Here is a 69401-nt window from a genome sequence, read left to right as displayed (position 1 = left end):
TTTTCCCCAAAAAGGGGGAGTTTTTCTCCAAAATTGAGATTTTTTCTCCAAAGGGGGGAGTTTTTCCCACAAAGGGAGCAATTGTTGCCAAAAAACGGGGAATTATTACCAAAAGGGGGGAGTTGTTCCCCAAAAACGGGGGAATTTTCCCCAAAAAGGTGGCATTGTTACCTAAATAAGGGGAGTCATTCCCAAAAAGTGGGAGTTGTTTACAAAAAGTGGGAAGTTTTGCCAAGAGAGGTGGAATTGTCCCCAAAAGGGGATGTCTTTGAGGTCTTGTGTGGGGTCTCCTGTGAGACAGGAGGGGTCTGGACCCCTCGTTTTTGGGGTCTCCACCAGCACTGGGGTGGGCCTGAGGGCTTGGCTGCTGGTTTGGCTCTGGGGTAACCGGGACAGGGTCCGGATCGGCCCCCTGAGGGGTTCAGGGGCTGCTCTGCTCCCTCTGCGCCTGCCCTAGAGCACCTCGACTCCCCCCAGCAGCCCCTAGCTTTTCTGGGACCACCCCCCCCCCGGTGCTGTTTTGTGTGGGGTGGGGGTGAGAAATGGGGGCTGGAGGCGCTCAGCTCTGCTCCTTAGCTCTGCTCTTCCCCTTGTTATACATGAGGTCTCAACTCAATCTGAACTTTGTAATATTTATAAAACAAATATTTCTAAAAGGTATAAAAGCTATAAAAGGTATAAAAGGCAAGTAAACAGCGCTGGGTGTGCGGGGAGTCTACGCTCCACCAGCACGCACACACGAACATCAAACATTCTAAATATACAGAACATTGCTTTACATACTAAACCCAAGTATGCCTATACATACGTACAATCAGGAAAGGTAACAAACAATCCTCCAAGTTCCACGACTCAACTGTCTCCATTTTCCACTCCTTTTCCTGATTACTAACAAGTCTCCGTTTTCCATTCCTTTTGAACAATATGTCTTGCTTTATGTTGTCAAGCAACTCGGTCCTCAGGCCCTATGGATCCCGTTCTTCCCAAATCGAAGACAAGCATATCCAGCTCCTTCTCAAGGCCATAGGGCCTGGGCCAAAAGGCACATCCAGGTCACCATGGGCGTAACAGCAAAAGCCTTCGATGGCTGTAGCAGCAGAGGGGCCGATGGCGTGGCAGAAGGAGCAGTAAAGGAGCCCGCAGCTCCCTCACAGTCTGGCAAACCACACGTTTCTGACTGTGGTCCCACAGGGCTCTTTAAGGCCTCAGAGACTGCTCGCCAGGTGCCGAGCAATCCCACTGCAACCTTGTCGTTTCTAGTTGCAGAGTCCCACACCTTGACCTCAGTTTGGTCCCATGTTTCAGGATCATAAACTGTCCGATTGTTAATAAGGAGAATAAGCTGTGAGGTGACCAGGACAGTCTTTGTTCCTAAGGACGTATGATTCCCCATAATGCGCAGCTGCTTAGCAGCGAGGGGCAGTTGTGTGCTGGCTCCGCTTCTCTCAGCTCGAGCTTCTCTCCAGCTCTGGCGCGCCTGTTTCCAGTACGAGCTTCTCTGAGCAGTTTGCTGAGTTTGGCCGAACCTATCTTCATGAGGCAATCAAAATGCCTGTTCCCGTCCTGGTCTCCATTCTGCCAGCCTGTTCCTCTTCACTTCTTTTTCCTGCTTCTTTATTGATGTAACTTCATCGTGTTGCCTTTTTTTCTTCTTCTTTCTTGAGGGCAGGCTCCCCTCTTATCCCCTTCTCTCCACAGCAGTTCTTTTCAAAACAACTTTTCATTGCTCAAACAACTTTGAATGTAACAACAACAGCAAACACCCAGGAGCTTCCATGCCTTACTGGCTGGAGAACAAGAAACCCAAGCCTGCATGGAGTCTCCTGAATCACCCTTCTTGGTTCCCTCTAAACTCTTTTACATTCCTGATGGCCTCCTCGTTAAGGGTCTAATTTTATCTCAACCACAGGGCTTTCCAAGCCCCATGGCCACACTCCCAAATCTCCCCCTTCTTTATTAATATCAACCATTTTCTCCACACGAATTACCACTCCATATATCACAATCCCTCATCTTCTTTTGAGTATCATTAATCCGTGTCTTGTTTTCAGATTTGGCCAAGGCCAATTGAACCAGAAGAGAATGCTTTCACAATATTCTCTGCAAGATTTATAAACAAGTTTTTAGCAATTATTGGACTCCCATATCTAGAATATTTCACCCAACTCATTGTTCCACACAATGTATACTAATCATCCCCAGCAGCATCACATACATCAAATTTGATTGATCAAAGTAGATAACCAATCCTCTAGGTATAGAGGATTATATATACTTGCAGTGCCGCCTCTTCTGCAAGTGGGGGCTGCACGCCAGTGAGGGGGGCACAGGGTCATAACGGGTGACAACATCGACATCCACTACGCCACCAAGGGCCTGCAAGGTGCGTCCCCAGAGTGTCCCCAAGGTGCCCCCAAGGTGTCTGCAAAGTGTCCCCAAATAGCCGCCAAGGTGTCCCCAAAGTGTCCCCAACCTGTCCCCTCCCTTTTGTCACCCCCCCAGGCTGACCCAAGCTGCACCTCGAGGTGTGGCACCAGGGCTCCCTGGGGCATAGCGAGCTGATGGGCTTCAGCTCCTGCCAGATCCCCAGCACCCCGGGGTGCCACGCGCTGACCTGCGTCACCTGGCGGCCCCAGGGGACCTGGCGGGAGCGCCTGAGCCAATTTTGGCTGGGGGGGGGGGGGGCCCCAACCGCTTACCCCCGACCCCGGTTACGGCGACCGCATTCGGCTGCGCACCGGGGCCGCCGGCACCGTGCGCCTGGAGCTCGGCGTCATCCTGGGCCACTTCGAGCGCTACGGGGTGCAGTGCTGAGCCCCCCCCCCGCGGGGGGGACACAGGGGAGCACCGAGCACCCCCAAGACCGACGCCCCTCCCCCCAACTCCACCAGCCCCGGTACTTGGGGGTCTCGGGACTGGTGCAGGATGGAGACGCGGGGAAGGGGCCCGGGGAAAAGGGTCTTTTTGGGACAGGGGGGGGTACTGCTGGGGGGGGGTCCTGGTTGGGAAGGGGGTTCTGGGGGGGCAATTGGGGGTGGGGGTTAATGAGGGGGGCTGGAGGGGGTAATTAGTGGGGATGGGGGAAATTGGAGGACTGGTTGGGGTAATTATTGGGGTGGGGGCGATTGGGGGTGCTGGTGGGGTAATTATTTGGGATGGGGGGCAATTTGGGGGGTCTGTAGGGGGCAATTGGGGGACTGGGGGGGTAATAATTGGTGATGGGGCAATTGGGGGGGCAATGGGGGGAGAAGGGAGTAAGGGGATGTAAAAGGGGGGGCGGGGGTGCAGTGGGGGGGGCGTGGGGCAATAGGGGGGGTCAGACAGGGCAATTGGGGGGGTCAGACGGGGCAATTGGGGGAACAAGAGGGTGGGGGGGGCTGCGATGGGCTTGGGATGTGCAGTGCAAGGGGGTGGGGAGCTCCTTGGAGGGGGTGCAGAAACCCCTGGGGGGGGACATGGACCCCCCCTCTGGGGTGGGGTGACACCGTGTGTGTGTGTCCCCATGTCCCCCCCCCCCCGTGTCCCCGCAGGGCATGGCGGAGCTGCACGTCATCAGGCAGCTGGTGGGGGCCAGCGGCTTCCCCCAGCGCAGCCTCTTTTGCAAGTGGGGGCTGCACGCCGGTGAGGGGGGGGCACAGGGTGACAACAGGTGACAACATCGACGTCCACTACGTCACCAAGGGCCTGCAAGGTGCGTCCCCAGAGTGTCCCCATATTGTCCCCAGGGTGTCCCCAAATAGCTCCCAAGGTGTGTCCCCAAATAGCCCCCAAGGTGTCCCCAATGTGCCTCCAGATTGTCCCCAAATTATCCCCAGAGTGTCCCCAAAGTGTCACAAAATAGCCCCCAAGGAGGGGGCTCCCCTCTGGAGCTCTCCTCAGGCCCTCCCCCCGGTGCCCCCACGTCCCTCGGGAGCCCCCTGAGCACCCCCAGACCCTTCTGAGCACCCCCAGAGCCCTCCTTAGGGCTCTCCCCTGCACTCCCGCATCCCTTGGGAGCTCTTTGACCACCCCTGAAGCCCTCTGAGCACCCCCAGACCCCTCTGAGCATTCCCAGAGTCCCCAAAGCCCTCCTCAGGGCTCCCCCCATTACACCCCCTGCCCCTCAGGAGCCCCCTGAGCACCCCCAGAGCCCTCCTCAGGACTCCCCCCTGCACCCCCACATCCCTCGGGAGCCCTTTGACCACCCCCGGAGCTCTCTGAGCACCCCCAGAGCCCCCTGAACACCCCCGAAGACCCTCTCAGGGTTCCCCCCATTACCCCCCCACCCCTCAGGATCCCCCTGAGCACCCCCAAACCCCTCCGAGCATCCCCAGAGCCCCCTAAGCCCCCCCGTAGCCCTCCTCAGGGCTCCCCCTGTTACCTTCCTGTCCCCTCAGGATCCCCCTGAGCATCCCCAAACCCCTCTGAGCACCCCCGGAGCCCTCTGAGCACCTCAGGAGCCCCATAAACCCCTATAGCCCCCCCTCAGGGCTCCCCCCGTTTCCCCCCTGTTCCTCAGGATCCCCCTGAGCACCCCCAGACCCCTCAGAGCACTCCCGGACCCCACCCCCTCGGCCCCCCCCACGCCCCTCGGAGCCTGGCCCCGACCCCATCTCCCTCCCGAGCCCCCCCCCCCCCCCAGGCGGCCCCCACCTGGCAGCCACAACTTGGGGCGCAGCAGCACCTCCAGCGTCGCCCTCTCGGGGCTCTCCTTTGAGCCCCGCACCTCCGCGGGGCCGTACAGCCCGGCCAGCACCGAGGTGTCACCTGCGCGAAGGGGGACACAGAGGGGACGGCACTGCCACCGGGCCCCGAAAAACCCCGGGGACAGAACAATAATGGATGATGCTCAGAGGGCCTTACGGGGCGAGTGAGCTCTCCAGAAACACCTTTTACCCTGATCTCCTGGGAGACAGCAGACTTCTCCATGGGTTGGGTCAGGCCGGCATATGCGGCCCTCTGTTCTGCTCAGAAGGGAGTCACTTATGACAGTAACCCTTCTCTTCTTCTTGATGGAGGTGGTCGTGATACTGGGGAAGGCTGACTTGCCCTAGAAAACCCCTCCAACCTGGATGGACCTTCATGCACATCATCGTTTGTGTGTCCATTACTTCCAGAGTCTGTTGTTTCAGGGCACCTGAAAGGAAGGTGAGGTAGGCAAGGAGGGGTCCGCCTGCTGCCCCGAGCAGATCTAAACTTCCATCCCTTCGTCACTGAGATGCACTCCTTCTGCCTGATGGCCAGAGGGTAGGGGATCCTCCATTTCCTCTGCTGTGTCTGCCTGACGCATCTGTCCCAGGGCTGGCACAGTACAGTTCAACCTTCTCCGACTCCCTGGTGCTCCTCAGCCTGCCCACCTCCTCCCGAAGCTCTGCCAGGAGGCTGAGCAGTTCTTCTACCTGGGCGCACCTACCACAGGTGGACTCACAGGATGGGATGTCAGGAAGAATTTCTTCATGCAAAGGGTGGAACCGGCTGCCCAGGGCACTGCTGGAGTCCCAGGCCTGGAGCTATTAAAGAAATGCGTGGACTTGGCGCTAAGGGCCGTGGTTTTGTGGTGGGCCTGGTGGTGTTAGCTGACGCTTGGACTTGAGCTGAAGGCCCTTTTCCAAGCGCAAGGGTTCTGTGACTCTTTCACTGATTGAGTAGGCACCATGCAGTCACCGGGCCCAGGGAAAAGACGTCCATGGTGGCCTCCAAGTTAGCTCAGCGTCATGGCACCGAGTCACTGTGAAGGAGCTGCTGGAATAACGAGACAACAACCTAGTTCTATTAAATATATATATTGCTCTTTTGAGGACTGCTGCGGGGCTAGCGGCAACACGGCAGTGGAAATCTCCGTCCTGACGTTGCGGTATGCCTTGACGTCAGCATCACGGTGGTTTCAACTGCCCCGGAACGGACCATGGGTTCCGGGTCTTTCTCTGAAGGCCGGAGGACTGCAAAAGAAAGAAGAGCAGAGATGAAAACCCACTCGTTGCAGAGATCCCCAGGCATCCCCTGCAGACCATGCCAGCCCCACTCGACTCTTCCCCAGGCCAGGAGGAGCAAGAGGGACAAAGGAATCCGTTGAAAGCTGCTGCTCAGCAATGTCCCAAATGCAGCCACCAGTCCTTCCCCACCTGCGCACCACAGGTCAAGTGGGGCACCTTCACAAGCTGGTTCCCTCACCACCTGCCTCCATCCCTTGGGAGGATTCACACACTCCAGGAATCTCCTGGACTCTTTCCTCTCGCTATTGTGCTTCCCCATGAGAGCAAGGGCTAGCAATCGTGACCCTGCTCCTAGCTGCTTGTAGGCTGTCTCATCTCCCTCTTCGTCCTGGTTGCGTGCTCTACAACAGGCTCCCACCTTCTGTCAGCCTTACTGTCACCCTTTCCCCTGACTCTTCCTCAGGGACACTCAACCCTTTCAGCGGCACTGCCCAGCTCCAGGCTGGGAGGCCATTCCCTGACACCACAGGCTACCCCGTCTCCTCTCCCTCGTTCCTATGGCTGCATTGCTCCTCCGCCCCGAAGCATTTCCCTGGAGCAGGGCAAGGCACGGGGGCCTCTGCCGCTGTCCCCCCAGCCCTAGCACACCCCCCACTGCCCTCACTCACCTCTGAGGATTTCATTCAGCTTCTCCTCGCTCTGGTCCTCGCAGTAGCGCGCAGCAAGACCTAGACACAGAGACCCCATCAGAGCCCCGCTCCCCAGCACGCTCCCAGCAGCGCAGCCCCTGGCCTGGCCAGCCAGGCTGTGCCCCCTCCTGCACCCTGGAGCAAGGGCCCAGTCGGGGGGCTCTGGGGGCAACAGGGCAGTGCCTGGGGCTGCCAAAGACTGCCCCAAGAGGGACCCAGGGGCTGGGCTCACCAATGAATCTGACGGCCTCAAGTCGCAAGTCGGTCTGAGTGGCCTGCAGGTAGGGCTGGCTCTGCTGCAGGTATTCTTCTACTCTGCCTCTGTCCTGCTGCAGCTGGAGAGAGAGAGAACGCAGGGTCACGGGGCTTGCACACCCTCTCCAGGGTCTCCTCCAGCATCCTGGGGGCAGGGAGGGCAGAGGGGCCTGCAGAAGAGCCCCCTGGGGCTCTGTGCTGGCAGGAAGGGAGCGAGGATGCGGCTGCAGGCAGCGGGCTCTGGCCGGGCACGTTTGCCCAGCTGGGGCAAACCAAGTTGGGTCCTTACCAAGCACTCCCCGATCCTCCACGTCTGTTCTGTCTGGGCCAAGCGCTTCAGCTCCTTGCATCGCAGAAACTCTGCAGTCACGGCGAGAGCTTCCCCAGAGGCCTGCAGAGCAGCAGAGGTTGGGAGGTAGCAGCACAGCCTTGGGAAGGAGACCCTCTGTCCCCTCCTCTTGGCAGGGCTGCGAGCCTTTCCCAGCGCGTTATGGGAGGCTGTGGTGGGGGGCAGTGTGCACTGGGTTCAGTGGCCAAGGCAAGGCCACGGGACAGCCACCATCGGAGGCAGCTCATGCTGCCGGCCAGAGATCCCCCAGAGCAACCCTGTGGCATCAGCACACCCTTGCCCACATAACTGCTCAGCTCTGAGATCTGTACCTTTGCTACGCTCTCACTCTGGTCTCTCATGTGAAAGTAGAGTGGGAGAAGGCTCCTGTGAACTGTCCTCTTCATTTCCTTCTTCCTTTGCCGCAGCACAGCCTCCACCACGGTTTGGAAGAGGCAGATGGAGTGCTCCCGCATGTGGCTGGACTCCTGGCAGGGAGGAGGACAGGAGGAATTTCAGCATTAGCATGGCCGATGTGAAGGGAGCTCCCAGCACTGTGAGATGCTTCAGCGCTGGATCCTTCCCAGAGGAGCTGCTCAGGGGCAGCTGCAAGGCCTGGTGCCCGTGAAGGGCAACGCAATCGGTTGCCATCGCAGGCTGCCCGCCAGCCACCCCACTTTCGCCACCAGCCGCACCAGCCATGCCCAAGCAGAGCTCCCCAGCGCCTGGGCTGACGAGGAGACTGGGAAGGCCCTGCCTGAGTGCTGCCCACAGGGCCGGGCTGAAGGGCAGCCCTCGTTACAGGGGGCCCAGCTGAGGGCTCGGGCTCCCGCAGCACACTTACGTGGTCAAAGAATGGCAGGAGCTTCTCAGCCAGCTGCAGAGCCGGGCCACTGGCCTTCCTCCTCTCCACATGAGCCATCACGTTTTTCAGCACAAGCAGGGCCTTCAGCACCACGTGTGTGTTGGTGTCCTGCAGGGCCTCCAGGATGTCTGGCAGCAAGACCTGAATTTCCCTTGCCTGTAGGAAAGACACCATTTCCCTTCCGTGAGGCAGTGAGAGACCACCCTGGGCAAAGGGCTCTGGTTCCTGAGCACCAGCCTCCTGCCTTGCTTCCTGGCAGCGGGGAGGGACGGGAGGGCAGAAGAGCAAAGCCCCAGGCTGCCAACATGGCTTTGCTTGACGATGGCCCGCTCACCTTCTCAGGGCTCTCTGACACGGTGCAGAGCCCTTTCAGAACCAAAAAGCGCATCATTGGTCTTGGGTGCCTCAGGTAGCTCTGGAGGTGCACTGGGTTAACAAAGTCCTCCTCAGAAATGTGATTCTGGGCCAGCATCTGCAAGAAAGAGCAGTGAGAGCCTGGCAGGGCCTGCAGGGCTCCCTGCAGCCTCTTCTTCTCCCACCTTTGGGCAGGGATGGGGCAGCGCCAGCTGGCACCAAAGAGGCACCAGGCGCGGGGAGCTACGGGGGCTTGCCGGCCCCAGGGACCATGTGTCCGTACGTCCTGCGGGAGCTGGCAGTTTGGGGGTAGATGGGCACAGGGCTGTGCCTGTGTGCCTGAAGGGGCACACGTAGCCCTGCTGTGAGCAAGGTTTCATCTGGGAACTCACAGCCAAGCGACGGATGCAGGTGTCTTTGGTGACTTCGGTGCACCAGTTGCGCAGCGGCAAGTCTTGCATCATGATGTTTAAAACCCTCTCCAAGGTCTGCGGCATGGCCAGGATCACCTCCCACATGGCCAGGTCAGTGCTGCAAGCCCAGAATACTCTGTCAGTGAGGCTGCCTCAGCCGCAGGGCCACAAACTGGGCCAGCCCCGGAGGACCCAGGCTGTACTGCAGCCCCTGTGACTTGGGGAGCACTGAGGGCCCAGCCTGGGCAGGCAGGAGGGGGCTGAGCTGGTGTTCCCTGGGGGCAGGGGGACTCTGGGCTGCCTTGGACAGCTGGGCTGCTGCAGCCCTGGCTGGCCCAGTAGGGCTGGAACACATTGGTGGGAAGGAGGGCTGTGCTCCTTGGGGATGTCCTGCTCTTTGCCATTGGTGTGGCAAGCAGAGAGTCTCCAGGTGCATCTCCCAACACGGAACAAGCCCTCAAGGATGTTAAGGCCAGGACCTGTCACGTGGCGGAGAGAACTGCAGCAGGTTCTTGACTTCTTCCCTGGACATCTTTTTGGTCATCTGGAGAAGCAGGGAGTCCAGGCACTGCCGCGCCAATGCCGTGTGGATGCTGCCCAGGTTTCTCCTGATGCACTCCATGGTCTTTGGCACCTTGGGGGACAAAGTGGGAATGGTGTTGCCAGCAGACAGCAGCCATTGTCACAGCTGCCAATCAAACTTTGGCCCCTTCCATTGCTCTCTGCTGGCTTCAGGTGGCTTCTGGAGCCCAAGAGACCCCGATGTGCGAGGGAGGCAGGGAGGGAGGCAGGGAAGGAGAGAGGAACCACGCCTGGAAGAGCTCAAGGGCAGGGCCATGGCCACAGGCCACTTACATCTTTCAGCCAGTAGAAAGGGTCCTCCAAGGCTGCGTCCAGCACGCTGCAGGCCCCCTGCTTGTCATGGATGCTGGAGTCTTGTAAAGCTTCAAGGGCTGTGAGGATGATGTCCAGCCTCTCATCAGGGAAGAGATGTCCTCCAAACCCCTGTGGGAAGAAGGAGGAGCGAAGACATGCCTCACTGAGTGTCCCAAGGGTGCTGCTTAGCTGAGCAGCAAGGGCAGCTCTGGAGAGAGGGCCCTCGGGGGAAGGGGTGAGGATGGGGCATATGGGGCCAGAGTGCTGGCCCTGCAGGTAACCAGGGCTTGCTGGTGGCCAGGAGGGTGGAGCTGCTGCCGGGACACAGGGGAGCAGCCTTCGCATAGCCCCAGCCTGGGGACAAGAGGAACCCTCTCAGCAGGGCGAGTGAGGCCGTGCCAGCCCCACCGGTTCTGGACCCCTTTGCTCACACGAGATGCCTGCTGATGCTGCGGACAAGATCCCCAGCAAGGCCAGAGCTCATTACCTTGGCAATTTCACACGGAGTTGATGTTGTAGAAAATGGAAGTTTTGCATACTCCAATTTCTTGTGTCTCACTGAATAATATAGCATGTCCTCTCTCAATATGCATTCTAAACAGGGGGCAACAGCGAAGAGTCAGTAGGGAAGAGCATCTTTGCCAACAAGCTTGCCAAATGGTGAAAAGCACTTTCACTAGGAATGGCTGAGGAGGGAGGCTCAGACCCACGGCGAGGAGAGTGGTGGGCAGGGATGTAAAGCACAAGGTGAGGAGTGCTGGGAGCAAGAGGGACCTCAGGGATGATGCAGAAGGAGGAGAAGCAATGGCGTTGGGTGCCGTGGGGGTAGCAGCGTGTCACAGACCCCCTTCTGCTCGGGGTCAGGATGTGCAGGAAGCCCCCTGACACCTGCCTTTAAGACGGCAGGGAGCAAACAGTCAGGGAGCATTCTGGAGGGCGTCACCATCCCTGGTGATGCACGGCTGGCTCTGCTGTTCACTCCTCGGGGAAGATGCCGTTTGGGAAGTGCTCATCGATCGATGGCTTAGACTGGGGGACACCACAAAACAGCGTGGTAGGTGATCTGGGGAGGGTTGGGAAGGACAGCAGCAGAGAACTGCTCCTGGACGGCAGGTGAGCGTCTAGCTTCTGCGGAAAACGATAGCCAGAATGCTGCGGGAAGCTGCTGTGAGGAGCAGAGGAGGCCAGGGAACCTGGCAGAATTCCGTGGGCAGCCTCCACCAAGCACAAAAACAATCCTTCACAATACTCACAGAATCACAGAATGTCTAGGTTGGAAGAGACCTCAAGATCATCGAGTCCAACCTCTAACCTAACACTAACAGTCCCCACTAAACTCGGGGAAAACAAGTAGACAAATCAGTAGATGTTTGTGTGCAGACGGACGCTGCCCACCACACCTTCTTACCTCTTCCTTTTCTGATGATTTTGTATATGTGAGAAAGAGTTTCTAAAGCTGTGAATCTGATGGAATCTTTGTCACTGGTGAAAATGAAGAGGATGCCCAGCAGCTGTCCCAGGATGGGGATGTAGAGCTCTGTGGGCTCATCATCGCTATAGTTTTCATAGTCATCTGTGATCTGGGTGAGGAAGGGAGGAGAGACAAAGGGCTTAGTGGAGGCAGAGCCAGCCCCTGAGATAGCAGGGCCTGGGGAGGGAAGAGCAGGGGCGAAGGAGGGACGAAGACCCTCGATTCACGGTTCTGAGGCACTCACGTGCATCGAGGCTTGCCTCACAGGCACCCCTGAGTGGCAGGATGCTCTGGGATGCAGGAAAGGGTGGAGGGTTCCTTGTGCCTTACCTCGCTCACAAAATAACTGATGATGAAATCACCCAGCCTCTCAATCCTCCTCACAGCGCTCTCACGCACAGCTGAGTCTTTGGAGACAGCAAAGTCCAGCATCACCTGTGAGGAGAGAAGTTGCTGGGTTGACAGTGGTCTGCAAATGAGACCTGAGAGGATTCTTTGGAAATTCTTTGCAAATGCCAAACCTTCAACATATTCTCCAACTCTATGCTGACACTGGTGTTGGCACAGTTGCGTACGAAGCCCTCCAGCATGGTGTCCATGGCTTTCATAGTCTGCAGGGAGGACAGAAGAGCATCGAATTATTTCTGTGGCCCTCCTCACCCCCAGGAGCTGGCTCTGAGCCCCTCGGGAGTTCAGGGGTGGCTTTGGGGCTAAAAAGCTGCTGTGTGCAGACCTCCTGCAGCACAAGATCAGGTCGGGGAAGGGGCGAGGCTGGGAAAGCAAATCTGGGCCCCGGCCCTGCACTGGTCTCTGGTTGTGTCAGCACGGGGAAGCAAGGCAGCAGCTCAGCAGGACTGGGGGTGCTGGTACCTCACCCAGCACATACCTTGGCGTAGAGCACTCCTGTCTCTGGCACATCCGACTCCGGAGGCAGAAAGAAGATGCTCTTGCAGCACATGTTTAGGAGACTCTCCTTTTTGCCACACAGTGCTGTTGGTATGGTGTTGCTGAAGAAAAGAGAGAGAGGAGCCTGTTGGACGCAGTGCCTCGAGGCTTATGAAGGAGGACACGGACCTCCCTTGGCCAGGCATCCCTGGGAGGGACGGGCAGCCTCCCTGCCAGCTTCAGGGCCACCAGGACATTGCCACCAGGGGCTGGGCACGCACCTGAGGAGGGCGACAGTCTCCATGGCCTTCTGCCGGAATGCTGTGCGCAAGCTGTCCATGGGCTCCTTTTCCAGCAGCGCCTGCAGAGCACAAGCAGGATGAGACCTTGGAGCCGCCGGCACCCAGCAGCAGCAGAGCCAGCGCTGCCCCAGCCCTCGCCTCCCAGGGGGCTGGTGCCGGGGGGCCTTGCCCCTTCCCCAACCCGCTGCGCATCCTCTCACCATGATGTTCTCCACCAGCTTATGTTTGCTGCAGAAGCCATGCAAGTTCATCGGCACACCCCTCTCTGTGACACATGTGCACAGATCGCAGATTTTGCTGAGGAACAGCATCTTCTGCTCCTCGTCGTCCTGGCAGCCACAAAGACACCAACAGAGCATTAGGGGGACACCCACGGCCAGCAGGACCAAAGCCTTGAGGGGTCTGGGGCTGTGTGGGACCCCTGGAGGGCAGCGCCAGGAGCACAGCTGTGATGCAAGCGGCTGCCATTACCTTTTCTGTGCCTCTGACATACGCCCTGATGAATTCCACGGCCTTGTCTCTGCACAGTTTCCATGCCTTACCTGGAAAGGAGGAAAGCAAAGAGTGCTGCAGAGAGGGGCTGAATGCAGGGGTGAGGAGAGGAAGGGCCCCAGCCCCAGAAGGCCGTGGGGAGGCCGTGGGGATGCCCAGAGGCTGCAGCAGCTCCACTGGGAAGAGAGGCTGAGGGAGCTGGGCTTGTGGAGCCTGGAGAAGGCTGCGGGGGGACCTCGCTGCGGCCTCCCAGTGCCCAAAGGGGCCTCCAGGAAAGCTGGGGGGGGATCTTCATCATGGACTGCAGCGACAGGACAAGGGGTGACGGCCTTAACCTCAAAGAGGGCAGGTTTCTTTCGGACAGGCAGGGATTTCTCTCCTTCACGCCCAGGGCAGTGAGGCCTTGGCGCAGGCTGCGGTGCCCCCTCCCTGGCACTGCCCACGGCTAGGCTGGGTGGGCTTTGGGCAGCCTGGGCTGGGGGGAAGCATCGTGATCGCCGAGGTCCCCCCCAGCCCAAAGCGTCCTGGCATTCTGTGGTGCTGCGGAGGAAGCTCGGCCCCGTCAGCCCAAGCGCCGCTTTACCCAGGGAAGGAGTCCTGGAGTCAGGCAGGGGTCTCTGTGTCCCCAACCCTCCCCACCCCATCCCGAAGACCCTGACTCACTGGGATCCAGCCACTGTACGTCGTCCTGGCTCTCCTCTACCCGGCTGCTGCCCGCTGCCTGAGCAATGGCGTCTGCCGGGCTGCTGTCCTCTGCCGGCAAAATGTCCTCTGCCAGGCTGTTGTCCTCTGCCGGCAATATGTCCTCTACCGAGGTGCTGTCCTCTGCCAGCAAGCTGTCTTCTGACAGGCTACTGTCCTCTTCCGGGAAAAAGGCCTCGACTGGGGTTCTTTCCACTGCCAGCAAGCTGTCCTCTGCTGGCCGGTTGCTGCCCCTAGAAGACCAGGTCTCCTGCCAGGCCAGCCTGGGCTGCCTGGGGGGCATGCCTCCCTCCTCATCCCCTTCAGAAGCAGCCTCTGGAGTGGGAGAGTTCTCAGATAGAAACCGGCGGCTCCTCCGGGCGGGCGGTTGCGGCATTGTGGGACGTGGGCTATGCTCGGGGACTCCTCGAAGGCCCTGTGCTCCTGCCCTGTCCGTCACTGCCGTGCACCGACACTGAGGGTCCGAGCCACCGCTGCGCTCTTATAAGGCGGAGCCCTGGGGTGTCACCAAGTGACGTCACAATGGGTGCCACTGTGACACGCGCCTGGGCTGGGTGGGCACCCATTGTGACGTCACTTGGTGACACCCCAGGGTGCTGCCTGACGCGAGTGCAGCCGTGGCTCGGACAGCGTGCACTGGGTTCAGTGGCCAAGGCAAGGCCACGGGACTGCCACTATCGGAGGCAGCTCACAATGAGAGAGATCCCAGAGATCACAGCCAGAGATCAGAGGCTGGACTCGATGATCTTGAGGTCTCTTCCAACCTAGAAATTCTGTGATCCCCCAGAGCAACCCTGTGGCATCAGTACACCCTTGCCCACATAACTGCTCAGCTCTGAGATCTGTACCTTTGCTACGCTCTCACTCTGGTCTCTCATGTGAAAGTAGAGTGGGAGAAGGCTCCTGTGCACTGTCCTCTTCATTTCCTTCTTCCTTTGCCGCAGCACAGCCTCCACCATGGCTTGGAAGAGGCAAATGGAGTGCTCCCGCACCTGGCTGGATGCCTGGCAGGGAGCAGGACAGGAGGAATTTCAGCATTAGCGTGGCTGATGTGAAGGGAGCTCCCAGCACTGTGAGATGCTTCAGTGCTGGATCCTTCCCAGAGGAGCTGCTCAGGGGCAGCTGCAAGGCCTGGTGCCCGTGAAGGGCAACGCAATCGGTTGCCATCGCAGGCTGCCCGCCAGCCACCCCACTTTCGCCACCAGCCGCACCAGCCATGCCCAAGCAGAGCTCCCCAGTGTTATAAGTTGCCCCCTTAATTAATTTTCAGAGAACATTGCATTAATAATAGAAAGGAAGTTATTGAGTAAGCAACAGCAAGCAAAACAGCGCTGGGCGGCCACGGAGTCTCGGCTCCACCAACGGCGCGCACCTCACCCCCGCCAGCATCCCTTTTTATATCTTGGTAATTCCGGGATTACACAGCACATCCTGGTATATTCTGCGACTGCGCGCACTGTTGCTAGGGGGTCGTCTCTGTCCCTCTGGTGGTCGTGAAGATGAAGGCCGTAGTCTTCCTCGGCGTTGTGGTTCAACTTCTTTTTTTAGTTGGTCATGTTGGCCCAGTGTGAGACAGGAAGGCAGGATGTTGATACACTAGTTTAACAACTTATCAGGAGATGGTTACATGAGCTTTGCAGCAGGGTCTTTGAACGAAAGAGGCAACTGAGATGCAGAGGGAGAGAAGGGGAGGGGGTTCTCTTTTTTGTTACATTAAGCAAAAGAATTTTCATAGTGTCTAGCCAAGTATTATACAGCTCCTTACTTCAGCAGGGAGCTTTTGCAACTCCTGCTCCTCAAACGGAACTCCTTGTTTTTATAATACAAAAGACAATGAACAAACATTTATTGTGTATTACATGGTGAGGCCGCCCCTCAGGTGCTGTGCTCAGCTTTGGGCCCCTCAGTACCAGAAGGACATCGAGGCCCTGGAGTGTGCCCAGAACAGGGCTACAAAGCTGGGGAAGGGCCTGGGGCACAAGTCCTGTGAAGAGCGGCTGAGGGAGCTGGGGGTGGTTGGTCTGCGGAAGTGGAGGCTCAGGGGAGACCTCATTGTACTCTACAACTTCCTGAAGGGAGGTTGTGATGAGGAGGGGGTCAGCCTCTTTTCTCAGATAACTAATGATAGGACTTGAGGAAATGGCCACAAGTTGTGCCTGGGGAGATAAGATATCAGGAACAACTTTTTCTCTCAGAGAGCAGTCAGGCACTGGAACGGCCTGCCCAGGGAGGTGGTGGAGTCACCGTCCCTCACAGTGTTCAGGAAGTGCCTGGACAAGGTGCACGAGATATGATTTAGTAGCTTATTGGGTAGTAATGGTAATAGAAGGATGGTTGGACTAAATGATCCTGTGGGTCCTTTCCAACCTCGTGATTCTATGATTCTTTCATGAGGAAGCTGTAGATCGCGATGAGGTTTCCCCTCAGCCTGCTCCTTTCCAGGCCGAATGGGCCCAGTGCCCTCAGTCGCTCCTCATATGTCTTCCCCTCAAGGCCCTTCACCATCTTCGTAGCTCTTCTCTGGACACTCTCCAACAGTTTAATGTTCTTTTTGTACTGTGGTGCCCAGAACTACAGTTGTGTTTTACTATTCCCTGCTTCTTGTGAACATTTGAAGGAAAAGAGGCTGGGTAACTCATTTCTCACACACACACACACAGAGAGCAGAGCTGCAGGTAGCACGGCCTCTGCGCGCTCAGTGCTAGGCCTCGCAGTTTGTAACACACCTGGGCACCTTAAACCCCTTCTCCTCAGGCTAGAGCCTCAAGGTTTTTTAGTATTTGTGAATTCAGTTCATCTTTATTTGAGAAAGAAACCCTGAAAATGCAAATTTCCCTTGCTTGAGCCTTCAGGAAAGCCCAAGGCCTTGCTGGCCCCAGCAGGCAGCAGGGCAGTGCCTCTGCTACAATACAGGATGGGACACCGTTTATCTCATGCTCCTCATCCCCCTCATTTGAAATGTTCTGCCTGAGCCAAATGTCCCTGTGCATGCTGTCAGCCTGCCAGAAAGCCCTGTCCCCAAGGCACAGTGGCGAGGCCTTGCCCTGCCACCGGCCTGCCCTGCCCGACTGGTGGCAGCAGGGTTAGCGCCATTCCTGTACTTCATTTTACTGTGATCCTCTTCTTATTTTGAAGGCAGATGTGGCTGAAGTGTGCAAATCCCTGAAGCAGTACTGTAGCTAATTTTATGGCTTCTTTAGTGCCATCCAAAACAAAAACAACAAAACCCAACACCAAACAAGCAACTCCCCCTGATGGAGCAGTCTAAAGAAAGGATGTTAAGCAACACAGCATTAGCCTGTGCTTTTGTCAGTGTTTCCACTGCCAGGTTGTCTTCCTAAAGGAACCAAACTTTGGCATGGAAAAAAAAAATATCTTGAAACGTTTTCAAAGGGCTATGTGATGGGGTGACAATGAGAGTTAAAATGACTAACAGCGCTGCAAATTTTGGCCCAAAATCCCGCAAATGTTGCCAGGCGGCAGCAGCCAAGGTGTGAGCATTTCTCAGGAGGTGCCAACTGCCCATGGGAGCGATAAGGGCACATGCACACACATTACGTGCAAATAATTAATAGATGACTTTTAGATGCCGGGCGCTGCAGCATGAGTAATGGAGGTCAGTAATTTCTTGTCAGCAGCAGCTTTTCTTGAACGAAAGGTTTTAAGACGTGGCTCATACTGTGGTGGGGAAGAAATCTTTCTGCATTAATCACGAACTTGTCTTTTTCACGAATGTATTCTGCTGGAGGTAAGTACACCCTGCCAAACTGTCTAAAGCAACCAGAAACAGCACTTGATTTCCAGAGAAGGTGGAAATCTGAATAGAAAAGGACACAGGTTTTCTGAGGGCCTTCGTTTTAGTCCCTCTCCATGAGCACGTGTAAACCCTCAAAGTCTCTTGGAGCAGGACACTGGTGGAAGAAGGCAGTCCCAGCCCATTTCTCCCAGCTGCCATGCCAAGCAGTGCAGAGGCAACGGAGAAAGCCATGAATGAGGGATTAAGCATCTAATTCCTCCCAGTAAAACACCACTGGTTCATATGGCAGGTAGGGCACTGTAACCCCCTCCAGGTCCCCTCTTCCCACCCTGCTGCTGGGACCAACGTGGGGGGAACATGGTGCTGCTACCCCTGGTCTAGAGCCAGGCTGGAGGCACTTGGCCTTCCTCTTCTCTTCTTCCTCTGCACCTCAGGACTGAGCTGCTCGGGCTCCGTTTACTGTGTAGCAGCTCCCTGGAACAAGGCGTTTGAAAACATCTTCTGGCTAGACACATACCTTAGCATATTAGAAGGTATTTTTAGTACCTCTGGCAGAACGGATCAAACTCGGCTTTCAGCTCTGCTAATGGAACCCTGTGGACTGTGCTGGCATCGCCTCATATTCGTACTGAGGTAGCAGCTGAGCAAAGTTTACTAAATAGTTGTGTTTACTTCACACAAGACAAAAAAAAAAACAAGTAGAGAAAAACACCAGAGGGGTTCCTGACGTACAGCAGGCTGGGGTTTTTGTGCTAGGAGCGTGGCTTGGGCTGGTAGACGCTCCGTTTGCTGAAGAAACAGCAGCACACAGCAAGGGCAAAACACGCCGAACGTTGCCGCCCGAGTTTGTGATGACTTTGTTTTTGCACAGGGATAAATATAACCACGACCATTTCATACAGCAAAACACTCTGTGATGAGTGCATGAGTACAGTATAAGTGGCCTTACTGATTACAGGAGCTATAAACACGGGCTGGAAACCCTTGTTCCCCTCTGCAAGTCGGAAGCCATGGCAGCGGAGGGAGGTTTTACAGCTAAATCATTAAAAGCCGTGGCAGAGTGCTTTTTCTGGAGGGCTCCGAGTGTGAAGCTGGTGCTCTGCCACCCGACCAGCCATGCCAAGGTGGTGGGAAGCATGCCACCACCATTACACACTCGGAAGAGGGGAAGGCTGAGCTAACTACCATATTCTTACCGTGTAGGCTGGTTAAAAAAAAAAAAAAAAAGTAACATGTAACGATTCCTGCCTTATTGCAGTGTTTGGCTTTCAGATATAGCCCTGCATGGGAAGGCAGGTATGACGTTGGAGAGAGCCAAATGAGCATTTCCTGCTTTTAAGTCATGTAATGTCAGGAATCTGGCCTGCTGGAAACACCCTGCTCATCACACCCAGCAATGCCACCTCCCTCGGGCCTGGCGAGCACCGATCCACAGCTCAGGTCCTTTGTGTGCTGATTTTCGGCAGCACGAACCCGAGCTCTGTGTGCCTCCCGCATGGGAAGCGGCTTAGCTCCCCCAGAAACTCAGGGACTTGCCAGAGGCCTTAGATAAGTAGGCAAGATTTGTTTTAGCCGCCCTCAGCATCCAAGGTATTTCCTACTATAAGAACAAGGAAACATTGAGGACGCTTCAGCTGCCATATTTGTTTATCTTAGGTCAAACCGGGGAGATTTTCCAGAACCGCTGCTGCAGCTGTGCTTTGAGAGGCTGCCCTTCCAGCGAGTGCTTCTCTGCTGACACCATGATGACAAAAAAGCCTCGCTCAGATCTTCGCCGAGCTCCAGGGGCAAGGGCGCAGGCAGCTGCTGAGCAAAGCTGCGCGGATGCCTCCGGACACTCCCCGGGTATGCCTCATTCACCTTGACCTCGGCTGGGTCAGCACGGGGGAAGCCAGGAGGGAGAAGAAAATCACCGGCGCTTGCTCCCTCCAATTTCTGAGCAGGAAATTACCGCAGGCGGACGTGGAGATGGGTTTCACGTTGAGATTCCCCGAGCCTGCGAATCCTAAGTGCCCTAAGAGGGCAACCCCACAAAAGGTGGAGGCAGGTGCTCAGCTGCTGGGGGCTACAGGAATGACCCGGCGGGGTTTTCACACCTCCTGCCTGCTCCTTGCAGTGTCCTTCAACCCACCACCCGCGTTTGCTGGAAAGGCAAGGGGAAAAGGAGAAAACAACCTCACGGCACCGTAAAACGGGAAAATTCGGCCCAATTCATCCTAACAAGGGAAAAGCAGACCCTAGAGCTGACCGTTTTCACAGCAGATGGTTTCACAGCACACATGAGGTCCTGGCTGGATGACGCCGAGCGGGCGAGCAGGGAAGGGCCCCACAGGCCAAAATGTTCCGACCCGGGCTCTGATCCTGGAATCTGATTCATACGAGTGCAGCCCGGTGCCTCCCAGCTGCTCTACTTAATGGTGCAGATCGGATTACAGCCTCCCGGGTGCCTAAATTTAGCCCCCCAAATCCATACATCGATTAGTTTGACATCCTCAAGTGCCACGCACCCATTTCAGTAGGAATTACAAACGCTGGTTCGATCCAAAGGCTTGGTTTGAAGGCCTTGGCACGCTCCTCGATGCCCTCAGGGGCTCAGGCTGACAAGGGCAACACGAAACCCGGTGCCCCAACCCTGTGAGACACAGATCACCTCTGCGCCGCTGTGGGATGATTTGTTTTGAGCTGTAACAGCTCCTGGCACACCGTGCCAGCAGGGAACTGGCCGCACGCTTGCTGCGTGCTGACTGCTCTCTCTGCTGGCCAACTGAAAAATTTTATTTCCACGAGACAGGCCTGCAGAAATGCATCAACCGAGAAAATGCATGTCAGAAAAATAGAGCTTTTTTTTTTCCCCTAAAGTCCCAAACAGGCACATAAAAGAGGTTGAATTGAATAAATGATATTCTTAACAAAAAGGAAGCAGCAGAGGAGAAAGAGGCAGGACAGACATGGGTCTTCTGTCCCATCCCAGCTCACTGCATCCATAGTTTGGTGGAAGCGAGAGGACCGACCCATGGGACAGGGTGACCCCAGCGTGGATGTCAGGCCGTCAAGGCCTTGCCCTAACATTTTCAGTAGCAAACGTTGTAGTGTTGGGTTACTGGAGAATTTCCAGTGACCACCAGCACAGAGAAGCCAGGAGAGAGTGGGACTGTGAGGAACTTTTTTCTGTTTGTTCAATGCCTAATTCAAGGGTGACCGAGTCCAAAAAGCCACCACACGGGGACTCTCAGCACATAAATACTGTAATAGGAATGGACTACAGAAAGTCAGGACTTCTCTGTGGGAAAGGACAAGCTAAAGAGTGAGTAAAGAGAAAAAGGAACGTTTCTTCATGCTGATTTTTAACTTCTACATTCTGAATAATGGTTGTCTCTGTTCTCCTTAACAGCCTTGATCCTGAAATTAGACCAAACGTGGCAAATTCTCCTATCTGAGCCTCACTAAAGGGAGCGTGCCATGGATTTCAGCCACCAGGAACCAGCTCAGTAGTTTAATCAAGGAGCAAACTCATGTCTGGAGGGATGACAACCTGATGTTCTACAGCTCAATGGCTCTGTTGAGTGACGCCCAGGTGCTGGGTTTATGTGGCGAGGTTTTGGTAGTGGGGGGAGCTGCAAGGGTGGCCTCTGTTTACAACAGAGCAACACGTTTATGGTGGGATGTCAACCTCTGATCTGATTTATTAAAAAAAAAAGAAGTTGACTCTTTTGTAATAAAAATAAAAGACTTTATTCAGTTCAGTGTACCCTGGGTACTGTATTTGCCCAAACGCTTATTCCATATAAAGAAATGTAAACCATTCATAAATACAATGTAAGAGCAGCAAAACAAATCAAACCACCTGCAACCTGCAGCAGAAAGAGCTTCTTTACTTCACTGTGCTTTCACGGAGCAGCTGAGATGAGTCTGTCTGCCAAACTGGCGCACAAAGTCCGATAAGGGCAGCACTGAGCCCCAGCCCACTCTGGGATTCATACCGATGAAATCATCCAAGTTCATCTTGGAATCTAAAACAAGAGCAGAGAAGTGAAATGTCAGAGTTCCCGATTCAGCTTCTGTAGCACATACAGCTACCATGAAAATCCCAAGAAAAACCGTTTGAAAGTATAACTCAGACCAGCTCACAGCACACTTGCTGAGCAGCAGTCCAACAGCTCTGCAGACCATACAGAGCCACCAGAACCAAATTCCATAGAAATGGAATTTGCTCCAGCTGCAAAAAGCCTGTGTAATTAGGCTCACCATTACAGATAGTGTAAGCGAGGAAGGGAAGACAACGTTTGGGAATCCCATACCCAGCAGTCCCAGCCAACACGCAGCCCCTGCAGCCCTCTTGTTTGCACCATATCTACACCGCAGCACAGCTTTGGGATTTTCTGAGCCCCAGCTCTCAGCACCTGCAAGGTCTGGCCCCTAACTTGACCTTTTCCTTGTCAGCCCCTTTGGGTACTGAACATCAAAAACTCTCTCAACCACAGTCCCACTGCTGCCACAAGTGCCAGCACTAGGCCACTTTCTACTTGACTACGTGGGGATTTAAAATAGCACAAGCCCAGCAATTTTCTGTTGGAACTCCAGAACAACCAGCAGAGGATAACAGTTCCAGCATGCAGGTAGCCTGGTAAGCTTGTTTTCCAATCCCCAGCTTGTCTTTTCCTCTCAGATGCTTTTATTTTACAATTAATGTGATTACTCATGTAGTTTAAGATCTGAAAGATAAACAAGTCCCTGCTTTATGTGCACTGAGCATAGCAGAAGAATAATTTAATTAAAATGTTCTGCGAATGGTGAAGAAGCCCAAGGGGGATTGTTCCAGCAGAGTCACAACCAAAGCAGCTGCTGTTAGCAACTTGGGAACTGCTGTCACACTGTCTGTAGGAAGGGAAACAGTCTCTGACAGTCAGGAGGGTGGTGGCAGGGCATAACACAGTGCATCAGGAGTTTAATGAGAGCAAAACCTGTTGTAACAGGCAAGCAAGAAGAAGAAACAAGCTTCACCGTCCCGCGAAGAGCAGATGGTCTAAAGACCAGTCAGTAGGTGGCACTAAAGCAGTATGAGAGCCATGTAACTGCCTGTAGTGCTCTCCCATCTCCTTTGGTTCAGGAGACAGAAGTCCCCCTTTGTCATCCTTGTTATTCACGTGTCACATCTAAAGGCTGTGCACTTATGTGAGACCTTACAGCTTTAGCCAACAGCTCCGCAAAAACAGACCACCACAAAAGCCTTTTTCTGAAGCAGATAAAAAGTGGCAAAAAATAATAATGAAAAATCTCCTGTTTATTTTTAAGATTTACAACACGCTCACAGTCCTCCTCTGATGCTGTAGGTGTTACACTAGTCTGCATTTGGGCACGCACAGAGCTAAGGCTTCCTCTTTGCCCAAACTCACTTTGTTTACAGTCCGTGAGACCTACCTGGTGCATTCCGAGATCCGTGCACGTTTTCATTTCTTTTTTGATCAAGTCTGACACTTTTGCCCTGAGCAGGGACAAAACAAAAACACCATCCGATAGTGCACAGCCTAACAGCCACGATACCTGTGGCATCTGCCAACAGGAGTTTTTGGAGTAATTCCAACCTCCAAAGGGGGTGTTGCTGTAACAATATATGGATGATCTTCTATTGTTAGGACAGGAGAAAACAGCTGTGAAGGAAGGCACTAACAAGCTATTTGAATTTCTGGGAAAACAGGGCTTGAAAGGATTGGAAAATAAATTAAAATTCATAGAAAAAGAGAAGTCAAATAGTTAGGGCATCTAGTGGCTGAGGGGGAACGAAGAATAAATCCAGAGAGGATTCAGTGAGGAAACAGGGGAGGTGATCAGGCATCGGGTAATAGCGAATAAAAGGTTATGGTTTGTTTACTGAAATGCGCTCCTGATTGACAGGCCGCATGCCATTGCACTCGCAAATAAAATAACTTCACAGAAGATCCTGTCTGAAGAAAATTATTTGAGGTGTTTCTCACAACAGTTTTATTTTCAAATGGGAATCAGGTTATAGCACGCATGAGCTGCTTAGATCTGTATCAGTCCTTCTTTCCTTCTGCTAGGATCCTGCCATTACCTTGTGGAGAAGGTACAGAAGGGAACTGCAGCCACCTGCCTGCCCTGTCTAGCAGCTGCCCGTTACAGAAACGCATCACACACGGCACCCACACAGTTCCTCAGCTGCCCTACCTGCATTCTTCAGAAATAAACCCCCAGAATTCATGGCTTCTAGGGATTTCAGTAGTAATAAAAAGAACAAAAAGCCTTTACACATCCATTCTGCCTGTGTGCTGCCAAACACCTGGGGAGAACTGAAAATCAAAGTGAGGCTTTTCAGCGTTAGGAGCTGGTGCTACCAGTTGTATCGAAGCAGTAAGACCTGAGTAACTGCAGGGTGCAAGCTGGATTTTACACAGGCTTGCAGCAAGGAGGGCTGATCTCATCGGGACTTAAACCATGCAGAATCAAACCTCATTCATTTGTAGGAGGAAGACTTAAAAGAAAACCCCAGGCTGGGCTAGCCAGCTCCAGAATGGTGAATCCACACCTCAAAACAGATCTTGTTTAGTTTTATTTAAAAAAGCAGGATGAGCACCTGCAGCAGAGGAACAGAGGCCAGAGCACTGCCAACACAAGACTTACTCCAACACAAGAATTATTCCTTTTGAGTTAGTATTAGGAAAAAAAAATGCTTCACTGGTTCCTGATAGTTTATTGGTTGAATTCCAACAGGAATTTCACAGTCCTTTAACACTTCCTGGTAAACTTCATAAAAAGGCATCACTGGTCCCAGTGCCTTGTCCCAGCACCACAGTGGGTATTTACATTACCCTATTTGGCCTACATTTGACTTAAATGCTACAGAATTTCCTTGCCCAAAGTGCTCTATTTGGGCTCAGCAGCTGCTCTGCCCTGAAGAGGCAATATTTCAGTATCAAGAACAAAACCTCCAATCTTTTTAAGTTTACTAAAAGCTTTAAACCCCCACTGGATAAGTGAAGCAGGGTGTGTTGAGTGTAACTAACATCCTTTAAGACGCAGCAGCACCAGAGCGCTGATTTTCTTTAAATACCCTAAGTTCACAAGCTCATTTCTTTTTAACAGTACAATGCTCATATACATTAAAAAAAAATATATGTATTTATGCTATTTTTCAGTCTTCAAGCATTTGTTTAGCATCAAAGACAGACCAAATAGATGTAATATGAGTCCTTGTAACTGATAAGCTTTTGTAGTCATCTTCTCAAGAGCTTATAACTCTGGCTTCTCTAAATGACAGCAATATAACCTCAAGGAGTAATGTAATGCTCTGATCTCACAAATAAATTGGCACTAAAGCCATATACGTGATCAATTCCGCCAGCTGTTAAATTACAGTCACCTCTAACACCAGCAGCGAGCAATTTAATCTTCCACAAACACAAATTAGCATGGAAAAGAGAGTACTCTAAGTGGGGAGGAAGCAATTATCCATAAAGGCATTTGGCGTGGATGAACATCAATGTCCCAGGCTGTTTTACACTAACCAAAGGTCAGCCACCTGGCTTCCTATCAAGTTTGAAATCAGGTGCTTTATGCCTGATAAGACTGTGCATACATTGAAGCACACACCATTACGAGGTGCCTCAGGTGAGGAAAGGAAAAACAAAATCAAAGCCTGAGAAACTTGCACTGAGCGAAAGGCAGTGTGAACGAGATGTCCTAGACCTGACAGAGTCTCCTCCTGTTCTGACCCCAATCCCAGAGCTACCCAGTCAGCGATCCTCCACCTTGGGTGGGCGCAGGGTAAGCAGTCACCGTCCCCTGCAACACCCAGGTGACTGCCCAGACAAGAGCACATCACCACAGGTGCACTCAGAGCCTTCCAGGTGGCTGGCAACAGGACAAGAAGCAAAGCACTCGAGTGGGAACACAGGAAACTCTGGTTGCATACTGGAATTGTATTGAATTCATGCCTGGGATCAAATATTGGAACACTGTGCCCAGAGAGGTGGTGCAATGGCCGTCCCTGGAGTTGTTCCAGGCTAGACCAGACAGAGTCTTAAAGCCCCTCAGTCTAATTGCACCGGCTTTGAGCAGGGTCTGGACTGGATGACTTGGGGATGCTCCTCCCAGCCTGGCAAGGTACAGGCTAAGGAATGAAGTATGGGAGCAATCAAAGTCTCTGCATCTTTAGCTACCTACCAACATCCCAAGGATGACCTGGGGGCTGGCTGAGACAGGTGTTTCATAGCCTGGAATTTCTAAAAATGCTTCACAAGGCTGTACCTGTGCTCCCGCCCCCACTCATAACTCATTTATACCCAAGTGAAACGCCAAACTTTCTTAGAAAGCAACACAAAAACTGTGAATTAACTTGCCTGTAGCTTAAAACCACAATAAACTTGGCTCTAGACACAAGACATGTTCCTTTGACCCCACCTTCTCTAACAGAAATATATGGTAGCATTGTATTATTAAAAAAGCAGCAAAACCAAACGTGCACAGCATCAACAAACTCCACCAAAACAAAACTTCACCACACTTCTCTCCATCTGGGAAGAAAAGGAGAGAATAAGCACATGGCAAACATTAGCCAGCTTGGCAAACACCTGGTTCGAGTAAGCTGAAACGCCGTGTGATAAAAAAAAGTGGGGTAATCACCGTGTTAAAAATTCCCTTTCCAACCCTAGGCAGGTTGCTTGGCCTCTGTTTCAGCTCCCCACTGCAACATTTCATACCTCTTACTCTCTGCTCAGTTTCTGAAGACCAGCAGTTCGTGTTTGATAACAGCAGTGGCAGCTGCCAGGAAGCACGCTACACTTTACATGTTCGGAAAAGGCAAGCACTGCAGAGCCCCATTTTGTCCCCACACACTGTGCTGGCTGGATACGCTTCCAAAGCACATGTCCAAAAGCACATTTATTTATTGCACCCACCTCTGACTGAATCATTCAACTCTGTTAAAAGGAAAAAGGAGTCCTGCCAGCTCACCTGCTGTTTCAATGCAGGGGTACGAGGGAGGAGGTTTCTGCCATTTCCCATCTGCATCTTTCATGTGAGATCTGTCCGAAGCAAACGTCTCCAGGTACAGATCTGCTCGTATCATCCGGATTTTCCTGAACAACAATGCACAATTGTATCAAGAGATATATGTACATAACGCTGCATTAGCCACTCTGGAGAAGAGCCCTTTCTTCCTCCCAGGGAGCCTTAGCTTAGTTAAATACTCCACTCAGAAACACTGGGCTAAGCTGCTGGGCTGTTAAGAATAAACATCAGCAAGGAAAGGCTTTTGATGATTAAACAACAGCAATTAAAGAGCTTTAGAAAAATAATGCAGTGCATTGAGTTTCTTGGAGTATAACAGAAGACTTCTATCAGTATATATCCACAGAGACAACTTCAACTTGGACTTCATGAAATAAAATTCATGCTCTTCATCTTTATTTTTTTTGTCCTCACCTGTGAAATTCAGGATGAAGGCTGTCATCCAGCCTGAAGGCCTCCGTGCTGTACCCGTCAAAAGGACAGGGGAATGGCAGCTCTGTGTCAAGATCATAAATGAAGTTCTGCTCCCCACTGGAGACACGAAGTAGGATAACGTGGTAGTCCTGGGAAGAACGGTAATTGTCAGGAGTTAAACAGTTGTTAACCAGAAACCGGCACAGGGAGTAGAAAAAAAGCCTCCTGGAAGCTGAGGCTACAGCTTCTCTTCTTTAGAGACTGCTTTCTGATGCTCGGGTATCACGCCTGTGATGTTCCAGCACCAGGAGAGACGTTTCCTAATGCCTGCCTCAGCCCTCGTGCCTTTTGGTAAGCCTTGCTATTCTCCCCATTACTTGTAGCCTTCTTTGATATCAGCCTGGGCAGCTAACCTGAAGAGTACGCTAGTCCTCATACCACATCTTTGATTCCTTAACATGTAGGAAACACGGGTATGGCAGGGGGTTGGAGAAACTCCAGTTATTATTTTCAGTGTTAGTTACTTACATTCATTGCAGTTTTCCAAAAAGTAAATTGAAGATAGTTGTTGTTAACTCCTATTCCTTCTCAGATCATCCCGATAACACTTGGACCTCTTTTTAAACCAAGCCTTTTGTACAATATAAACACACTGATAATTTTCCAGAAAATGATTCTGTAAGGACAGAATTTCAGAAATTCATAGATTTTTTTTTTTTAAAACAGAATTTCTGAAACAAATTGCCATGCAAAATTTATTTTTTCCCTCCCATACAGTATAACCATAACTACACATCTTTAAAAGGAATTCTGTAGTGGCAACTACTGAACTACATTAAATTAAATGACACGCCAAAAACTCTGGAAGAGCTTACATACAAGCTGGCACCTGAAGACATGTATTGCTCACGTTTTTCCATCCCATGTCAGACCTATATGGATATTTTCACCCGTCAGCTTGTTACAAGACATCTATTTAACATCCTACAAAGCTGGCGGGCCCCAACAAAACCAGACAGTAATTTTCACAGAACTGTTGTGCACTCTTACCGATGCTAACTAAGCTTTGTCACCTGGTGGTTTTATGGGCCATCTCACTGCTATTTCCCTGTGAACAATAAAAGGGTTGCATTTAGGCTGCTGTAGAAGAATAATAAATACTAATACAGAACTACAGGACGGCTGAGGTCGGAAGGGACCTCTGGCACATACAGAGTGCTTCCTGATGCTCAGGGGGGACATAAACCTAAATTCATTCCAGCAGAGGTATCTAACACTACCCACATCTGATCCTGCAGACCTCAGCTGCAGAGGCACGCACTTAAATACTGACAAAGAAAGAACAGAGGGCCTTACCCAGACAACAGGCTCATCTCCATGCCCTGACTTCTGTTTCCAGAGCGGGACCTGAAAGTTAAGCAATTTGGCATAAACCACTCCTGACTTACAGAGATTAGTTTCACGTTGGGTAAGTTCTTTGCTAAACTCTGCATTTCATCAGCTTGTATCAGTGCTGCTGTCAGAAAGCTTGCTCCAGTTTTTATCTTTCAGAAACATTAAACTGGACGCTATTCTGGACCATATAATGTAATATTCCCCCTAACCTGATGGATGACAGGGAAAAATCATCCCACAGCCCTTAGGGGCACCGTGATTCCTTCTTCCCACAATCCAAGCGTGTCAGGTAAGGACATTCATAGAAACATTCAGGTTGGAAGAGACCTTTAAGATCATCTAGCCCAACCTTTAACCTTTAATTAAGATTGATCTGTTGTTTTAGGGCAACTTCTTTTAAGCTTGGAAAGAATGCCATGAACCTTTTGTTCCCCTGAGGGTATCCTTATCCTTGGGGCTTCTAGAGGAGAGAGCAGGGCTCTCTTCTGGTGCAGCAGTTCGAGCTGTTTCCTTTTACTGTTTCTCAGGTTCTGGTGTTGCCTTGATGTCTTGAGCAAATACTGCGTGGGGTCTGGAGGCCAGAAACAAATGAAATTCTTCATGCTCCCAGGTGCTGCTGCCTGCGTGCCTCTCAGCTGCTGCAGGGGGGCCTGGGGCCAAGACTCACCTACCCCAGGCTGTACTTAAAAGGCCTGGGGTAGTTAAAGCGCCTCCCACCTCCCCCCGCCTCTGGTTTACCACCCCCACGGAGCGCACAACTCACCCACTCACCATCCTCCTCTCGTTGGAGATGAAAACCGCGTAGAACTCCTCCACAGGGCGCTCCCCCCGACTCCTGATGTAGTCGCACAGCTTCCACACGTTTTCCTCACTGCAAAACACAACCGTCGACGGCACCGTTTTCTTTTCAATCCCCTTTTCACCTTCACTTCCAGCAACCCAAACCGGGCCGGGAAGGTTTCCCTGCGGGGTTTTTAGCTCCGTTTTCAACTCCCCCCCTCAGCGTGCCGCCAGCCTCCAGTCAGGCGCCGGCCGCCATTTTCAGGCGCCTCCCTTACCAGTAGCAGCCGGTGTAGGCGCAGGCGGCTCGGGGAGGCACCGCCGGCCGGTACCGGTCCTCATCCAGCTCCGCCATGCTCCGGGGGCAGATTTCCCGTGCTGGGGAACGGGGCCGGGCTCCTGAGGGAGCCGCCTGAGGGCGGGCGCGGAGCCCGTGAGGAGGCGGTGCCCGCCTGAGGGGGCGGCACGCGCCGCTTCCCGCCCGCCAAAAGGCTCAAACGGTGCTGCGCCTCCCGCCTGTAACCCTCCGCCGGCAAAGATTTAAAAAATACTTCCAAAAAAAAAAAAAAAATTAAAAGAGCGGGCGAGGGCCGGCCCTCAGTGAGGGCCGGAAGAGGGAGCCGCGCCGAGGAGGGAAGAAAGGGGGGAGGAGGGGGATGGAGGGCTCCGTGTGAGGCGGAGGGATCCGCAGCGGGCCGCGGGGCCGCCTCAGTGGGCGCCGCGCCTCCGGGAGGCCCTGCGGCGCCGCCATGGTGGTGCTGAGGCGCAGCGCCGGCAGCCGCCGGCGGTCCCTGGCTGCCATGGACTCGAGCTCCGAGTTCCTCTCGCTGCAGCCCGGCGGCAGGAGGACGAGCAGGCAGAGAGCAGCCCCGGCCGTGAGTTCCCGCGGGGTTCCCTCCGAGCGAGCCCGGGCGGGGAGCTTTGGGGGGGGGTTCGTTCACCAGCCCCCCACCCCCTCAGGCGGCCCCGCGGGCAGGTGCACGCGGGGGGTGCTGAGGGGGCTCGGAGAGCAAGGCTAAAAATCAGGGTTAATTAGTGCTGAAGTAAAAAAACCGTTAGTTAGGGGGTGTAATGTGGTTACGACTTCCCTTAAGGGGTTGATGGTGTTAGGGAAAGCCCGAATTTGCTCTTAGGGACGATTCGTGTGTCTGGTATTTCATCCACACCTTTCCAGCTCCGTCTTGCTGCTCCCATCCCCGCTCAGCATCACCTGAAGGAATTGGCTGCTGTACACACAGCTAGCTAGAGCTCAAGCTCTGCTCTTCCCAAAGGCAGAGCAGAACCACCTCAAAGCACCTCCCAGCTCTCAGGGCGAGCCCCGCCTCCGAGCGATGCTTTCAGCTCTCCGTGCCGCCGAGCTCAGCGTTCTCGGCTCTTTGGGTTCAGGCTGGGGTTTTGTTTTGCTCTTTCTCTTCCCCCTTCTCATTTCAAGTCTACTGAACTAAGCAGGAAGCAGCCCTTGGGGTGTCGTCTCTTTGCAAGCAGGCGCTGGAGGCTGCTTCAGTATCTCCACTTTGCCGTTGCAGTGTGCATGAGAAGCGGTTGTCAAAGCCTGCAAGGACTTGAGCTGCCCGTGGCACGTGAGGGAAGGCTGTGCAAAGTCAGGCAGGGCAAACAGCTGGCCCGCTTTCCTTGTGGGAGCAGGAATGAGGAAGTTAAATGTAAAGTTTTCACTGAAGCGAAAGCAGAATCCTTCTCATGAAACAGGTTGTAAGGTGTGTTTGGTTTGGTTTCTTTCTTTGTGTTTTTTCACCTCTTTGCAGAACTTTCCCATGCTTCAAGGCACAGAGTCACTCCTGTTTCGTTTGTAGGACCGCCAGCCTTTGCTGGAGCACTCATATAGCAGAGACATGTAGAAGTGCCCTAGATGACAGAGATGGCGATCCTGCTCCTAGCTGCTTGTTCACATCCTAATGTCTCTTCCCTGACTTTCTGGTGCGCAAAGACTCGGCAATAGCAGCTTTTGCAGTTTTCCCGATACCAGCAAGCCATTTACCTGCGTATTTCATCCATCTAGATTAAGGAGCATGCAGCAGAAAGTCTCAGGTAAACCGGAGTCTGATGGCTTCGTCTTCTCCCAAGTTTCCAGTCCCAAGGAGTCCTGTGGCAGACCGTAAGCGGCGGCTGTCCCTCTGGAGGCTGTTTGTCTGCAGCTTTACAACCCCGCTGTGATTCCTCAGGCCGAACAAGGTCGTTTTGTTGTGACCTGTACTTGACACCCGTGTGCTCCAGAGTTCCCTTTTTGTTTGGGGAAAGTGGGAAGTGGCCCTTTTCTCTGCTGAGCCTTCCTGAGTCATCTGCGTAGGGACTTGACACCAGAGCTCCTAGCCTAAACACACTTACCTGTTTGGCTGGCACTTGAGCATCTGCTTGCTTCCTTAGAGACACCCAACAGCTAACTTCTTAGAAGCAATTGTTGATCACTTCCCATAGTAGGAGGAAAATAACTTTCAAACTACTACAAAATTCCTTCCTGCAGTTTCCTTGCTCTGGTTTAGCCACTTGCTTCTGCTGAATTTCACTTCTTGAGTGTGTTTTTTCAGCCTTGTGTGACTGATACGAGCCAGTTCTGCCCTGCTGGCAGCCTGCTGCAGGTAACGTAGTGCTTCTCAGTGTCTGCTGTCTCACTGACTTGGGATGCTTTTGTAGGAGCCAGAGGATGGTCAGGGTTCCTGGTCCATTGTTCCTGGCTGTGCCCTTGTTTGAGACAAGGTGAAGATAAAAGAAGAGCTGATAAAGAATAACACGAGTACACGGCACTGTGCTTGTTGCAGAGAAGTCATCAAAGAAATGCATAACTATGTGTACAGAGGTCTCCTGAGTTATTCCACTCTTTCCTTTCTTATGCCTCCCGGAGGAAAAACATTAAACATCACTGTGGCAGACCAGGCTGGTCTCATCAAGCTTTAGGTCTTGTTTCATCTCTGCTGGGTCTGGGGAATAAAAAATGTCTTCAAGAGTTGTTTCAGATGCCTGGATTCAAACTTGTGCTAGGGCAAGCATCTCGTGAGGCCCCTTTCTATCAGCACGGAGAACAGGAGGGAGAAAAGCATTCTCCCACGTGCCCTTACCAGTGCCCTCCTCTAACTTCTTCATGCCTTTGCTGTTACCTTGAGCAAACACTAACTAAGCTCTTAGTAAAGTTAGTGCCGGGAAGCAGAAAAATCTTGTCTATTTTCTGACTTTGGAGTGAAATTTCATTTGATGTACTCTTGCTGGAACTTCATTTTGTAAACAGAACGACCCCCCAATCAAGGATATCACAGCTTCCCTCCCGTACTAAAAATGATAGTACTCACCCTTGTAGGAGCAGCAATGTGAAGAAGGTCAAGGGCAGTAAGAAGGGTTCAAAGCTTTGATATAACAAGCCTTACACTTTTTTTTGACAGAGCTCCTAATAAGCATCTTTAGCAAGGTCTGGAGATGGGAGAAAAACTCGAACTAGATTTTAATTCTAGGATGTATAATGTCAAGCTTGACTGTTCCTCTGAACAGTCAATTGAATTTAAATTTTTTAATTTAATTAGTTTAGTTTTTTTAATTTAAATTCAATTGAATTCAAAGTTTTGAATTTAAATTCCAATTCAATTTAAAGGTTTTTTTTGTTGTTGTTTTTCACGAAACACTAAGTTTATGTGAAAGGTTTTGCTGCAATATCTTTTTGCCAAGGATATTAAGCTTAAGTTATCCACAAGAAAATGGTGGGGAGAGGGAAGCTTTAGTTTTGAAAGTTTTTGTTTGTTTGTTTGTTTTTTTCCTCCAGGTTTTTCTTGAGCACAGGGTTTCTTGAGAAAGGGTTAGTGGAGCAATAAAGCAAAGAAATTCATGCTTTTGTGATAGAAGTGTTGGAACACCAAGGACTGGAGATGGTAGTGATCACAAACTCATTTACTGATCGCTCAGTTTTCCGTGTGCTGTCTGTATACCCCATGGCACCTACCTTGCGTTCAGAAAGCAATGCAACCTTTGGGGTTAAAAAATAAAAACCAAAGAGGGCGGTGCTTTCCAAGAAAAAAAGATAAGTCCTTTTGGCAAACAGGTAGGTGAACGGAGTATGTACGTTCCTTCCTCGGTGTCCTGCTGTTAACGTGAGAGGATATTCACCAGAACCCAGTAGATAATTGCACTCTGGTTTTTGTGTTTTTTACCATCTTTCATGAAACAACTTCAGGTTACTTGACAGAAGCTAATGGCCTAAGCTTATGTGCATTTGGCATTGTTTTCTCATTGGTGAGCTTCAAGCCTGTGTCTGGCCCATTATTGCTCACAGAATTTGTGGCAGAGCTAGACTTGGACTTAGATTACTGTGCTTAGTCTTAGCACTACAGATTATTAAAACCCTTTCCATTAAACACTTTCTCAAACTAAGAAGTGACTTTCTGAAATAGCTGTTTTCAGAAGATCTGCATCTTAGCTAAGCAATATGACAGAATTTTGCCTGTTGTTAAACACTGAGGCTGACGACAAGTCCATCAGCAGTTTCAGAGAGGACAGACAATGTCTAGATGCATGCTCATCTGCTAGGATTTGTGATTTCTGAAACGTGACTTGCATAAATTCATCTTAAGGTTTTGCAGGATCCACTGTGTCATTAAAATAATGATAATAATAAAACTTACAGGCATCTGTGTAATGCATTTTGGATTTCATATAATTTGCAAAAGTACTTAACGATTCGGTGTCATTTTGTGGTACAGTACAAACAGCAAGAGGAAGTGAGAACAAAGAAAATGACGGTGAAGATGTTCCAAGGCGTTACAACCTTCGACGGAGGAAACCTGTTGACCGCTACCAAGCTCCTATGGAAAGCAGGTTGAACGCACAGTTTCTCTTAAAACCTTATTTCTTGCACATAAGTGAGATAATTTTTTTCAATGCAAATACATGTGTTTGCGCACACAGTTCTGTTTCAGTTCTGTACCTTCATTCTGCACATGAACTTCGCTGTTTTTATCAGACACGTGTGTCCTGTGCCCATTATATTTCTTTGCTGTTTGGCCTACTTAGTGCTATGTATCCTTGATATAACAGTAATTAATCACACTTAATAGTCTTGCTCTTGTGATTTTCAGTTCACCTTTAAAAAGGGCGTAGTTTTCCACTTGTACCATGCACTGATGAAAAGCAAAAACGGTTAAAAATTCTTCTGGAATTAGGGATGAGTGAAACACGTGGCATTTTCTTTATCTTTTGATATCCTCCTCTCTTAAATGTATCTGTATCATTATTCTAAATTCTTTCCTTTCAGTAAGACAAAGAGATCGAGAGAGGACTAACTCGGGCCAGCCCTGTTCTGTCAGACAGAAAGAGTCACTTGAAAATGCTGGGTCACAAAAATGTAGAAGACGTGCCAGGTTGGTGTATGGCTAGTGATAGCTCTTACTTATCCGTAGAGCTGTCAGTCTCCTTACTGCATAATGCTTCAAAGGGTTTTCAGTTTAGTGGTAATTACAGAGTAAGTTTATGATCGGTACTTTGGTAGTCTGAGGATAGAGAGGAAAGAAATATTTGGAGGGCAGGAGGTGGATACTTTTAAGTTGGTTTCTTTTTTAAATCCAATATTTGTGGGTCGCTGATAAGATGATTATGGAGGTAGTGTCTGAGTTTCTGTAACTGAAATTCTTTGGTTCTGGAACTGAAGCCAGAATCCCCCCTTAAAAATCTTAGTCACACTATTTAATCTTGAAGGATACAAATTATTTTCTTAAAACCAAAAATAATTTTATTCGATTTAGAGGGAGAGGCTTTATGGAAGTTTTGTTGGATTAAAAAAAAAAAAAGTTATCACTCAAATACTGACTCTAGTTTCTGTTTGGAATCAACTAATGTTTCTATATGAAGTTAACCTTAAACAATAAAAGATCTAAATGAAATCATAAATTGCCTTAGTAATGATAAAGGCTTTTTGGATTCTGTAAGCAGTTAGTGCGTAGAGAATGCTGTTGATTGCCAGATATTTTGTTGAGCATTCTTGAAAGCAGACAGTTGTCACGAGGAAAATCATGTCATGGCCTTTGAAATCAGATTGCTAAGGAGTACAATGGACTGGAAAATAGATCTCAGAGTAAATTTTGAGATAGAATTCCCTTAATTTTTGGTGTTACTTAGTATCTGCTCTATTTTCTTTTTAACTTTCTGGTTTATATGCTTGCTTGCAGACAGAGACATGCAGATGACATCAGTGATTCTACACCCTCTTGCTCATCTCCCTTGCTTAGCACATGTGATACGGAGGAGAGTGGTGAGAGCAGTGAGGACAGCGAGAGCACATCTCCAAGAAGGTTGCTGTCATTAGAGAATAGGGGAGGGATGAATCTCCTTCAAATGAATATTTAGCCATGTTTAAGTTTATCTAAATTTAACTGTGTGAGTTTATGTCAATTAGTTAGGTCTTCTATATATTAATTAATGTTTTCTACATTTGCTTGGCATTATTATGAAAAACAAAAATCTTCGAGTTGCATCTTAAAGAAAAAGAAGCCCTATAACTTCTCCTTAATTCAAATCAGGACTTTTCGAGTGAAACTTCAGAAACAGGACCTAAAGAGAGTTCAGAGGGATCAAAAGAAAGTTGGAGGAAGTCAGGGAGATGCAATGCAAATAGATAGTGCGGTAAGTCTTAAACTAATCATCGTGTCAGCGAGTGTTTCCAGGGATTATGAAAGATCTCAGTGTGCCATCTACAACTACCTTTGTTGATGGTTTTCTCTAAAGCAACTTCAAAAGTTGCCCAGAATGTTTCCGTTGTGCTGAGATAATTTCTGATGAAACCTTGATCTAGGTTGCTGCTTTCTTTAACATACAAACTCTGTTGTGTTGAATTTCTCTTTAGATTGGATTTGAGAACGTGGGTGGTCTTTCCGAACACATCGCAGCTTTGAAAGAGATGGTGATTTTTCCCCTCCTGTATCCAGAAGTTTTTCAGCGGTTCAATATTCAGTCCCCCAGGTAACTCATTAAAGTGATAAATCGTAAGTCAGCTGTTTTCAGGAGAAAGTTCAATTCAGGCATCAATATGCTTCCATGCTTCAACATTTTGGCAGCGGTGAACGTTTGTTTTAGTAGTGGCAAAAAGTGGTTTCTTAAAAATGGATAGAATCCAGAATATTTGTAGGTTAAAAATATAAGCAACGTCTTAAAATTTTAAGTTTTACCGTCTGGTGTCTTTAAAAAGTTGGGTTAGTTGGGTTGGAGTGGTTTTGTTCTCAGTTTTATGTACAAGTCAGTGTCGCGTTAAAGGGGTGTAGCTGATTAACCGTCACGGGCCCGTTTGAATTCAGAGTACTGAACCAGTCGGACATTCACCAAAACTGGGGGTCCGTTCGGACAATCACCAAAAACGTAATAACCGCCTGGGGGTCCACTCAGACATTCACCAAAAACGTATTAACCACCTGGGGGTCCGTTCAGACATTCACCAACAATGCATTAACCGTCTGGGGGTCTGGTTAGATTCAGAACACTGAATTATCACGGATAATCACCCTCACCCAAGTCGCATTAATGAAAGCTATCACAATGCAATCAAGTATGGTTTATTACAGCAACAGAATATCAGGTTCTTTTGGATTGCCGGCGATAGTGACTGTCTGCAAAAGCAAGCTAATATGCATGAAATACACAGGCGTTATAGGTGTTATAGATGTGACAGGTGTTATAGGTGTTGCAGATGTTATAGGTGTTATAGGTGTTACAGATGTTATAGATGTTATAGATGGTATAGATGTTACAGGTGTTACAGGTGTTATAGGTGTTATGGGTGCACAGCCTAGAAATAAACGCGTTGAAAGGATCAAAGACTCTATATAGAGATTTATAAGCAAATATTCAGATCTCACCCAAAGGCGTCCCAATGGGGGGGGAAGAGAGGTTCAGCCCGTCGACTGATCCCAGGAGTCAGGAGGTCCTAAGGATGCTGTATGTCCTCGGGATGGTATCTCCCCTGACGATGGTATCTTCCCTCACATCCCCTCTCTCTTGGGCCAATTTATATTATTTTCTATCTTTTAGGTGGAGCTTGAGTGGCTCTAGTCAAGCATATCTTAGTTATGATTGGTGTAAAGTTTTCCCGTCTCCGTTTAAAGTAATAGGCTCCGAGAAATTCAGAGCGCATGCTCAGTGAGGGGTGGTCGCACCTTGGAGGCGGGTAGCTTTTGGGATGGAGGTGTGTTTTGGTATTATAATGATATTATAATGAGCAAAAAGTACACTAGGGTACAGCATTTGTCAAAACATGACAGGTCTTTGGCTTAGGGTGGCAAAAAGTGCTGCTTTGTGCACAAGAACAATCGAGGTCCCACCTGATCACAGAGCCTAGCCGTGGTGTCTCCACTCCACTCCACGCTCCGTGGTGTTCCTTAGAGCTAGCACACCAAGTTTCCCCAGCGCGATAGCATCTAAGGTTGGGAGCCTAGGGAACACTCAGATAATGCAGTTATGCCCTACCCTGAAAGCCTCTTCAAAGCTGTACCTTTTCCTTAAAAACGTGAATGTTAGTTTTATTTTCCTAGTTACTTCAGGCATTTACACCACAGTCAGCTTGATTAGTTTGTAGGCAAGAAGGGATTATCTAGTGGAAGTCAATTGTAATATGTTGCCTGGAAGCCCAATTGTTTTTCCTGCCTACTTTTGTTTTCTTTTTTTTTTTTCCCTCTGAGTGCTAAGGCATCTCTTTTCCTTCCGGCTTTAGGCTTCCTCACGTGCCATCAGCAATAGATGGTCTGAGAGACCAAACCCAGTAACTTAATGCTTTTGAGAGGAGCATTAAATGCTTTACTATCAGATTCTGCATATTATGAAAGCAAGAATATGCAGTTTATCACTGAAGAATGAAGTGGTGATTCACCATTCAGCCCATTCTCAGATTCTGTGCTGAAGTTTGCCTGTTTGGCTCCGGTTTGCTGTGATCAAACTGTTTGTCAGCAGTTTTGGAAGTGTCCTTCTGGGACAGTATGCTCTCTTTTGAAGGTTTTATACACTTGAGTTACCCCCTTATTCATTTCTTTGGGTGAAAAAAATGAATTTTCTTGTGAAACGTTGTAAAAATGCAGAACTTCTATCTGTTCTGACTCTACCCACACTTCAGCTATTACTGCTGTCTTGTACATGATGTGTTTTGGTTAGGAAAGACGCTTGTTCTAGAGATGATGGTTGTAGGAGGTACTCATCATGATGTTTTTTTTCCTATCTGGATCGTTTTTTATTGCAGAGGCTGTCTATTTTATGGCCCCCCAGGAACAGGGAAAACACTAGTTGCTCGTGCACTTGCCGGTGAATATAGCCGAAGTGACAGAAAAATAACATTTTTTATGAGAAGTGCTTCGGACTGCATGAGAAAATACGTGGGGGAATCAGAACGCCAACTTCGTGTGTTATTTGAACAGGTAAGGTTGAAATGCACAGTGTGTTCTGTCAGAGTTGAAACCATTATTTTCTGTGGTCAACGTTTTTAAGTAGAACTTGCTTTTTTTGTATTTTGTTATTTTTTTTTTCCCACTGAAACGGAAATGCCAGTGTTTCTGCTGTGAATGTCAGCTGTAGGAGCTACTGGAACGATTTGCTTCCTGTCACCCGGATACAGTGGGTTGACACAGACTGCTGTCTTCTGTTAGTCATGCCAGATACTCCAGTAGCTCTATCAGTAGAGGTCCCAGAGGCTGAAGTGAAAAATCTAGTTTAGATGACATTCCAACCATGATGTTTTTGTGTATTTTTCCTTTAGATAATGGTGTTTTACTCTGTGTTTTTGTGCTAGGCCTATCAGATGCGACCTTCAATTATTTTCTTTGACGAGATAGATGGTCTCGCTCCTGTGCGCTCTAGTAAACAAGACCACATTCATAGGTATTACAGTTTTGCACCTACATAAAATCTGCTTGATCTTTGGGGAATGAAAAAAAAAAAAAAAGGATGATGACCTGTTTAATTTACTGTGAACACGTTAATTTATCCTGAAAACTTGTAACTCAATGCCAAAACAGGTGCTTCTAAACAATAGTTGAAACCAATTTACTAAGCCTGATATCAGCATGTGGTCTGTGTTAACTTACCTATTGTTTATGTCTTAAAATGAGTCTTGTCCTTAAAGCTTGTCCTTTTTGACTACTCATGGAAGAAAGTCATGTGGAATGTGACAAAATTTACTGAACCAGTAAGTAAAAATTATATTTTTCTATTAGTTCCATTGTTTCAACTCTTCTGACGCTTCTGGACGGCATAGTTAACAGCGGGGAGATCGTGGTAATCGGAGCTACCAACAGACTGGATTCTATAGATCCTGCTTTACGAAGACCAGGACGCTTTGACAGAGAGTTCCTCTTCAACTTGCCAAATAAAGAGGTGAGAACTGAAATTCAACGTTAGCGCTACCATGGCAAAGTCCAACTTTATAGGAAAAAAAAATTGACAACTTGAACAAGAGAGTGATATGTGGAGACACTGCGTTGTTCCATGGAGGGCAAATCTGGTACTGAATATATATGGTCAAGATGATACCACCAAGTAGTTAGTTCTGTAATCAAACCTTTCATTCCCAAAGTTGTACCTGTTTGCTTAATTATTTAGTCCACTTGGGCGCTTTCATCATGAAGTTGTGTTTTTGGTCTCAGTCCTTCACTTATGAATGAATAGGGGGCATGTGTGCATTTGATTGTGCCCCAGATCAGTGGTAGTAGTTTGAGTCATAATTATTTTCTTCTTTATAGTAATTGTAGCAATTTGAAACATTGTGCCAGAAGTGCTTTCTGTGAATTTACTGCCTGAAAAGCAAATGTGATGAAGTAATGAGACTGTCACAATGAAAGCTTGTTAAATTTTAGAGAAGTTTTTTGGACAACAAAGAAATGTTTCTGGATAAATTTTTCATTGCAGTATTTTCCTCTGGGTCTTTAGGTCTCGTAGTTTGGAAACTTGTTATTGAAGCTATAAATGCCTTTTCTTTCACTGTAGGTTCCTAGAAAAAAGTCCAGTGTAACAAATAAGAAATATTCAATTTCCTGGTTGACAATGCAGAGTGTATATTAAATAACTGTAAAATACTTGAAAGTTGAGCAAGTAAGAAAAGCGTATTAGTAGATGAGGGGTTTTGAGGGAGGACTGTTTTGGTTTTTTTGTTTGTTTGTTTCTTGTTGGTATTTTTAAGGAAAACTTGAGACAAGCTAAAATGCAATGATTTTGCTTCCAGGCTAGAAAAGAAATTTTCAAGATTCATACTCGTGACTGGACCCCTAAGCCACCGGACATGTTGCTTGATGAACTAGCTGAGAAATGCATTGGTAAGACTGAAACCAAAATGGATTCTTGCTTGTGACCAAGTTGTAAAGAACCTTAGCTTGTACCAGGCAGTACCCAAGCTCTTGTGCCTTGCTGCACAACTAGTCAACGAGGCAGCTGGCACGCCTTCATAGCAATCAGAGTTAGATGCTTTCATCTATTTACTCTTTGTTGTCGTTCCTCTTGTTGTCTGAGAACATTAAATGGTTCTGGGGCATCTGCCTCAAGAGTATAGTTTTTGATGAGGAGTCTGCTTCAGCTGCATAAGCGCAGGATATCAGGCAGTGAGCAACATGAAACTTCCCTGCAGAGCGGTAGCACTTTGAATTCCCTGTTAACCTGTTTGGTTTTGACATGACAAATTCTTTAAATGTTGCATGTTGTAAACCTGGGCCTTGACTGATGTAACGTTTGATTTTTGTTTGTTAGGATACTGTGGTGCAGATATCAAATCCCTATGTACTGAAGCTGCTCTGTGCTCTCTGCGCCGATGCTATCCTCAGATTTATGCAAGTAGGGAGAAATTGCAACTAGACGTTAATTCTATTAAAATAAAAGCAAAGGACTTTTTCATGGCTCCGAAGAAGGTTGTTCCGGCATCAAACAGGATCGAGGCTTCACCCGTACAAGCACTATCACCCATTTTCAAGCCACTTTTTAAAAGATCAGTAGCGAATATTTTACAAGTTGTGCAGAAGATCTTCCCGCAGGCACAGCTAGTGCTAAAGGAGGACCGACAGCAAGGTATAACCACAGCATCCACTTCTTTATAATTCTGCTAAAGATTGTTCGTAAGCTCCTTTATTCTAAGGGAGAGAAAAAAATCACCAAGAGTAGCGTACCTTATACGTACACATCAGTGGGACTTGGTACAGCTTTGTAGGGCCTTGTGCCATCTGCTTAGATCTGTGGTGGGATGAACTCTAGGAAATAGCTTTCAGTGTGTGCTCTCAAATGAAGAAAGGGTTTTGGCACTGATTTAGAAGCTGTATTAATGTAAGAGAAAGAGACAAAGGCTATTCAGGGAAGTTAACAAACCTCTTTTGCCTTTCAGACCATTTAAATCCTATTTTACAAGATGGTATGTTCAACAGTGATGACGATGCATCCTTGGTTTCCGGAGATGAATTCAAAGATGGAATGCCTGACGGACCGGAGAAAAAACTCCTCTGTTTCAGCAGGTAAAGAAAGATAGATCCCTGTTATGTTTAAATTCTCAGGTCTGATGAGTCTTTGTAAACAGTTCCAGCTGTTAAAAGTGTGAGGGGTGGTAGACGAAGGGGTAACATCAAGTTAGTGTGTAGAAGGGGTGCTTGGTATTCACAAGAAGAAAGGGTGAAGGGACTAAAGTTGTAATGAAGTTGCTCTGAATGACCCAATTGAAATGCCCAGGCTTCTCTTCCTAAGCCAAAGTGATCCGTAGACTACCAGAACACGTTGACTTAATCCATGGCATTCTTTGAAAGACTCAAGACCGCATACATGTCCTATCTGTCCTTTTAGCTAAAAGTACCCCAACTTTAGGGGTTTGTGTTGCCACCTTTTGCCCTTCTGTTTTCCAGGATTGTTAAACCAGTAGTGAATTTTGTAGTAGAAAGAACACTGAGAAATGGCTTGTTAAAACACCTTGAGAAAAATTTGAATGGTGTCTTTATTTGTTAAGCCACCAAGTTGTGTTAATCTTGTGGTATTTTAGTATGGAAGTCATGCAAGCCCACGGTTGGAAAGTTAGATCATGTTGTCGCAGCTGGATCAGTTATTTTTCTCAGTTTCTATTGCTGTGCTGTCCAGAAGATTTTCTGTCCTCTAGAGCAAGGCTAAGTCTCTAGCATCTTTGATTTAAGCCAGCAAAGGTACAGCCTGACTGTAGTGGGGAAACAAATGCTCATTGCAAATTTATTTCCTAGTAGTAAGGCAAGATTGCAGGGATATTAATTTGCAGTCTTGGTTTAGTAAAGAATAGGAAACACAAGGGAAGAAGATGAAACAATTGGAATGACTGAATAACTTAACTGGAAATCTTACATGTATTTAATGTACCACTGCCATTGGGATTATTTGGGGAGGGAAAAGAAAATCTATAGGAAAAGTACTTGGAACATCTGTGTGTCTATTCAGCACCTCATTTATAAGCTTGTTTTCTTAACTCTTGTTCTAGGAGTGCTTTCTGCGAACCAACATCACGCCGGCCCCGTCTGCTAATAGTAGGAAAAGAAGGGTACGGCCAGGTTTCTTACGTGGCACCCGTGGTGTTGCACGCTTTGGAGAAGTTTCCCGTTCACACCCTGGACCTTTCTGTTCTGCTTACAAACATTGCACCGCCAGAAGAAATCTGCGGACAGGTACCTTTTTTCTTTTTATTCTCATCGGATTCACTGACTGTATGTAGAGGATCAATCGAGTTGCAAGTAAGGTGAGCAAAATTCATTGGTAATGGAGGTGGCCTTCTTTTAATGTGCTGGGATGTTTGCTTCTGTCTGAAAATCCCCTTTTCTTTTAGACAGCACCACAAACAATCTGGATGTTGTACATGTCCACGTTTTCCATACCCAATTTTACAGTGAGGATGTTGCTAGCAGCTCAGGAAGCTGGGCGGTATTGCTAATGAACATCTCTTTGTGGAAAGAAATGCTGCTCATCTCCCTGGGATCCAGAAAGTAGTTCTCATTGCCTCCTAAGACTGTGTGCTCCCAGTAGATGGCTCTGTACCAGACTGCATGTCGGCTACTTTTTGTAGCCTTCTTTTAAATTATATTAGTAAGGCAACCAAGGTTTGGGGCTTCTGTTTATTTTGTTTTCACACGGACATACACAACTTGTGCTGTTGCAGTGTGTGCAATAAAAGCATTAACACGCTGATGTGGTTTTAGCTAGAAAAAATGAACAGATTTGGTGTTTTTACTTTTAGGCAGGAAATCCATTTTACTGTTTGGCATCACTACCTTAAAATATTTTTACCTTTAGTGGAAACATTTGAGAGCTATACAAGTAAGAACAGGCATGTTACACTACTGAATACTGATGTGTCCCAAAAGAGGGACATTTCCTTTCTTTGTTATGCGATGATTGTGGCTGTGGCCATATAGCTACGGTGTCTAGCCACTGCCTGAATATATCCTTCCCATCTTCTGACTAGAGTTCTCCGAATACTGATAATCTGAAAGGGTGCCCAGAGAAATTCCTTATGTGAAAGGATGCTTGCCACTCTGTTCACATAGTTTCATTTCATGGGGCAGTCAGATGGCTATGTAGCTATGTATTAACAGGTTATTCTCCGTGTTTTAGTTTTCTTACCCAAGCTTTCCTTTTCACTAGCTGATCCGAAATGCTCAGAAGACAGCACCAAGCATAAGTTATGTCCCAGATATCCATTTATGGTGGGACAACGCTGGACCTGCCTTGAAACTTACTTTTCTAACTCTACTACGTAACATTCCAGCATTTTCGCCAGTTTTGCTGCTTGCTACGTCTGATGTACGTCACTCAGATCTCCCAGAAGAGGTGTTTTTCAATACTTTTCTTACTATTTCTTCAGTTTCTTGTAATTTTTGAATGCTTCCAGCATCAAAATGCTGTGCTGTTAAATGCATACTGTTATTACTCAGGCACCCTAACAAATCACTTAAAATTTGCTTAGAGAAAAGGAATACTGTGAAAGCATCTGCTTAAAGTTTTTTCTGAGTCAAGCAAGTGACTTTCACCCCCTTCTCACGCATGCAAATAATAAATTAATACAATAATTCCGGTGGCTACAAAGTGGTTCAGTCAAGAATATGCAGTGCTTGAAATGACAAGAGGATGTCTTTACTGAAGAGACTTCTTCTGACAGTCTGTCATTCCATGCTATGTTGGGTAAACTGCTAATAATGCAATTTAGTAGAGAATTGAAACACTTTGATTAAAAAAAAAAAAAAATCAGTTTCTTTCTTCATATAGGCCAAAGCTTTCCAAGCTGGAAAGCTGAGTTCCAATTTCTGCTCAAGTAACTTTGGAATGGAATTCTAGTTGTATTCCTAAATAAACTGTAGTAAAAAAAGTACATGCAGAACTTCATTGACTTCTGAGAGTTTACATTAAGGGAAGGTGCCCAAAACAGGAACACGCTGTTCTCGTTCTGATTATTTTGTCTCAGTTATTGGGGGAAGAGAACGGGTCTTACCTAGACGTGTTTATTATCAACTGCTTTGAAAGTGCTTGAGTTCCCACAGAAGTTTTTGTGCAGGTTCTAAATTCCTTCTAAAATAAGTAGTGAAATTCCTTACCTACCTTTTAATACTAGAAATTGAAAATGGAGGAAGACGTAGAGGTACTAGCTACTTCAGACACCTTTTGGTAGAGAAATAAAAACTCAGCAAAAAGCCCTCACTTGTCTGCTGAAGCCTTTCTCTTCCCTCTATAGCCATAAAGGTTCTAAGTAAAGGATGCAGCAAGGCAAGTAAATACAAAGGAAGCGATGTTGGATGTGGTGAAAGGCATTACTTTATCAGTGTAGCGTACAATCCCTTCACCGAGCTTTAATTCTACAGGTGATTCTTAAAGGTGATATTTGAATTTGCCGTGCCAGCCTGTGAAAATGTAGCCGTTTAAGGCCAGGAAGATAACTTTTTTCAGTTTGTGTTCTTCAGGTTATTATTAATTTTAAAAGGTACTCGTCTTTTTGGAATAGAAGATGAGTTTTTGTGGCCTTAAATCTGAAATGTCTTTCCTCCTTCTGCTTTAGATCCAAAAATTATTTAATAAGGAATTTGGAGAAGTGTGCAATATTGAGGTGCCTGGTAGGGCAGAGAGAGCAGCTTTTTTTGAGGACCTAATTCTAAATCAAGTGGCTAAGCCTCCTGTAAAGAAAACGGGTGAGGAGGATATAAGAAGTACATCTAAAACTTTCCTATCGAAGTTACTAGCTCTTTGGGATTTGCTTTGGTGGTCATTTTCTGTCAGTAATTTGTCATATGCTTGAATTTGAGTACTGTAAATTGGCTAATTTTTCCTGATTAATTGAAGTTGATCGGACATTGGAAGTCCTGCCTGTAGCACCACCAGCTGAGCCTCAGAAGCCACAAGAGGAAGAAGTAGGGATGCTGGAGGAGGAAGAGGAGGATACCTTGCGTGAACTTAGAATTTTCTTGAGGGACATTACTCACAGACTTGCCACTGACAGACGTTTCAGGGAATTTGCAAAGCCCGTTGACCCACAGAAGGTAAACTAGTGCTGATCTGTGTGTCTGTAACTTCTCAGCGTTCGTATTTCTCAGCGTTTTGGGGAAGGTTCAACTTTGTTTTTAGGGCTGCGCTATTAGGATTTTGCAAGAAGCAGAGGCAGTGCTTTTACTTCTGCTGACTCTCAAACGTCTCTTATTGGATTATTCGCTGAAAGCCCTGGTTTCATTCTAAAAAGCCAGTCCAAATGCCAACACAGTTTGCTCGTGAAAAGGCTTTGGTATGTAGGCATGTCACAGCACTGAAAAGCCCAGAGATCCTCCCTTATAATTACAAACAGTATTTACAGGACTACTTTAATGAAGTCTAAAGCCCTTTATTGGACTGTCAGTACCTGTGGGAACAGGAATAGGAGCAGCCGTTTGTAAAAGTAAGTTTTGAGATCCTGTTCTCTGTTTCATCTGGAACTCCTCAATAGGAATCAACCATAAGTGCAGTGTGTTTTCTTTTTCCTCCAATTGGCTGCTTAGATCCCTTTTTCTCCTTAATTGATTAGATAAGTCTAAACTAGGGGCGTATATTTCAAAGACAGATGTAACTTGAATATACCTGCGGATCAGCAAAGTCCTCTTCATGTGGGCATCCACTGGCTTTTCTTCCCCTTTTCTCCTAGGTTCTTGAGCTGTGAAAAATCCAGACAGATACGTATGTCCTCATCTGAACTAGTTATTAGGCTCCTCTTACGGTCTGAGGGAAGAACTCGGCACCTCTGGGCCCAGTTACCTCATTCTAAAGTAGATGCCTGCAATAGGTACTTCACAGGTGCAATGCATGCACCTTTTCCTCAATGTCGACAACAAAGAGAATGTCGGATGGCTTACTCAGCTTTCACTGTTGTGATTTTCTGAAGCAAAGTGAAATGAATCTCCCACCCTCAGTGTTTCTTCTCTACCATGCACGTGCTTCTGACCGCCCTACCTCTTGTTGTCCTCTCCTAGCAGCTCTAATGCCAGTTGAAAGAGCCCTTCCATTTTTGAGAAGCAAACTGGTTAATTTCAGCATCTTCTGATGCATCGCAAATGTTCAGAGTTTTTAGGAAGTCGTTTATTTAAAGTTTTCAGAATAATTTGGTAGACAGTGCGCAAGGTTAAGAAAACCTCTGAATGCTTGTATTTGATCTGCAGGTACCTGACTATGCCACAAGGATTAAAGAGCCGATGGATCTTTTAACAGTTCTGACTCAAATTGACTCGCACCAGTACCTCACTGCAGGAGACTATCTGAAGGACATCGATCTAATCTGTAACAATGCCTTAGAGTACTACCCGGATCAAAGATCTACAGGTGAGGATGTGCTTTTTAGCCCTAGTTTAAAAAATCGGTCAAACGTATAGATGGATAAATGCTGTGTTCAAACAGTAGACTTCAGATGGATTAGATGATTTTGGACATCCACAGAGAACATCTCTTACCACATTGTAACTATTTTACCATTTTGCTACTTGGGCATGGAATTGTGATATAAGTGTTCCCAAGGAACTAGTGCTTTTGTTTAATTAACTTCTACGTTGTTATGCTGAAAATATTCACTGAGATAACCTTTTGGAACCAACCTATGAAGAAAGCAATTTTTTTCTGTGATCAAAACAGTTTCATTGGTTGGTAGACAACATTCAGTTAAAGTCTGTAAAATTTCAGATCGTCACAGAGCCTATGTTTTGCAAGACACTGCATATTCAATGGTGAGGAACGAAATGGATACAGAGTTTGGACGACTTTGTGAACAAATTAAAGAATCTCGTGAGAAAAGAGGTACGTGCTTTAACGCTAAGGATTTTAAGACTTGTCTCTGCATTTGTAACTGAAAATGCACGACGAAGATCTTTGGTATCTATTCTTTATTGCAAGGTCGCACCTCTCCAGCGTGGTCTCCATGGGACGACTCCAAGTCACCACAGCAGAACCCTGCTACTGAAGACGACAAACCAGAGGAAGAGAGTAATGAAAATGAGGAGATGACAGCGGCACCTGTAGATGCCAGTACACCCATTTCTAATGGTAAGTTGCATTTTATTCAGCTGCTCTTGTCATTCATACCTTCTCTGTTCTTGAGGCGCAACAGGTGTCTCTGATGCCTGGCTCTTTATGCCAGAGGTATTTTGTTTTCAAATTTACTTCAAAATGTGAGAGAGAAATCCAGAGGTCATTCATTCAATATAGTGATGAATTAAAGTTCAAAGAAAGTTGGTTTACAACATAAAAAACAAACAAACAAACAAACAAAAACAACTTTGATGGCCCAATTGACATTTAGCCGCCCCTAAATTGCTAATTCTTGAGGTAAAAAATGTTGTGGATGGCAGTTTCTGAATACTTAACTAGTTTTTAATTATGCAAAATGGCATTTTTACCCCCACTCCACCCCTCCCTTCCCCAAATGCTAAAATCTTAGCTACCTCATACTGTGATTCCCAGTTGAAGGAGGGAAGTCTAACTAGTGAGAGTGGGAATTTTGCCATGGACTCCACCCATATCCTTTTGCAATACTATATGAATACTACGAATGTTGGGCAAAACCACAAAGTTTGTTTTTTCACAAAAGGTTTACCAAATCAGGAAGCGTACGAGGTATAAGTCTTCATGTTTTTTCTCCTTTGAATATTCCCTTAAAATTGTCTCATTAATTAATCTCTTCCAAACACGTATTCAGCTTTTGAAGTCTTCAGCTTGATACCAGACTCGAAGGAGAGCTTATTTCCAGAGGCTTTTATGATGTTCATCTGTATTAGTTCATGTAGTAAGACAGTGACTTTGTCAAATAACCTCACGTTGTATTAATGCTGCCCATCCAAAGTAAGAATCCTCAGCATGTAAAATCCTGAAAGTGACTGTTTAGTGAATGAAATTCCGTAGCTGTGTGTGTGGTTTGTTTGCTTGTTTTTAATCTTAATAGCAAACTGACCCCATTAACTTTCAACTCTTTTCTCAGCATATGTAGGGATATAGGCAGTGGTAGCTCAGTTCCTTTGTTTTCCTTGTCAGTTGAGTAAGATGAAGATAATGGATTTTGAAGAAAGAATTCTTTTGGTTATGTTTTGGATTATTTTTTTATGCTGTCTCTTTGTAGGTGCGTCAGAAAGAAAGCGCAGAAGGAACAACTGTGCGCGTGCTGCAGCAAAGAGGAGTTCTCAATTCGATACAGAGAACAGAGTACCAACAGATGACCAAAACAATAGTGATGGAGAAGAGTTTGTGGACAAACATGTTTCTGACGTATGTCAAGTTAAACTTAACACTGAAAAGGAAAGTGCTAAGCTTTGTGGATATTCAACACCAAGATGGGGAACTATAACTAATGGAAATCCAAGTTCAAATGGTAAGGGAGAAGTCCATCAGATCCTTTAGCACCCTATTCTTGCTGAGGAGGATTGCACTATTTATTAGCTTTAGCCTTCAATTTCACTCTATTTTTTCTGTTACAGCTCTCAAAAATCATCACACAGTTTATTCCATAACGATGTTGCTCCTCTAATTGTGCAAGCCTAGCCCACATGTTTCTGTAGGTGCTGTTTTTTTGATTCTAAAGTGTGTTTTTTTCTAATGGTACCTAACTGAAAGCAGGCAGTCACTGACACTCTTTTATTGTACGAGGTGCTTTCCAATAACGAGCAGCTTAGGTGAAAAAGCAGCACTTCAAGATGCGTGGATCCAGAGTAACATGTGGAATAGGAGACTTAAGCCCTAATGTTGTACTCTAAGATGTGTTCCCTAACCTGAATTGGCAACATGACTATTTTTTTTCACTATTAACCTTTTCATTAGTGCTTTTTGTTTGTTTGTGGGTATTTTTGTTTGCTTTTTTTTGTCTTAGTTTCTGTTTTTTTATGGAGCAGTGGCTTTAGCTGGAAAGAAGGGAGAAGCCAAGTATTTCTCAGTGCAGACGATAACAATTCTGTCTCTGTATTTGTAGAGAGAGACTGTTTTGCAGGTACAGGATACTTCACTGAGACTGTATTCTAGATAAACAGGAAACCTGACTGAAGAAATTTGTGTCCTTCCAGATTCCTGGGCATTTCAAGCAGTGACTCCTGAACATTCTTGGGAAGAAGACCAGCAACAGATAAGTGATGAGAACCCTGTACAAGTTCCTACAGAGACAGACTACATAGTTATCGTGGATCGCTATGAGCTCAAAGTATGTCTAATTTCAGCTTTTTTTTTGATGCTCAAATAGGACATATGCACTGTGACTGTTTAGTTTCCATACCTCGTGTAGATTTCTGTAGGCTACCATTTGCTTCTGGTCATCTGTAGTTTAGGAGACAGATTCTTTGCCTAATTTTTAAGATAAAAGGCCTTGCTGAATTTTAAAATACCACATTGACAACCTGCTAGCACTATTATGGATATCATTTAATGATTTGTAATTTTAATGATGGGTTTGAGGGCTTTTATTTGGGGATTTTTTTTTCATGCTTTGATGTATTAAGAACCTGAAAAGGATCTTTATTTCTTGCAGTGATGATTTTAAACCTGAAGTTAGCAGGTTGACGTAAACTAGCTAGCCATGGAGAAGTGACTACTTTTCTGAAATTCCTTGAAAGTGCAGCATTAGAAGTTCTTATAGTGTGTGTGTGTGTATATATATACACGAGGGAGGCAGAGTTTGCTGATTAGATGATAGCAGCATTATTTCCAGGGGGCAGTAGTATTTCCATTTGGTATGGCTGCTCCCTAAAGCTACATACTCGCAGGCTCACACAGCTAATGGACAGCTGTGGCAGTGGAAGAAGGTGCTGCCACTAGCTTGTCACTGTTGCTGTGCCAGAGATTATCATCTCTGCATCTTTGGTAATAGAAATGGCTGTGTGAGAGAGAGGTGATTGCTACAAGCAGTCACTTTGCTATTTACCCACCCCTGAATTTAAAGGTAGGACTGAGCAAACTAATCCACCTTTGCTCTGGGCGTTTGAGCAATCTGTTCTGCCAGCAGAGTTGTAGGCATGGCACACGTGGGTAAAGGTAATCACCTAAGGGTGCTTCCTTTTCCAGCTGGCACAGCTGTATCTACAAGATCTGCAGCCTTTTTACAGTGCCCCGCGCTGCTGCAACGCTTCTCTAATGAAATGCAACAGTGGCTTTGCTGTGGCAGCAGCTGTCCTACAAAGAGGATCGTGTCATTCCCTGCTGCTTTGGGAGCAGTCGACTTGCAATTACAACCGTTGATGTGATTGATTAGTAGTAAAAGATTGTCCGAAATTTCAGCCTTTCCTTTCTCTGAAATATGAAAAATTAACTCATATTTTCCCTGCTGAAATCTTATGGGATATTTAATCTGTTCTCTGAAGTGTCACATTTTATTTAATAGCGTAAGAAAAAGTAGGCTGTCACTTGTATTGTTACTGTTCAACCTCTGAAAACATATAGAGCGTATTCAAAGGATCTTATACTATTCTAAAGTTGTTGTTTTGCTCCATTGTTGTCTTCAGAAACTGTTATGCTTTGTCACTAAGATAACGAAGGGATTTGACATTTAACACCTGGAAAAAGTATATGGCGTCATTAATCAGTGTATTTACAACCATAGAGAAGACTACGACAAAACCGATTTGGTGGAGGTAATTTTTGTTTTGAATTCTAGCGCTTTCTGTCACTGTTACGCAGTATTTGTGTGTTCTGGGATATCGTGGTTGTTTAGCATTGCTCTTTACTGCTTAGGTGTCTGTGCACAGACAACAACAACAGTACGACTTCTCCCTTTCAGTCTGGAAGACGTTTATCCATCTTGCAAAACCATTGTTGTATTTGGCATAATTGTTGGCAGTTTCTGCAGGAAAAAGCTTGAACTTGAAGACAACGGGTCCACCCACACAGCCCTTTCAAAGCAGTTAACTTTAGTCTGTCAGTAGTTTTCCTTGAGAACCATTTTGGGAGTGGGAGGACTATGAAGGGAAGGTGCTTTTCTAAGTCTTTCACTTGCTCTCTCCCTCTACAGCCAGTCATGCACGGTGATAGTGGTTGTTCCATCCTTGGAGAGAAATTTAAGTATATAACAAGAGTTTGAGACTTCTCTCTAGTCACACTCTAATCTCTTTTTAACTAATGCGCTTGAGCATCTGTAACTGGGGAGATTTCTGCCTGTGCCAGTTTTACACTGAGTCAAATTCTCTGGTCTCTTCCTGTAAAAGATGATTTCTGAGTTGTCCGAATTCCTCCGAAATCTGCGTGAGGCGTCCATGGTCCAAGTCAGGTGTTCCCGGTATACGCTGGATATTCACTCTTCACATTGAAGATCCTTGAACCCATTTATCTTAGAGTTGCTTGTGCTTAAGAACAGATAAAATGTGTTGTGCTGATCAGTCTGCCTTAAAAAGAGAGTGCCTCTTTTTTTTAGGCACTGGTCATCTCGATCTCTTTTTCCACATCTGATAAAGAGTTAGAACGGACACACTCTGTTCTGCCTGTGAGAGGATTATTTAGATTCAGGGAGGCCGCTCCTGAAAAAAAAAAAAAAAAGAGATCTTTTAGCTCGAGAAGGGATTTATTTCTAATCTCATGGCCTGTGAACTTTTGTAACTTAACATTTAATTTATTATTTGGGACCAATTCCCCTTTTTGGGAAACAACTCCCCATTTGGGGAAAATATTCCCTTGTTTGGGGAAATTTCCCCCTTTTTTGGGAAAATTCCCCTGTTTGGGGGAAAAACTCCCTCTTTCTGGGTAACAACAACATACTTTTAGGAACAATTCCCCCTTTTTGGGGAAATTTTTTCCCCAAAAAGGGGGAGTTTTTCTCCAAAATTGAGATTTTTTCTCCAAAGGGGGGAGTTTTTCCCACAAAGGGAGCAATTGTTGCCAAAAAACGGGGAATTATTACCAAAAGGGGGGAGTTGTTCCCCAAAAACGGGGGAATTTTCCCCAAAAAGGTGGCATTGTTACCTAAATAAGGGGAGTCATTCCCAAAAAGTGGGAGTTGTTTACAAAAAGTGGGAAGTTTTGCCAAGAGAGGTGGAATTGTCCCCAAAAGGGGATGTCTTTGAGGTCTTGTGTGGGGTCTCCTGTGAGACAGGAGGGGTCTGGACCCCTCGTTTTTGGGGTCTCCACCAGCACTGGGGTGGGCCTGAGGGCTTGGCTGCTGGTTTGGCTCTGGGGTAACCGGGACAGGGTCCGGATCGGCCCCCTGAGGGGTTCAGGGGCTGCTCTGCTCCCTCTGCGCCTGCCCTAGAGCACCTCGACTCCCCCCAGCAGCCCCTAGCTTTTCTGGGACCACCCCCCCCCCGGTGCTGTTTTGTGTGGGGTGGGGGCGAGAAATGGGGGCTGGAGGCGCTCAGCTCTGCTCTTAGCTCTGCTCTTCCCCTTGTTATACATGAGGTCTCAACTCAATCTGAACTTTGTAATATTTATAAAACAAATATTTCTAAAAGGTATAAAAGCTATAAAAGGTATAAAAGGCAAGTAAACAGCGCTGGGTGTGCGGGGAGTCTACGCTCCACCAGCACGCACACACGAACATCAAACATTCTAAATATACAGAACATTGCTTTACATACTAAACCCAAGTATGCCTATACATACGTACAATCAGGAAAGGTAACAAACAATCCTCCAAGTTCCACGACTCAACTGTCTCCATTTTCCACTCCTTTTCCTGATTACTAACAAGTCTCCGTTTTCCATTCCTTTTGAACAATATGTCTTGCTTTATGTTGTCAAGCAACTCGGTCCTCAGGCCCTATGGATCCCGTTCTTCCCAAATCGAAGACAAGCATATCCAGCTCCTTCTCAAGGCCATAGGGCCTGGGCCAAAAGGCACATCCAGGTCACCATGGGCGTAACAGCAAAAGCCTTCGATGGCTGTAGCAGCAGAGGGGCCGATGGCGTGGCAGAAGGAGCAGTAAAGGAGCCCGCAGCTCCCTCACAGTCTGGCAAACCACACGTTTCTGACTGTGGTCCCACAGGGCTCTTTAAGGCCTCAGAGACTGCTCGCCAGGTGCCGAGCAATCCCACTGCAACCTTGTCGTTTCTAGTTGCAGAGTCCCACACCTTGACCTCAGTTTGGTCCCATGTTTCAGGATCATAAACTGTCCGATTGTTAATAAGGAGAATAAGCTGTGAGGTGACCAGGACAGTCTTTGTTCCTAAGGACGTATGATTCCCCATAATGCGCAGCTGCTTAGCAGCGAGGGGCAGTTGTGTGCTGGCTCCGCTTCTCTCAGCTCGAGCTTCTCTCCAGCTCTGGCGCGCCTGTTTCCAGTACGAGCTTCTCTGAGCAGTTTGCTGAGTTTGGCCGAACCTATCTTCATGAGGCAATCAAAATGCCTGTTCCCGTCCTGGTCTCCATTCTGCCAGCCTGTTCCTCTTCACTTCTTTTTCCTGCTTCTTTATTGATGTAACTTCATCGTGTTGCCTTTTTTTCTTCTTCTTTCTTGAGGGCAGGCTCCCCTCTTATCCCCTTCTCTCCACAGCAGTTCTTTTCAAAACAACTTTTCATTGCTCAAACAACTTTGAATGTAACAACAACAGCAAACACCCAGGAGCTTCCATGCCTTACTGGCTGGAGAACAAGAAACCCAAGCCTGCATGGAGTCTCCTGAATCACCCTTCTTGGTTCCCTCTAAACTCTTTTACATTCCTGATGGCCTCCTCGTTAAGGGTCTAATTTTATCTCAACCACAGGGCTTTCCAAGCCCCATGGCCACACTCCCAAATCTCCCCCTTCTTTATTAATATCAACCATTTTCTCCACACGAATTACCACTCCATATATCACAATCCCTCATCTTCTTTTGAGTATCATTAATCCGTGTCTTGTTTTCAGATTTGGCCAAGGCCAATTGAACCAGAAGAGAATGCTTTCACAATATTCTCTGCAAGATTTATAAACAAGTTTTTAGCAATTATTGGACTCCCATATCTAGAATATTTCACCCAACTCATTGTTCCACACAATGTATACTAATCATCCCCAGCAGCATCACATACATCAAATTTGATTGATCAAAGTAGATAACCAATCCTCTAGGTATAGAGGATTATATATACTTGCAGTGCCGCCTCTTCTGCAAGTGGGGGCTGCACGCCAGTGAGGGGGGCACAGGGTCATAACGGGTGACAACATCGACATCCACTACGCCACCAAGGGCCTGCAAGGTGCGTCCCCAGAGTGTCCCCAAGGTGCCCCCAAGGTGTCTGCAAAGTGTCCCCAAATAGCCGCCAAGGTGTCCCCAAAGTGTCCCCAACCTGTCCCCTCCCTTTTGTCGCCCCCCCCAGGCTGACCCAAGCTGCACCTCGAGGTGTGGCACCAGGGCTCCCTGGGGCATAGCGAGCTGATGGGCTTCAGCTCCTGCCAGATCCCCAGCACCCCGGGGTGCCACGCGCTGACCTGCGTCACCTGGCGGCCCCAGGGGACCTGGCGGGAGCGCCTGAGCCAATTTTGGCTGGGGGGGGGGGGGCCCCCAACCGCTTACCCCCGACCCCGGTTACGGCGACCGCATTCGGCTGCGCACCGGGGCCGCCGGCACCGTGCGCCTGGAGCTCGGCGTCATCCTGGGCCACTTCGAGCGCTACGGGGTGCAGTGCTGAGCCCCCCCCCCGCGGGGGGGACACAGGGGAGCACCGAGCACCCCCAAGACCGACGCCCCTCCCCCCAACTCCACCAGCCCCGGTACTTGGGGGTCTCGGGACTGGTGCAGGATGGAGACGCGGGGAAGGGGCCCGGGGAAAAGGGTCTTTTTGGGACAGGGGGGGGTACTGCTGGGGGGGGGTCCTGGTTGGGAAGGGGGTTCTGGGGGGGCAATTGGGGGTGGGGGTTAATGAGGGGGGCTGGAGGGGGTAATTAGTGGGGATGGGGGAAATTGGAGGACTGGTTGGGGTAATTATTGGGGTGGGGGCGATTGGGGGTGCTGGTGGGGTAATTATTTGGGATGGGGGGCAATTTGGGGGGTCTGTAGGGGGCAATTGGGGGACTGGGGGGGTAATAATTGGTGATGGGGCAATTGGGGGGGCAATGGGGGGAGAAGGGAGTAAGGGGATGTAAAAGGGGGGGCGGGGGTGCAGTGGGGGGGGCGTGGGGCAATAGGGGGGGTCAGACAGGGCAATTGGGGGGGTCAGACGGGGCAATTGGGGGAACAAGAGGGTGGGGGGGGCTGCGATGGGCTTGGGATGTGCAGTGCAAGGGGGTGGGGAGCTCCTTGGAGGGGGTGCAGAAACCCCTGGGGGGGGACATGGACCCCCCCTCTGGGGTGGGGTGACACCGTGTGTGTGTGTCCCCATGTCCCCCCCCCCCCGTGTCCCCGCAGGGCATGGCGGAGCTGCACGTCATCAGGCAGCTGGTGGGGGCCAGCGGCTTCCCCCAGCGCAGCCTCTTTTGCAAGTGGGGGCTGCACGCCGGTGAGGGGGGGGCACAGGGTGACAACAGGTGACAACATCGACGTCCACTACGTCACCAAGGGCCTGCAAGGTGCGTCCCCAGAGTGTCCCCATATTGTCCCCAGGGTGTCCCCAAATAGCTCCCAAGGTGTGTCCCCAAATAGCCCCCAAGGTGTCCCCAATGTGCCTCCAGATTGTCCCCAAATTATCCCCAGAGTGTCCCCAAAGTGTCACAAAATAGCCCCCAAGGAGGGGGCTCCCCTCTGGAGCTCTCCTCAGGCCCTCCCCCCGGTGCCCCCACGTCCCTCGGGAGCCCCCTGAGCACCCCCAGACCCTTCTGAGCACCCCCAGAGCCCTCCTTAGGGCTCTCCCCTGCACTCCCGCATCCCTTGGGAGCTCTTTGACCACCCCTGAAGCCCTCTGAGCACCCCCAGACCCCTCTGAGCATTCCCAGAGTCCCCAAAGCCCTCCTCAGGGCTCCCCCCATTACACCCCCTGCCCCTCAGGAGCCCCCTGAGCACCCCCAGAGCCCTCCTCAGGACTCCCCCCTGCACCCCCACATCCCTCGGGAGCCCTTTGACCACCCCCGGAGCTCTCTGAGCACCCCCAGAGCCCCCTGAACACCCCCGAAGACCCTCTCAGGGTTCCCCCCATTACCCCCCCACCCCTCAGGATCCCCCTGAGCACCCCCAAACCCCTCCGAGCATCCCCAGAGCCCCCTAAGCCCCCCCGTAGCCCTCCTCAGGGCTCCCCCTGTTACCTTCCTGTCCCCTCAGGATCCCCCTGAGCATCCCCAAACCCCTCTGAGCACCCCCGGAGCCCTCTGAGCACCTCAGGAGCCCCATAAACCCCTATAGCCCCCCCTCAGGGCTCCCCCCGTTTCCCCCCTGTTCCTCAGGATCCCCCTGAGCACCCCCAGACCCCTCAGAGCACTCCCGGACCCCACCCCCTCGGCCCCCCCCACGCCCCTCGGAGCCTGGCCCCGACCCCATCTCCCTCCCGAGCCCCCCCCCCCCCCCCAGGCGGCCCCCACCTGGCAGCCACAACTTGGGGCGCAGCAGCACCTCCAGCGTCGCCCTCTCGGGGCTCTCCTTTGAGCCCCGCACCTCCGCGGGGCCGTACAGCCCGGCCAGCACCGAGGTGTCACCTGCGCGAAGGGGGACACAGAGGGGACGGCACTGCCACCGGGCCCCGAAAAACCCCGGGGACAGAACAATAATGGATGATGCTCAGAGGGCCTTACGGGGCGAGTGAGCTCTCCAGAAACACCTTTTACCCTGATCTCCTGGGAGACAGCAGACTTCTCCATGGGTTGGGTCAGGCCGGCATATGCGGCCCTCTGTTCTGCTCAGAAGGGAGTCACTTATGACAGTAACCCTTCTCTTCTTCTTGATGGAGGTGGTCGTGATACTGGGGAAGGCTGACTTGCCCTAGAAAACCCCTCCAACCTGGATGGACCTTCATGCACATCATCGTTTGTGTGTCCATTACTTCCAGAGTCTGTTGTTTCAGGGCACCTGAAAGGAAGGTGAGGTAGGCAAGGAGGGGTCCGCCTGCTGCCCCGAGCAGATCTAAACTTCCATCCCTTCGTCACTGAGATGCACTCCTTCTGCCTGATGGCCAGAGGGTAGGGGATCCTCCATTTCCTCTGCTGTGTCTGCCTGACGCATCTGTCCCAGGGCTGGCACAGTACAGTTCAACCTTCTCCGACTCCCTGGTGCTCCTCAGCCTGCCCACCTCCTCCCGAAGCTCTGCCAGGAGGCTGAGCAGTTCTTCTACCTGGGCGCACCTACCACAGGTGGACTCACAGGATGGGATGTCAGGAAGAATTTCTTCATGCAAAGGGTGGAACCGGCTGCCCAGGGCACTGCTGGAGTCCCAGGCCTGGAGCTATTAAAGAAATGCGTGGACTTGGCGCTAAGGGCCGTGGTTTTGTGGTGGGCCTGGTGGTGTTAGCTGACGCTTGGACTTGAGCTGAAGGCCCTTTTCCAAGCGCAAGGGTTCTGTGACTCTTTCACTGATTGAGTAGGCACCATGCAGTCACCGGGCCCAGGGAAAAGACGTCCATGGTGGCCTCCAAGTTAGCTCAGCGTCATGGCACCGAGTCACTGTGAAGGAGCTGCTGGAATAACGAGACAACAACCTAGTTCTATTAAATATATATATTGCTCTTTTGAGGACTGCTGCGGGGCTAGCGGCAACACGGCAGTGGAAATCTCCGTCCTGACGTTGCGGTATGCCTTGACGTCAGCATCACGGTGGTTTCAACTGCCCCGGCACGGACCATGGGTTCCGGGTCTTTCTCTGAAGGCCGGAGGACTGCAAAAGAAAGAAGAGCAGAGATGAAAACCCACTCGTTGCAGAGATCCCCAGGCATCCCCTGCAGACCATGCCAGCCCCACTCGACTCTTCCCCAGGCCAGGAGGAGCAAGAGGGACAAAGGAATCCGTTGAAAGCTGCTGCTCAGCAATGTCCCAAATGCAGCCACCAGTCCTTCCCCACCTGCGCACCACAGGTCAAGTGGGGCACCTTCACAAGCTGGTTCCCTCACCACCTGCCTCCATCCCTTGGGAGGATTCACACACTCCAGGAATCTCCTGGACTCTTTCCTCTCGCTATTGTGCTTCCCCATGAGAGCAAGGGCTAGCAATCGTGACCCTGCTCCTAGCTGCTTGTAGGCTGTCTCATCTCCCTCTTCGTCCTGGTTGCGTGCTCTACAACAGGCTCCCACCTTCTGTCAGCCTTACTGTCACCCTTTCCCCTGACTCTTCCTCAGGGACACTCAACCCTTTCAGCGGCACTGCCCAGCTCCAGGCTGGGAGGCCATTCCCTGACACCACAGGCTACCCCGTCTCCTCTCCCTCGTTCCTATGGCTGCATTGCTCCTCCGCCCCGAAGCATTTCCCTGGAGCAGGGCAAGGCACGGGGGCCTCTGCCGCTGTCCCCCCAGCCCTAGCACACCCCCCACTGCCCTCACTCACCTCTGAGGATTTCATTCAGCTTCTCCTCGCTCTGGTCCTCGCAGTAGCGCGCAGCAAGACCTAGACACAGAGACCCCATCAGAGCCCCGCTCCCCAGCACGCTCCCAGCAGCGCAGCCCCTGGCCTGGCCAGCCAGGCTGTGCCCCCTCCTGCACCCTGGAGCAAGGGCCCAGTCGGGGGGCTCTGGGGGCAACAGGGCAGTGCCTGGGGCTGCCAAAGACTGCCCCAAGAGGGACCCAGGGGCTGGGCTCACCAATGAATCTGACGGCCTCAAGTCGCAAGTCGGTCTGAGTGGCCTGCAGGTAGGGCTGGCTCTGCTGCAGGTATTCTTCTACTCTGCCTCTGTCCTGCTGCAGCTGGAGAGAGAGAGAACGCAGGGTCACGGGGCTTGCACACCCTCTCCAGGGTCTCCTCCAGCATCCTGGGGGCAGGGAGGGCAGAGGGGCCTGCAGAAGAGCCCCCTGGGGCTCTGTGCTGGCAGGAAGGGAGCGAGGATGCGGCTGCAGGCAGCGGGCTCTGGCCGGGCACGTTTGCCCAGCTGGGGCAAACCAAGTTGGGTCCTTACCAAGCACTCCCCGATCCTCCACGTCTGTTCTGTCTGGGCCAAGCGCTTCAGCTCCTTGCATCGCAGAAACTCTGCAGTCACGGCGAGAGCTTCCCCAGAGGCCTGCGGAGCAGCAGAGGTTGGGAGGTAGCAGCACAGCCTTGGGAAGGAGACCCTCTGTCCCCTCCTCTTGGCAGGGCTGCGAGCCTTTCCCAGCGCGTTATGGGAGGCTGTGGTGGGGGGCAGTGTGCACTGGGTTCAGTGGCCAAGGCAAGGCCACGGGACAGCCACCATCGGAGGCAGCTCATGCTGCCGGCCAGAGATCCCCCAGAGCAACCCTGTGGCATCAGCACACCCTTGCCCACATAACTGCTCAGCTCTGAGATCTGTACCTTTGCTACGCTCTCACTCTGGTCTCTCATGTGAAAGTAGAGTGGGAGAAGGCTCCTGTGAACTGTCCTCTTCATTTCCTTCTTCCTTTGCCGCAGCACAGCCTCCACCACGGTTTGGAAGAGGCAGATGGAGTGCTCCCGCATGTGGCTGGACTCCTGGCAGGGAGGAGGACAGGAGGAATTTCAGCATTAGCATGGCCGATGTGAAGGGAGCTCCCAGCACTGTGAGATGCTTCAGCGCTGGATCCTTCCCAGAGGAGCTGCTCAGGGGCAGCTGCAAGGCCTGGTGCCCGTGAAGGGCAACGCAATCGGTTGCCATCGCAGGCTGCCCGCCAGCCACCCCACTTTCGCCACCAGCCGCACCAGCCATGCCCAAGCAGAGCTCCCCAGCGCCTGGGCTGACGAGGAGACTGGGAAGGCCCTGCCTGAGTGCTGCCCACAGGGCCGGGCTGAAGGGCAGCCCTCGTTACAGGGGGCCCAGCTGAGGGCTCGGGCTCCCGCAGCACACTTACGTGGTCAAAGAATGGCAGGAGCTTCTCAGCCAGCTGCAGAGCCGGGCCACTGGCCTTCCTCCTCTCCACATGAGCCATCACGTTTTTCAGCACAAGCAGGGCCTTCAGCACCACGTGTGTGTTGGTGTCCTGCAGGGCCTCCAGGATGTCTGGCAGCAAGACCTGAATTTCCCTTGCCTGTAGGAAAGACACCATTTCCCTTCCGTGAGGCAGTGAGAGACCACCCTGGGCAAAGGGCTCTGGTTCCTGAGCACCAGCCTCCTGCCTTGCTTCCTGGCAGCGGGGAGGGACGGGAGGGCAGAAGAGCAAAGCCCCAGGCTGCCAACATGGCTTTGCTTGACGATGGCCCGCTCACCTTCTCAGGGCTCTCTGACACGGTGCAGAGCCCTTTCAGAACCAAAAAGCGCATCATTGGTCTTGGGTGCCTCAGGTAGCTCTGGAGGTGCACTGGGTTAACAAAGTCCTCCTCAGAAATGTGATTCTGGGCCAGCATCTGCAAGAAAGAGCAGTGAGAGCCTGGCAGGGCCTGCAGGGCTCCCTGCAGCCTCTTCTTCTCCCACCTTTGGGCAGGGATGGGGCAGCGCCAGCTGGCACCAAAGAGGCACCAGGCGCGGGGAGCTACGGGGGCTTGCCGGCCCCAGGGACCATGTGTCCGTACGTCCTGCGGGAGCTGGCAGTTTGGGGGTAGATGGGCACAGGGCTGTGCCTGTGTGCCTGAAGGGGCACACGTAGCCCTGCTGTGAGCAAGGTTTCATCTGGGAACTCACAGCCAAGCGACGGATGCAGGTGTCTTTGGTGACTTCGGTGCACCAGTTGCGCAGCGGCAAGTCTTGCATCATGATGTTTAAAACCCTCTCCAAGGTCTGCGGCATGGCCAGGATCACCTCCCACATGGCCAGGTCAGTGCTGCAAGCCCAGAATACTCTGTCAGTGAGGCTGCCTCAGCCGCAGGGCCACAAACTGGGCCAGCCCCGGAGGACCCAGGCTGTACTGCAGCCCCTGTGACTTGGGGAGCACTGAGGGCCCAGCCTGGGCAGGCAGGAGGGGGCTGAGCTGGTGTTCCCTGGGGGCAGGGGGACTCTGGGCTGCCTTGGACAGCTGGGCTGCTGCAGCCCTGGCTGGCCCAGTAGGGCTGGAACACATTGGTGGGAAGGAGGGCTGTGCTCCTTGGGGATGTCCTGCTCTTTGCCATTGGTGTGGCAAGCAGAGAGTCTCCAGGTGCATCTCCCAACACGGAACAAGCCCTCAAGGATGTTAAGGCCAGGACCTGTCACGTGGCGGAGAGAACTGCAGCAGGTTCTTGACTTCTTCCCTGGACATCTTTTTGGTCATCTGGAGAAGCAGGGAGTCCAGGCACTGCCGCGCCAATGCCGTGTGGATGCTGCCCAGGTTTCTCCTGATGCACTCCATGGTCTTTGGCACCTTGGGGGACAAAGTGGGAATGGTGTTGCCAGCAGACAGCAGCCATTGTCACAGCTGCCAATCAAACTTTGGCCCCTTCCATTGCTCTCTGCTGGCTTCAGGTGGCTTCTGGAGCCCAAGAGACCCCGATGTGCGAGGGAGGCAGGGAGGGAGGCAGGGAAGGAGAGAGGAACCACGCCTGGAAGAGCTCAAGGGCAGGGCCATGGCCACAGGCCACTTACATCTTTCAGCCAGTAGAAAGGGTCCTCCAAGGCTGCGTCCAGCACGCTGCAGGCCCCCTGCTTGTCATGGATGCTGGAGTCTTGTAAAGCTTCAAGGGCTGTGAGGATGATGTCCAGCCTCTCATCAGGGAAGAGATGTCCTCCAAACCCCTGTGGGAAGAAGGAGGAGCGAAGACATGCCTCACTGAGTGTCCCAAGGGTGCTGCTTAGCTGAGCAGCAAGGGCAGCTCTGGAGAGAGGGCCCTCGGGGGAAGGGGTGAGGATGGGGCATATGGGGCCAGAGTGCTGGCCCTGCAGGTAACCAGGGCTTGCTGGTGGCCAGGAGGGTGGAGCTGCTGCCGGGACACAGGGGAGCAGCCTTCGCATAGCCCCAGCCTGGGGACAAGAGGAACCCTCTCAGCAGGGCGAGTGAGGCCGTGCCAGCCCCACCGGTTCTGGACCCCTTTGCTCACACGAGATGCCTGCTGATGCTGCGGACAAGATCCCCAGCAAGGCCAGAGCTCATTACCTTGGCAATTTCACACGGAGTTGATGTTGTAGAAAATGGAAGTTTTGCATACTCCAATTTCTTGTGTCTCACTGCATAATATAGCATGTCCTCTCTCAATATGCATTCTAAACAGGGGGCAACAGCGAAGAGTCAGTAGGGAAGAGCATCTTTGCCAACAAGCTTGCCAAATGGTGAAAAGCACTTTCACTAGGAATGGCTGAGGAGGGAGGCTCAGACCCACGGCGAGGAGAGTGGTGGGCAGGGATGTAAAGCACAAGGTGAGGAGTGCTGGGAGCAAGAGGGACCTCAGGGATGATGCAGAAGGAGGAGAAGCAATGGCGTTGGGTGCCGTGGGGGTAGCAGCGTGTCACAGACCCCCTTCTGCTCGGGGTCAGGATGTGCAGGAAGCCCCCTGACACCTGCCTTTAAGACGGCAGGGAGCAAACAGTCAGGGAGCATTCTGGAGGGCGTCACCATCCCTGGTGATGCACGGCTGGCTCTGCTGTTCACTCCTCGGGGAAGATGCCGTTTGGGAAGTGCTCATCGATCGATGGCTTAGACTGGGGGACACCACAAAACAGCGTGGTAGGTGATCTGGGGAGGGTTGGGAAGGACAGCAGCAGAGAACTGCTCCTGGACGGCAGGTGAGCGTCTAGCTTCTGCGGAAAACGATAGCCAGAATGCTGCGGGAAGCTGCTGTGAGGAGCAGAGGAGGCCAGGGAACCTGGCAGAATTCCGTGGGCAGCCTCCACCAAGCACAAAAACAATCCTTCACAATACTCACAGAATCACAGAATGTCTAGGTTGGAAGAGACCTCAAGATCATCGAGTCCAACCTCTAACCTAACACTAACAGTCCCCACTAAACTCGGGGAAAACAAGTAGACAAATCAGTAGATGTTTGTGTGCAGACGGACGCTGCCCACCACACCTTCTTACCTCTTCCTTTTCTGATGATTTTGTATATGTGAGAAAGAGTTTCTAAAGCTGTGAATCTGATGGAATCTTTGTCACTGGTGAAAATGAAGAGGATGCCCAGCAGCTGTCCCAGGATGGGGATGTAGAGCTCTGTGGGCTCATCATCGCTATAGTTTTCATAGTCATCTGTGATCTGGGTGAGGAAGGGAGGAGAGACAAAGGGCTTAGTGGAGGCAGAGCCAGCCCCTGAGATAGCAGGGCCTGGGGAGGGAAGAGCAGGGGCGAAGGAGGGACGAAGACCCTCGATTCACGGTTCTGAGGCACTCACGTGCATCGAGGCTTGCCTCACAGGCACCCCTGAGTGGCAGGATGCTCTGGGATGCAGGAAAGGGTGGAGGGTTCCTTGTGCCTTACCTCGCTCACAAAATAACTGATGATGAAATCACCCAGCCTCTCAATCCTCCTCACAGCGCTCTCACGCACAGCTGAGTCTTTGGAGACAGCAAAGTCCAGCATCACCTGTGAGGAGAGAAGTTGCTGGGTTGACAGTGGTCTGCAAATGAGACCTGAGAGGATTCTTTGGAAATTCTTTGCAAATGCCAAACCTTCAACATATTCTCCAACTCTATGCTGACACTGGTGTTGGCACAGTTGCGTACGAAGCCCTCCAGCATGGTGTCCATGGCTTTCATAGTCTGCAGGGAGGACAGAAGAGCATCGAATTATTTCTGTGGCCCTCCTCACCCCCAGGAGCTGGCTCTGAGCCCCTCGGGAGTTCAGGGGTGGCTTTGGGGCTAAAAAGCTGCTGTGTGCAGACCTCCTGCAGCACAAGATCAGGTCGGGGAAGGGGCGAGGCTGGGAAAGCAAATCTGGGCCCCGGCCCTGCACTGGTCTCTGGTTGTGTCAGCACGGGGAAGCAAGGCAGCAGCTCAGCAGGACTGGGGGTGCTGGTACCTCACCCAGCACATACCTTGGCGTAGAGCACTCCTGTCTCTGGCACATCCGACTCCGGAGGCAGAAAGAAGATGCTCTTGCAGCACATGTTTAGGAGACTCTCCTTTTTGCCACACAGTGCTGTTGGTATGGTGTTGCTGAAGAAAAGAGAGAGAGGAGCCTGTTGGACGCAGTGCCTCGAGGCTTATGAAGGAGGACACGGACCTCCCTTGGCCAGGCATCCCTGGGAGGGACGGGCAGCCTCCCTGCCAGCTTCAGGGCCACCAGGACATTGCCACCAGGGGCTGGGCACGCACCTGAGGAGGGCGACAGTCTCCATGGCCTTCTGCCGGAATGCTGTGCGCAAGCTGTCCATGGGCTCCTTTTCCAGCAGAGCCTGCAGAGCACAAGCAGGATGAGACCTTGGAGCCGCCGGCACCCAGCAGCAGCAGAGCCAGCGCTGCCCCAGCCCTCGCCTCCCAGGGGGCTGGTGCCGGGGGGCCTTGCCCCTTCCCCAACCCGCTGTGCATCCTCTCACCATGATGTTCTCCACCAGCTTATGTTTGCTGCAGAAGCCATGCAAGTTCATCGGCACACCCCTCTCTGTGACACATGTGCACAGATCGCAGATTTTGCTGAGGAACAGCATCTTCTGCTCCTCGTCGTCCTGGCAGCCACAAAGACACCAACAGAGCATTAGGGGGACACCCACGGCCAGCAGGACCAAAGCCTTGAGGGGTCTGGGGCTGTGTGGGACCCCTGGAGGGCAGCGCCAGGAGCACAGCTGTGATGCAAGCGGCTGCCATTACCTTTTCTGTGCCTCTGACATACGCCCTGATGAATTCCACGGCCTTGTCTCTGCACAGTTTCCATGCCTTACCTGGAAAGGAGGAAAGCAAAGAGTGCTGCAGAGAGGGGCTGAATGCAGGGGTGAGGAGAGGAAGGGCCCCAGCCCCAGAAGGCCGTGGGGAGGCCGTGGGGATGCCCAGAGGCTGCAGCAGCTCCACTGGGAAGAGAGGCTGAGGGAGCTGGGCTTGTGGAGCCTGGAGAAGGCTGCGGGGGGACCTCGCTGCGGCCTCCCAGTGCCCAAAGGGGCCTCCAGGAAAGCTGGGGGGGGATCTTCATCATGGACTGCAGCGACAGGACAAGGGGTGACGGCCTTAACCTCAAAGAGGGCAGGTTTCTTTCGGACAGGCAGGGATTTCTCTCCTTCACGCCCAGGGCAGTGAGGCCTTGGCGCAGGCTGCGGTGCCCCCTCCCTGGCACTGCCCACGGCCAGGCTGGGTGGGCTTTGGGCAGCCTGGGCTGGGGGGAAGCATCGTGATCGCCGAGGTCCCCCCCAGCCCAAAGCGTCCTGGCATTCTGTGGTGCTGCGGAGGAAGCTCGGCCCCGTCAGCCCAAGCGCCGCTTTACCCAGGGAAGGAGTCCTGGAGTCAGGCAGGGGTCTCTGTGTCCCCAACCCTCCCCACCCCATCCCGAAGACCCTGACTCACTGGGATCCAGCCACTGTACGTCGTCCTGGCTCTCCTCTACCTGGCTGCTGCCCGCTGCCTGAGCAATGGCGTCTGCCGGGCTGCTGTCCTCTTCCGGCAAAAAGGCCTCAACTGGGGTTCTTTCCACTGCCAGCAAGCTGTCCTCTGCTGGCCGGTTGCTGCCCCTAGAAGACCAGGTCTCCTGCCAGGCCAGCCTGGGCTGCCTGGGGGGCATGCCTCCCTCCTCATCCCCTTCAGAAGCAGCCTCTGGAGTGGGAGAGTTCTCAGATAGAAACCGGCGGCTCCTCCGGGCGGGCGGTTGCGGCATTGTGGGACGTGGGCTATGCTCGGGGACTCCTCGAAGGCCCTGTGCTCCTGCCCTGTCCGTCACTGCCGTGCACCGACACTGAGGGTCCGAGCCACGGCTGCGCTCTTATAAGGCGGAGCCCTGGGGTGTCACCAAGTGACGTCACAATGGGTGCCACTGTGACACGCGCCTGGGCTGGGTGGGCACCCATTGTGACGTCACTTGGTGACACCCCAGGGTGCTGCCTGACGCGAGTGCAGCCGTGGCTCGGACAGCGTGCACTGGGTTCAGTGGCCAAGGCAAGGCCACGGGACTGCCACTATCGGAGGCAGCTCACAATGAGAGAGATCCCAGAGATCACAGCCAGAGATCAGAGGCTGGACTCGATGATCTTGAGGTCTCTTCCAACCTAGAAATTCTGTGATCCCCCAGAGCAACCCTGTGGCATCAGCACACCCTTGCCCACATAACTGCTCAGCTCTGAGATCTGTACCTTTGCTACGCTCTCACTCTGGTCTCTCATGTGAAAGTAGAGTGGGAGAAGGCTCCTGTGCACTGTCCTCTTCATTTCCTTCTTCCTTTGCCGCAGCACATCCTCCACCATGGCTTGGAAGAGGCAAATGGAGTGCTCCCGCACCTGGCTGGATGCCTGGCAGGGAGCAGGACAGGAGGAATTTCAGCATTAGCGTGGCTGATGTGAAGGGAGCTCCCAGCACTGTGAGATGCTTCAGCGCTGGATCCTTCCCAGAGGAGCTGCTCAGGGGCAGCTGCAAGGCCTGGTGCCCGTGAAGGGCAACGCAATCGGTTGCCATCGCAGGCTGCCCGCCAGCCACCCCACTTTCGCCACCAGCCGCTTTTTGTTTTGAATTCTAGCGCTTTCTGTCACTGTTACGCAGTATTTGTGTGTTCTGGGATATCGTGGTTGTTTAGCATTGCTCTTTACTGCTTAGGTGTCTGTGCACAGACAACAACAACAGTACGACTTCTCCCTTTCAGTCTGGAAGACGTTTATCCATCTTGCAAAACCATTGTTGTATTTGGCATAATTGTTGGCAGTTTCTGCAGGAAAAAGCTTGAACTTGAAGACAACGGGTCCACCCACACAGCCCTTTCAAAGCAGTTAACTTTAGTCTGTCAGTAGTTTTCCTTGAGAACCATTTTGGGAGTGGGAGGACTATGAAGGGAAGGTGCTTTTCTAAGTCTTTCACTTGCTCTCTCCCTCTACAGCCAGTCATGCACGGTGATAGTGGTTGTTCCATCCTTGGAGAGAAATTTAAGTATATAACAAGAGTTTGAGACTTCTCTCTAGTCACACTCTAATCTCTTTTTAACTAATGCGCTTGAGCATCTGTAACTGGGGAGATTTCTGCCTGTGCCAGTTTTACACTGAGTCAAATTCTCTGGTCTCTTCCTGTAAAAGATGATTTCTGAGTTGTCCGAATTCCTCCGAAATCTGCGTGAGGCGTCCATGGTCCAAGTCAGGTGTTCCCGGTATACGCTGGATATTCACTCTTCACATTGAAGATCCTTGAACCCATTTATCTTAGAGTTGCTTGTGCTTAAGAACAGATAAAATGTGTTGTGCTGATCAGTCTGCCTTAAAAAGAGAGTGCCTCTTTTTTTTAGGCACTGGTCATCTCGATCTCTTTTTCCACATCTGATAAAGAGTTAGAACGGACACACTCTGTTCTGCCTGTGAGAGGATTATTTAGATTCAGGGAGGCCGCTCCTGAAAAAAAAAAAAAAAAGAGATCTTTTAGCTCGAGAAGGGATTTATTTCTAATCTCATGGCCTGTGAACTTTTGTAACTTAACATTTAATTTATTATTTGGGACCAATTCCCCTTTTTGGGAAACAACTCCCCATTTGGGGAAAATATTCCCTTGTTTGGGGAAATTTCCCCCTTTTTTGGGAAAATTCCCCTGTTTGGGGGAAAAACTCCCTCTTTCTGGGTAACAACAACATACTTTTAGGAACAATTCCCCCTTTTTGGGGAAATTTTTTCCCCAAAAAGGGGGAGTTTTTCTCCAAAATTGAGATTTTTTCTCCAAAGGGGGGAGTTTTTCCCACAAAGGGAGCAATTGTTGCCAAAAAACGGGGAATTATTACCAAAAGGGGGGAGTTGTTCCCCAAAAACGGGGGAATTTTCCCCAAAAAGGTGGCATTGTTACCTAAATAAGGGGAGTCATTCCCAAAAAGTGGGAGTTGTTTACAAAAAGTGGGAAGTTTTGCCAAGAGAGGTGGAATTGTCCCCAAAAGGGGATGTCTTTGAGGTCTTGTGTGGGGTCTCCTGTGAGACAGGAGGGGTCTGGACCCCTCGTTTTTGGGGTCTCCACCAGCACTGGGGTGGGCCTGAGGGCTTGGCTGCTGGTTTGGCTCTGGGGTAACCGGGACAGGGTCCGGATCGGCCCCCTGAGGGGTTCAGGGGCTGCTCTGCTCCCTCTGCGCCTGCCCTAGAGCACCTCGACTCCCCCCAGCAGCCCCTAGCTTTTCTGGGACCACCCCCCCCCCGGTGCTGTTTTGTGTGGGGTGGGGGCGAGAAATGGGGGCTGGAGGCGCTCAGCTCTGCTCTTAGCTCTGCTCTTCCCCTTGTTATACATGAGGTCTCAACTCAATCTGAACTTTGTAATATTTATAAAACAAATATTTCTAAAAGGTATAAAAGCTATAAAAGGTATAAAAGGCAAGTAAACAGCGCTGGGTGTGCGGGGAGTCTACGCTCCACCAGCACGCACACACGAACATCAAACATTCTAAATATACAGAACATTGCTTTACATACTAAACCCAAGTATGCCTATACATACGTACAATCAGGAAAGGTAACAAACAATCCTCCAAGTTCCACGACTCAACTGTCTCCATTTTCCACTCCTTTTCCTGATTACTAACAAGTCTCCGTTTTCCATTCCTTTTGAACAATATGTCTTGCTTTATGTTGTCAAGCAACTCGGTCCTCAGGCCCTATGGATCCCGTTCTTCCCAAATCGAAGACAAGCATATCCAGCTCCTTCTCAAGGCCATAGGGCCTGGGCCAAAAGGCACATCCAGGTCACCATGGGCGTAACAGCAAAAGCCTTCGATGGCTGTAGCAGCAGAGGGGCCGATGGCGTGGCAGAAGGAGCAGTAAAGGAGCCCGCAGCTCCCTCACAGTCTGGCAAACCACACGTTTCTGACTGTGGTCCCACAGGGCTCTTTAAGGCCTCAGAGACTGCTCGCCAGGTGCCGAGCAATCCCACTGCAACCTTGTCGTTTCTAGTTGCAGAGTCCCACACCTTGACCTCAGTTTGGTCCCATGTTTCAGGATCATAAACTGTCCGATTGTTAATAAGGAGAATAAGCTGTGAGGTGACCAGGACAGTCTTTGTTCCTAAGGACGTATGATTCCCCATAATGCGCAGCTGCTTAGCAGCGAGGGGCAGTTGTGTGCTGGCTCCGCTTCTCTCAGCTCGAGCTTCTCTCCAGCTCTGGCGCGCCTGTTTCCAGTACGAGCTTCTCT

At 50.3% G+C, this 69401-nt stretch overlaps 2 protein-coding genes across 6 annotated transcripts; one reads left to right on the top strand and one right to left on the bottom strand.

Annotated features, from left to right (window-relative positions):
• Window positions 1-21009: 21009 nt before the first annotated feature.
• LOC139998563 (protein N-terminal glutamine amidohydrolase-like) lies at window positions 21010-37433 on the bottom strand. Of its 5 annotated transcripts, none has more exons than XM_072032259.1 (6): window positions 36753-37433; window positions 28906-29005; window positions 28096-28146; window positions 26740-26888; window positions 26269-26393; window positions 21010-21311 (listed from the first exon to the last, which is right to left on the bottom strand). In XM_072032259.1, the coding sequence occupies exons 2-6, from the start codon at window positions 28906-28908 to the stop codon at window positions 21178-21180; spliced, it is 462 nt and encodes a 153-aa protein (XP_071888360.1). In that variant the 5' UTR covers window positions 28909-29005; window positions 36753-37433; the 3' UTR covers window positions 21010-21177. The 5 variants fall into 5 exon arrangements, 4 of the variants coding, with proteins under 4 accessions (XP_071888360.1, XP_071888357.1, XP_071888358.1 ...); XM_072032256.1 differs by lacking the exon at window positions 36753-37433 and adding an exon at window positions 29193-29327; XM_072032257.1 differs by lacking the exons at window positions 28096-28146; window positions 36753-37433 and adding an exon at window positions 29193-29327.
• LOC113841744 (ATPase family AAA domain-containing protein 2-like) lies at window positions 29655-51105 on the top strand. The gene is made up of 21 exons (XM_072032225.1): window positions 29655-29789; window positions 33612-33726; window positions 34163-34268; window positions 35073-35195; window positions 35424-35526; window positions 35747-35862; window positions 38123-38297; window positions 38669-38757; window positions 39093-39252; window positions 40097-40187; window positions 40615-40929; window positions 41240-41366; window positions 42344-42527; window positions 43501-43734; window positions 45177-45383; window positions 46527-46686; window positions 47041-47154; window positions 47251-47400; window positions 48470-48718; window positions 49404-49537; window positions 50832-51105. The coding sequence occupies exons 1-21, from the start codon at window positions 29664-29666 to the stop codon at window positions 50877-50879; spliced, it is 3126 nt and encodes a 1041-aa protein (XP_071888326.1). The 5' UTR covers window positions 29655-29663; the 3' UTR covers window positions 50880-51105.
• Window positions 51106-69401: the final 18296 nt, after the last annotated feature.

The sequence above is a fragment of the Anas platyrhynchos genome, chromosome 37 (genome assembly GCF_047663525.1).
Source record: "Anas platyrhynchos isolate ZD024472 breed Pekin duck chromosome 37, IASCAAS_PekinDuck_T2T, whole genome shotgun sequence".
NCBI classification, from domain to species: Eukaryota; Metazoa; Chordata; class Aves; order Anseriformes; family Anatidae; genus Anas; species Anas platyrhynchos.
This window is presented reverse-complemented; position numbering and strand designations above follow the sequence as displayed.

Coding starts and splice junctions, on each gene's coding strand:
- LOC139998563 (XM_072032256.1), bottom strand. CDS start 29,269: ATGGCGGAGCTGGATGAGGACCGGTACCGGCCGGCGGTGCCTCCCCGA. Junction 29,006..29,192: donor GCCTACACCGGCTGCTACTG/GTAAGGGAGGCG, acceptor TGTGTTTTGCAG/TGAGGAAAACGTGTGGAAGC. Junction 26,889..28,095: donor GAGATGAGCCTGTTGTCTGG/GTAAGGCCCTCT, acceptor CGTTCTTCCCAG/GACTACCACGTTATCCTACT.
- LOC113841744 (XM_072032225.1), top strand. CDS start 29,664: ATGGTGGTGCTGAGGCGCAGCGCCGGCAGCCGCCGGCGGTCCCTGGCT. Junction 39,253..40,096: donor TCAACTTGCCAAATAAAGAG/GTGAGAACTGAA, acceptor TTTTGCTTCCAG/GCTAGAAAAGAAATTTTCAA. Junction 48,719..49,403: donor TGGAAATCCAAGTTCAAATG/GTAAGGGAGAAG, acceptor GTGTCCTTCCAG/ATTCCTGGGCATTTCAAGCA.